We start from the raw sequence: 67,150 nt of genomic DNA on the forward strand, positions 1-67,150 counted from the left end.
ATGTGAGCCTTTCCTTGAGCATCTCTTTGAAACAACAAGGTGCACCTTCCCCCATGCTGCACTTGTCATTCCCCTCCTGCTTAATTCTTCTCCACAGCCTTACTACCTTCTGACACACCAAACCATTTACTCATTTATTGATTCCCCTGCTAAACATGTAAGCTCCAGTGGGCAACTTTTTTTTTTTTTTTGGTCAGTGTCCCTGGTGCCTAAAACAGTGCCTGGCACATAGACAGGTGCCCAGGGGAATGACTGAATGTCAAGAGTATGCTACCATCTTTTGCTTAAGGTTTGGCTGGCAAGAAGGAAAAAAAAATTCAGAGAAATGCCTCTGAAGACAAAGGAATGTATTCTTCTATTGTATCAGAAATCTCACAGGACCAGGCATCCTCTATATACAAAGCATGGGTTATATTTCAAGACGTCACGAGAAGAGTTGTATTACAGGTATTTCATGATCTAGCTAAAATAAATTAGATTAAATGTGCTAGAAATACAAGTTATACCCCTGTGGGTGCCCAGTCCACTAGGACTGGGAGAACTGGGCTTGATTAGGGCCAAAGAACTATAGGAAGAATCCACACCAGGCTGCTGGGCCTGTGGTCTTGGAAGAAGCAGTGCTCCTGGAAACATTCTATTCCACGCCATCCCTTTCTTGCACATTGGGCCCTATAAAATGCAGCCATCTCTTCCAGAAGCTGCTGGAAACAGCATTGTCGCTTTGGATCCCCTCTCTGTTACAGCCTGGTAAAGGGCTGGCCAGAGTCCCAGCTGGGGCAGTTTGATTTCTGGAGGTGCTGTGCCTTTCCACCAAGACCCCCACCTCCTACCTCCTTATGGGTGCCTTTTAAAGAAGAGACAATGCTTTCCTCTGAATCACACCTGAACTCCTCAGCCCTACAATCAAGCCCTGACCCAAATTTCTAGCTTTTCCTAGTCAGAACCCATGCTCCAAGAAATGGAACTACCTGCTATTCTGTGACTGTGGCCCCTATACCTTCCTGCTCTCATGTATTCATCCCAGCAATGCTTCCTGAGGACTTACTATATGCCAGGCATTGTGCACAGTCCACTGGGCAATAGTGAGACAGCAGAGGTTGCTACCCTCGTGGAGCCTGCATCCCAGCATATGACCCTGACCTCACTTCTGGAATGTCCTGTGCCCCAGGGATGTTTTACACAGCTCTCAAGGGGACCAAGGAGGTCAAGTGAACCTGACCCCAGGGTGGGGTTGGGGGGTTCTTTAGCAAGTCCTCTCACTCTTCTCACTGACCACTCCAGCCCCAGGCGCTCCATTCTGCCTCCATCTCTGCCTCTCTGCCAGCTGCAGGACCCGCTCGCTGCTCTCAGCAAACACAGCTAACTTTTCTGTTGTTGTTTCCAATGGCCTGGACTTATTTTATAATAACAACAATAAATATATATTTTTGAATTGTCAATTATATGTCCTTTATTAGTTATTTCTTAATGAAAACTCATGTTTCTAGATAACCCTAGCTCCTAGTTTCCCTTTTCTTCTTCAAATATGGAAAGACATTTAATTTGGATTATTTAAAGAAAATGTCATTTTTGTGCTCATTGCCAAAGTGTTTCAAAAAGTGTTCTTATAAAAGTGCCTCAAAATAGTTTCTTGAAGGGTGTTAAGATTATATATGTGTGTGTGTGTGTGTCTTATGTGTATGTATCATATATGTATGTGTGCGTATGTCTTAAGATTCTATATATTATATGTACATGTGTGTATATATGTCTATAAATGTATATACATACACTTATATATGTACATGTATATCATAAGATCACTATATATATTTCTGGGAAAGTCAGATACAAGAATGTCATTAAAACGAGATAAATAATGAAAAGCGAGAAAGGTGAGTTAGCTAGACATGTAATAATCATCCTAGAAAAGGAGCGATAAGGTAAATTGAGGTAAAACCCCAGCTCTGGGCTCATGGCTCCACAGGAGAAGGGCAGTGAGTTTTGAGGCTCTCATTCTCGAGTAAATGAATCTGTACTGTTTAGCACTGGCTATAAATTGTCTCCTCTTTCCATTTTGAAAGCACTGAATTAGACAAAGATACTGTTTTTGTCAACAAAGAAGTTCACTGAGCAGAAGAGGACATCTCTTTAAGAAGTACCTTGGAACAACAGCATAGAATTTACCAGATTGCTTTTATCAGTATTATTCTAAGCGCACTATTTACCCAGTTGTTCCTACTTTTATCTACAGACCATAAATATAATGCCAAGCTGTGATTTAGGGCATCTGTTTTCAAGCAATGAGTGCTATAAAAGTAGAAAATACCTGGATTTGAGAGAAAAGGGGTTTCTTTGGAAGTGTATCCAACGATTCCCACAACTTCATCACCAACAGGAAGAACTTTATATGGCAAATAAAGTCCTGATATTTGAGATGCTAGTGGCCCCTTTGCTTTAATGTTTGCACTCAGAATTGGAAATTTGGCCTCTTTGAGGAGTGGCTCAATCAGTCCTTCTACACCATTATCAAATTCATGATTTCCCAGTGCCTAGGTAAAACAGAAAAGAGAAAAAGAGTTAGGTACTTTGGAATTTTCAATGAGAGAATACTTTAAAAACATTACATTAGCCCAGTATCTCCCAAAACTGACTAAGCTCTACGAGACATATTCCATGATTTTGTGTCCTCCTCACTTGGGTCAGGCCCAGGGACATTCAGATCATCATATTGGTTGAGAACTGCTACCCAGGTGTCACACCACCTAGGAAAGGTGGTTTGCCAATGTGCATACACAACACCTGGAGAGCTGGCCAGGGGTCCACTGTCCCACCATCTCAGATCGGGGGCAGGTTCCAATGTTCACATTTACTAGCCTCGGCCCAATTTTTCCATGTCGTTTTTCTTTTATAAACCCACATTTCAGACCCCATCATTTAAGCTGCTATCTGCTGGAGAGAATGATTAACATCAGCAGGACGTTAGCAAAAGGCAACCTGAAAGGTACGCTTGGCAGAGACCAAAGGCCTCCTTCCTCATTTCATCTCCTTGGTCATCATTCACCTAGGTTCCCACAATTGGTTCTTCCCAAGCACTCTTGTGGGAAGATGAAGATCCTCAATAGCTGGCAGGAGCTAGCGTCTCCATATATTCCAGTGTGGCTCTGGCTTCCTCCTCCAGTCAGCTCTGGGCACCATTTGCTCCAGTCCTAGCAGTTTCATATTTGGGGAAGAACTCCAAGGTGAAATGATTATGCAACCTTCAGCGGGTTCTGAACCTGTTTCCAGCGGAGGACTTCAGGAGGAGCAGGGATGATGACAAGCAATCCTTCTTAGCTCTCTCCCATTCCTCACTGGTTGAAGAGTGGCTGCTGGGTGCAAAACCATCCATTGTCTGTCACTGTGAAGCTCCCCATGGTGAGTCGGGGGCTGGGGTGGGGGGACTGGGGGGAATCCATGCAGTGGCCCCAATGACAAAGCATGACATGTCAGCTGGCTTCCCAGAAAACCTTCCTGTCCTTCCTCCATTGGCCTCCTGGATACACCCATCTCCTCTGGCCCCCTACCTACCTGCTTGGGCTGCCAAGGCTGGTTTGCTGACTTAGTACTTAAACCAGCAGATCTCAAACTTTCTAAATACCACATCCAGTTTCATTTCACTTTGTGGGTCGTCTAGGAACAGGCATGAAGTGCTGGCTGGTGACCCATCCATTTAAATGAGGGCCCCGTGTGCTCTCTTACAGCCTTACCCTCTACCCTCTTCCTTCCTTGCTCATTCTACACTCTGTAATGGCATATTAGCAGGGTCTTTCTTTTGTATCAGTCTCCTGACTATATGAGTGCTCCTGGGCCACTGGGCCCTGCCACCTCTCCTGCTCAGTGCTGTCCCCCTCTTTGGCACACAGGCATTCACTGAGTACCTGGGCCTCCAAGGGTTATGTATATATCCTCACGTGAATGTGCTTATGCAGAGAAAGCAGCACAATGTCTTTACATTCCTACATTCTTCTCTCCCCTATTAAATTCAGAAGTTTGAAATTTGCCTTTTCCCCCATCTCTGATGATCTACCCATTTTTACCTCCTCCTGTTATGTAATTAATTTTCCTCTTAAAAGCTGATCTGGTCTTACACCTTCTTGCAGGCTTGGGTAATTGTTATTTTTTCCTTCTATTCTCAGAATGTTATGATTTTTTCCTATGGTGAAATAAATCTCCCTTGTTACAGTACAATAACTCTCTGGCTTAACTATAAAATTATTTTGTTTTTAATGAATGTTTCCACAGTTCTTCAAGAAAGACTATCCAACTTGTTAGCCACCTTGCAGTTTAACTGCAACATTATATTCCCAGCACTCGGCAATAGCTGAAGTTATAGTTTTCCTTTATTTGTTTGATGCCTTCTCCACCTCTCCATCCTAACTTGAGCCTAATCCCCCTGAAAGTAGTGACTTTGACTGTCTTTTCATCTCTCTTGCCCCATGGGGAGAGGAGTTCCTGATTCATGATGCTCAATGTGGTGGGATGGACTGAGTAAATGATCTCATTCCTACTCATACCTTCAACTGTAAACTGAAAATCTCCAGCCCTGACTTTTCTCCTGATGTCTAGATCTGTATGTCAACTGCCATGTGTCATTTCCTCCCAATGTCTCAAATGTGCCCCAAGCTTACCAGGCTCAAAGCCCCTTCCCTGTGACTCACTGTCTTGGCCCAAGATGCTACCATATACCCAGTCAATAAAGCCAGAAACCCTGGGGCGGTGGAGTCCTGCCCTCTCCCCTCTCCTTCACCGTCACTTCCTCTGGCATCCCTCTCCCTTACCTAAATGCTCCAGTTTCCATTCACCTATTGTTGCTGCCTTAGTGTGCTTGTGGACTACCACAGCCTCCTAGTTGGGTTTCCAGCTATTCTTGTTTCTTTCGCTAAACTGTTCTTTATATTGCTGCCAGAAAAATCTTTCTCAAGCGCAAACCTGACCTTGGCAATCTCCACCTTAGGTCTCCACAGAGGCACAGCCTTTATGATAGAAGTAAACACCCTAAGCAGGGCCCATGGGGCTCTTAGGGATCTGGTTTTGCCTTCCCCTTCAGCCTCATTCCTGATACCTACCCCATAAAGTATGAGGAAACAAGGCAGGGGTAGCTCCCTCCCAGGCTCCTCCCGCTCCTCAGCAGTGACCCAGGGCACATCTCAGAACCACAGTTTCCTCTGGAAGGGCAGTGAATGAATAAAATAAAAGCAGTTAAGGAAATGAGCCAGCATTGAGTCAGCACTTGCCACATGCCAGCGTCATGGAAAGTGAATATGTACAGAGTACAGAAAATCTGATTTCATGCTGTGAGGGTGGTACTCTTATTGCACTCATTTTACTGATGAGAAAATCTGAGATCTAGAGAAGTTAAATGAATTGTTGCAGATCACACAATTTGTAAGAGGGAGCTGGGACTAGAACCACTTCTGTTTGATTCCAAAGTTCTTAACCTCTGTGCTTGGTTGTACATTTGCATAAAGCTTAGCACATACAAAACACTAAAAAAAAAAAAAAAAAAAAAAAAAAATTTCCCAACTACTGGCACAGCGAATGTATCCCTCGCACTACCACAGTGCAAGTAGTTAGTACCACCACGGCAGGGATTCACTGTTGAATGAATAAACGAATGAACGAAAGAATCACTAACAAGTTTCTTTCTTCTATACATAGCTAACTTTTCCACAGAAATTAATGCAGACAAATTCCTTTGTAAATACTTATTTTCTTTAGAAACTCGTATTTTCATTTCCCACCTTGACTTCCTTCTACCAGTTTTTCTTCTATTGCACTTATGAGAACTCAGTGATTCCTAAGCTCTTCAGGATCATACTACTCACCTCAGTACACCAAGTTCTCACCACACCGAGGTATACTGCAGGCACTCAAAAAATCTTGTAAATACATTGATCTAGTTAATTCATTTCTGTTATTTTTGATTAATAACATGAAAACATCTCAGGAAAAGACTGCCTAAGAGAAGAACGTAGAGCAGTGAAATATAGGGGATCATAACCGAGCAGATAATCTTACGCCGCTTTCTTTGGTCCTCTTGAACATTCCCATGTAACTTTCCATATTTCCATTTTTTGTAGCTAAACTGTTACTTGCCACTTATTGTTTAACCATCAGTTTAGGCATTTGATTTCCATGACCCTAAATCATATCTTTTTTTTATTTGTATAAATGTATTTGTATAAATCATATCTTTTTTTTATTTGTCTAAATCATGTTCTGATGCTCTTTCTGTCTTGTTCTGTTGCCTTCCAAACATTTCATTACTAAAATTGAGCTCATTCATTCATGAACCCTAGTCCTTCCTTAATTCTAGCCCTATGACATCTTGTACGTGTTTACTAAAAACATTAAACTTCACCAAATGTACTTTTCTGTAATTTAAGAGAGCAAAGCCCAGCGAAGTGATCTTTAGTATCTCCAACAGCAAAATTATAGAAACATAATGTGAGCATCTGGCCCACCCCCAGCTTCTCACCCCCACCACTTCCTTTATGTAGAAGAAAGCCTAAAACACTATTTTTAAAAAAAGAATTGATGGTTTTACATCAAAGAAACTTTCCACACTCACACAGAACAATTAACAAACCCTCAAAAAAATTGTTTCATTCACAAACAAGTGTCAGTAAGATATTAGTAGAAATATAAAGGTAACTTATAAATTAAAACACAGAAATGAAAACAAGAAAACCTGGGCAATTGTCCAGAGAGGGCTACTGGAGTGCCAGGCTGCGAATTGTGAAGCCGTTTGGCTAAGCTTTTCACCTGTTTCCAAGCAATTTGGTTTCGCTCACTTTACAACGAAGACATTGCTTAACTACTTTTTACCAAGTTTGTTTCAAATCCTGACTTCCAAAAAGTTTTAATGGTTCACACACCAAATCATACCAAAATGGAGCCCATTTAAAAGAAGCAGGTAGAGTGAGTAGTTTTATTAATCATTCAGTAAACATCTGTTGGGTACTGGTGCCAGAGCTCACCTGGTGTCACAGAGAACATAGAGTCAATCTGATGTGTGAACAGACAGCCACAGTGGACGGATGGTTAGAGATGTGTGTGCAAGGTACAGGTGATACACCAGAGACAGACGTCTGCAGTAGAAGTGTCATGGAGAGACCTCAAAGATGTCACACCTTGAACTGTGTCATAAGCAGCTCATGGCATCTGGCTGATTTGGTGCTCCTGGAACTGAGGGCACCTGAAAATCCGGCAGAAAAAAAAAAAATGATGCAGCTAAGAGCATCTCTGGGAGATCAGGGAGGGTCTGTATGGTGTCCAAGGAGTCAGGGCTCTCATTCTGAGGGAAGTGGGAAGCCTTGAAGAGAAAGTAGGGCTGGAGGCAGTCCGGGGTGCTTGGAAAGCTCAGTCTGGCGGCCTGCAGTGAATGGACGGGAGCTGTGTGAGCCTGGTGGTCAAGAGACTGGCAGGAAGACACCTCTCCCGCAGGGGTGAGGTGACACAGCAAGTGGGACAGTGGGAATGTGGTGGGGAGGTGACACTGAGGGGACAGTGCAGGAGTGGAAGCCACAGGAATTTTCAGCTGACTAGGCATGAGGGCATGGGCAGGAGAGAGGATGGGGCTTCTGGTGTTTCACTGTTCCTCCATGCATTTCCAACAGGAACCATATGCATCCTCCCAAGCGTCTCACTCACAATGTCACTGGAGCTAAGCGCCCTTCTCTGCTGGTGGTTGGCCTGGCAGGATAGGGAGGAGTGGGGAACTAAGGGGAGATTGGGGGCAGAAGAAGCAGTTACCCCCAAATCTGTCTAGACAACTCCACAAAGCGTCTCTTGAAACAAGAGAAGAGAGAGGGGTGCCAGGCCTCTACCCAACCTGTCCCCTCCCATCTCCCAGTGTCTTAACCCACTTTGCCTGGGTTCAAGCTGGGTGGGACCGAAATGGGGGTAGGCTTTGGAAAAAGTCTAACTAACTGTTACTCTTGGAATAAAAATTCTGCTGCAGGTTGAGGCAAACTAACCAACAATGCTGTACCAGGGGCTCGTCAGAGCTGGGTCATGGTGATCTCCTCACAGCTTTATATCATTTCCCAGTTAAGAAAGCAGCCTCTGTCTCAGGTGCAACCTAACTGCCTCTTGGCCTGTCAGGTTTTTTCAGCCTTCAGGGCTTTGTGGCTTGCTTGCTTTTTGTGGCTCAATTTCCTGCTAAAGTTTTCACTGTGGCTGTTGTGTTCATTTGTCTGAGGCTTTCAAAACAGAGGTCTTTACTATTTTGGTACCCCAGGACAGAAAGACTGTGTTTTGAAACCTTTTTTTTCCATTACAACACACATAGAAAATGATGAGACTTGTACAGAATTCAAGGTCACATGGATGGGGCTACCAGGGACAACTGGACAAGGGGCTGAAGGACCAAAAACTCCAGCCTCAGGATTTAACTCTGTCTCTTTCCCCCTTCCCCCAATTATTTATTTGTTCATTCATTCAGTAAATATTTACCAAAGATTTCTCCTGTGTTAGACACATTTTAAATGGTTATAGGGATCAATTAACGCATATTATTTAATTATTTAATAACAGGGAGAGGGACTGCTTTGATCAATCAATTCTAACTGGGGAGATCAGGAAGTGGGAGATTTCTCTATAAAAATAAACTGTTCCAGAATAATAAGAGGCCTTCATGGAAGACTGCTGGATGTCCACTGACCTCTGTGTTTCCTCCTGCAGACAATGAAGACCAAGGTCCTGCAGGCCAGGATCAAGTCTGAGGCCTCCATCCTGGTTCCTGTGTTAGCCAACATCTCTGACCTGCTCTCACACTGTGTGTTTTCATTCCTCTTGCTCTCACCCCAGGAGTGTTCTCATTATTTCTTTCATTCACCTATTTACTCAATACCAACGGGAGCATTCATTTACGGGTGAAAAGAGTAAACGGAGAAGTGGCAGCTCTTCCTTGGAAGAGCTTTGGGAAAAAAACATAGAAGTTGGCACATGGCCTCAGGACAGTGTGGTCAGGCAGCGGAGTTTCAGTGTGGCTGCTAAATTCCGTTGCAGATTCCATCCACATTGTGTGTGGGTGAAATGTGATAAAGAGAAAAGTCAGAAGGATTCTTCCCTCTTTATTTAAAAGTATTACCTGTACCATTTGTTATTTGTTAAAGATATATTTTACTGTTGTGAAAAAACCAATAAACAAATTCCATGCTTATTATTAGTACAAGGATGGAAAATAATTTTTTTTTTTTTTTTTGAGACGAAGTCTTGCTCTGTCGCCCAGACTGGAGTGCAGTGGCGTAATCTCGGCTCACTGCAAGCTCTGCCTCCTGGGTTCATGCCATTCTCCTGCCTCAGCCTCCCAAGCAGCTGGGACTACAGGGGCCCGCCACCACGCCTGGCTAATTTTTTGTATTTTTAGTAGAGATGGAGTTTCACCGTGTTAGCCAGGATGGTCTCAATCTCCTGACCTCGTGATCCACTTGCCTCAGCCTGGAAAATAATTTTATCTTGAGTGCCATCTCTAGTTGATTGACAGTAAGTCCTTGCAGTATGGGGATAAGGAGGACTCTGAGGCTCAGTCCAAACACAGTGGGAAAGGCTGACTAAATCAATTGTCTTCTCTCTTCTTAGGGACAAGTTTTTCTTAGCATCTGCCATGGACAGGGTAAGGGGTAGGGGAGGGTCACATAATGATATCATGCATTTGTTTGCATTTCAACTTGGGTGAGTACCCATTTAATTTAGTTTCCAAGAGATGATAATTGAATGTTATTTTGAATTCTTTTTAGCATATGAATAGAGATATTATTACTTCATAATTACCTGAAGTAGTTTCCAAATAAGGTCATCATATATCCCCAAAGGGAAGGTAGTTTTTGGCTTATATAGAGAATTCATGTGAATTACAAGCCAGACTTTATACACAAACTTTCTCTCATGCCTAACTAATTGCAAGGTATTTTTAATAATCAAAACAAGAAACTTGGATTCAGAATATCTTCATTCTTCGATCTTTGATTCATATGACCTTCTGGGTCTTATTCTTAGTGAACATGGTTTACCCAAAGCCACTAGACTTTTATAAGCTATCCACATCAAATGTAAATATTGACAAATACCCCCAGAAGGTGTTAAAAATACCAGACTGTATCTCCCAGGGTTCATTTAACAATAACAACAGGATTTTGAGTCACAGAAGAATAAAATCTCCTTTGGTTTGTCACATTTTCATTTGGTTTTGGCTTTAAACATCAGGCAAAATTCCAGGTATTTGGGAGTCAAAAATACTGGGCTGGGCTAGGCTAGGGAATGGAAACCAGAGGGATGAGGCAGCAAAAATGTTCCGAGTGATGACAAGAGGCTGAAACATGTCAGAAGGGAAACAAAGAAATGTTAGACGGTAAAAACAAAGGATAGGGGAGTTTCTGTAAAAGAGGTGCAGGATGCATGATGCAGAAGAAAAGAATGTTTTTTAATCCACATAAATACATTTTAATAATGTCAAAAAGCCATTTGTCAGAGGTGTGCAGCACATTTATTTAGCTAGTCACTTACACACTGGCTCATTTGTTAAGGGCTGAAGTTGCAGGAAGCCCTATAATTGAAGAGCTAAAGAGACAGCCTGAGCTAGGCATGGTGGTTCACGCCTGTAATCCCAGCGTTTTGGGAGACTGAGAAGGGATGATCACTTGAGCCCAGGAGTTTGAGACCAGCCTAGGCAACATTGGGAGACTCTCACTCTCTCTCTCTCTTATTTTTTTTTTAATGAGACACACCTGATTTATTATACGATGGGGCTCAGTTGCCAATCACCAGCATCATCCAGGGAGGATTACAAATTACATTTGGTTTGGTTGATAGGTTTCTGGCATTGTTGCTCACTTCTGCTGTTGGATTGGCTTCCATCCCTGCAGTCCTGGGCCAGGGAATGTTGGCCACAGCAGGTGAATGCGGCATCCCACTGAATGGCAGGAAACACCTTGGGGCTCAACCCAGCTGCACCTAGCTTTGGTTGTTGAAAGAATGTATGAATAAGCAAGTACCGAATAGACAGCACTCTACTTGTATGGGGAGGGGGGATGTATAAACTCTCCATACATGCAAAATAGGCACATCAACATTCAGAATTAACTGCCCGACTAATTGAGGTTCAGGAAGGTTCAACTATATCTCTGAGGGGCTAGAGGGCTCCAGCTAATACTTGGATTATATATAGGACTAATTATTCAAGTGAGGGAAAAGAAGTGTCAAAAGAATATTCAAATTCTGGTTATGTGACTGAGGAAAATAAACACTGGAGAGTACAGAGCATTCAGATGTATTTGTGAGTGATGTACAGAAAGCTGCCAATATGATGTTGATTCATTTGGTTCTCTCCAATTTTCAGTTAAGAAAACAACAAATGCTATTAATAGTACAAGCAAGATGAGCTGAGAAACTACCTTTGCTTCCTCCCTCCCGTGCCTGAGGCTGGTCATCCAGCCCCTCTCTGCTCTGGAGTTTAGGCTGGAAAAGAGGAAGCAGAGGCCTGAGGCCACATCCCCAGGATGGGAGTGGGGCTGTTCCTGTCTCTGAGGCTTGGGGATCCACAACCCCCTAGACATTCACAATTTCTGACACTTGAGCTTTAGGAATAATTACTTTTGTTGTTGTTGTTGCCTTTTTAAAAGTGTCATTGCAAACAGGATCTCTTTTTCAAGCTTCCCAAACTAGTATTGCTAATTTGTCTTTCCCAAGAAAGGCTTCCTGATCGAAGATAAAGTAATTCTGACAGTTTCCTTTAACATGAGAGTCCTTGTAAGCACTTGCCTTTCTCCTTAGAGACAAGTTTTTAGGGGAGGAGAAGAAACATGCTCACTGCTGATTTAGGCATAGATGCTAAATATGAGGGTCTGATGTGTCTTCTTCTATAGACCAGATCTTTAGCTCAAGAATTCCCATGCATGGGTGTTAGAATTTCAGTCATTTTTGCTTTTCTCTGTTTAACCTCTCTCCTTTATAGATCTTACCCAGCCCCTCTATGTGGTTAAGAGGAACTTGAATGGCCATTACCCACTCTGCTATCTTCTGAACAGTAATTTTCACCCTAGCAGGTCCTGACTGCTATCCTCAGCACTTAGCAGAGATCCTGGCATGTGGTAATGCTGAATGAAGATTTGCGGATTGAATGAATAAATGAGCCCCGAAGACTCAGGCTCAAAACTGGGCTCATGCTCCTCCCATTCCCCAGGCCATCATTTCTGTTACTACCAGAGTAACATCCCGCGAGCATCCTGGAAACCTCTTCACCTGTAAAACGGTGGCCAACTGGAAGCACCTGAAAGACCTATGCTATCTCTCCACAAGGAAATAGCTGCCAATAAATAAATAAATAACTGTGAAGGAGAAATTAGAGAGTTGTCATGCAAACTTAGACTTGTCCAGAGACAACCAAGTAATGTGGGCAGATTAGAAGCAAGAGAGAGGAGTGGGGAGGAGCTGAGATGCTGAGAAGTAACATATGATAGACCACCCTCTCCAATTCCCCCACTTTATAGATAAGGAAACCACTGCCAAACTCACACAGCTAATAAGTGGAAGAGCCAAGAAGTAAAACCTGGGTGTTCTGACGTCCCATACAAATCTCTTTCCACTGCTCCTGTCTGCTGCAGCCTTATACAGTCCAATGGTGCCCAGTAAGTCCAGGAAAAGTCTTCAGATTGCATTTCAGGGCTTGCGATAGCAAGCCTTAGCTGTCAGTGGCAAGCCGAAGTAGAAGAATCCAACCCCTGTGTAGGAGCATTAAAACCTGCTGACTGTCCCATTGCCTGGTGCTTGAACCCTCATAATCATCTTTTGATTACACCCTCTCTTGAGCCACCCCTGCCAAGAGAAGGTGAGTACAGCCAGCGCTTACTGTGGACTGGCCCTGTGCTAAGCACATTATATGCACTACTATCTCTTCTAAACCCCACAGCACCCTAGGTGTGGAGACATCAATCACATACCTCACACATGTGGAAATGGAGGCTTCATGAGATTAAATAACCTGCTCCCAGTCCATAGATTCTAAGTGGTAGGAAGGGGACTTGATCCCAGTCTCACCCCCACGTTTACTCCTTAGCCCTATACCTACCAGACAGCCTGCCTTTTGCAACTGGTTCCTGTGGATTTGGCCTCCCCAATTACCAGAGTTCAGGCGTTATCATCTCACACTTGGACTGCTGCCTGGCCTCTTTCCTCACCCTCTTCTCTCCTGTCTTCTCCCTCCCATTCATTTCTACTCATCTTCCAAAACTGTGATTTGCCTGCATAGCTGGGAGGGTTTTTCCTCACATCAACCAATTCCCTAGTTCTGTGTGGACACCAGCTTGGTGTCCAACAATTCAAATGGATTCTGACACTCTCTACCTGGACTTAGCATCAGATCCCACAAGTGAGAAGGCTCAAATGCACAAGACTGCCCCCACTTCAGACGCCAGTCGAGAGTCCTGGGCCACCTGTATTCCCAACCGACTAGTTATAAATTGGAGGTTGCCATGACCCTATCCTTAGGATTGATAATTGGCTAGAACAATTCACAGAACTTGGAAAGCACTTTACTCACCATTACTGGCTTATTACAAAGCATACGACTAGGGAACAAGCAAGTGAAGAGATGCACAGGGCAAGACATGGGAGTGGATGGGTGGAGCTTCCATGCCCACTCGTGCGCATCACCTTCCCAGCACCTCAATATGTTCACCAACTTGGAAGCTCTCTGAATCTGGTTGTTTAGGGGTCTTCATGAAAGTTTATCATGAAGGCATGATTGATTAATTCATTGACCATTGGAGACTGAACTCAATCTCTAGCCCGTCTCCTCCCTCTAGAGGTCAGGGAGGCCGGGCTGAAAGTTCTAACCCTCTAGTCATAAATTAGTCTTTCTGGTGACCAGCTCCCTTCCTGAAGCTATCTAGGGGTCCCCAGTCATCGATCATCTCATTAGCATACAAAAGCACACACACACACACACACACACACAAACTGCTTTTTCTACTGTCACACTTAACACAGAACACTTCTGTGACCAGATGTGTGTGGGATTTCCCCCATACACCAAGCAATTCTCCAGAAAACACAAACTGAGAGTCCTATAATTGAATTCAATTCTGATACTGTCTCAAGACACTGTCGGATCCCATAGGTTAAGGGCTCAGTTCTACAAGACTGTCCTGACTTCAGGCTGATCACATCCTGAGGTTGTGCTTCTGGCTGAATGGCTATAAATTGGGGATTTCCATTACTCCCTCCGTGGCTTCAATTAACTTGCTAGGACAGCTCACAGAACTCATTCATTAGTTTATTATAAAGGCTACTACAAAGGATATAGATGAACAGCCAAGTGAAGAATGGATAGACCAAAGTATGGGGGCAACGTGGAGCTTTCATGCCCTCCCTGGGTGTGCACCCTCCAGGAACCTCCACATGCTCAGCAACCAAAAAGCTCCTCACATCTTGTTCAAGAGTCTTTGTAGAGCTGAATCTCCTGTCCCACCCTCCTTTCCTGGACTTTGGTGGGTGGGACTGAAAGTTCCAACTATTTGATCCCCTAATCCCTTGAACTTGCTGGTGAGTGGCTCCATCTTGAAGCTATCTAGGGACCTCACCCTAAGTCTGCGGGAGTATAAAGCCAAATATTACCATGGGGTTATTATGAATCACAAAGGACATTTCTATTACTTAGGAAATTTCTAGGGTTTTAGGAGCTCTGCGACAGGTACTGGGGACAAGGACCAAATATTTATTTTTTATTATACCACAGTTGTCTTCTACTCAGAAACCACATGGTTGCCCTTGGCAACATAGCTCAAACTTCTCAGGTGGTCGTTAGAGTTTACACGACCTCTTCTGCCATGATTCCTGCTACCTTACTTTGGTATGACCTGGTCCATTGTGTAGATTCCTGCCTCTACACCTTTGCCCCATCCTCCTGTCCCTTCACTGAATCAAAACATTTCACTGTAGGGCTCTAGTTGTTCAGATATGTATGGGACCTCAGAGGTAAGCTGGTTCAAACTTCTATTTTATAGATGAGGAACTGGTGATGCTGAGAAGTGAATTGCATAGCCACAGATTGTAGATTTATCTCTTAAAATGCAGAAAGAACCGTAGTGATCTCTGAATTTCCAGTGAGGAGGGTTAAAGGTGATAAGCTTTAAATTAGCAAACTATTAAGTGAACTTTCAAAACACAAATCACAAGGAAAAAAAGATTAATTCAATTACAACAAAAGAAGAATTTCTATTCAATGAAAGATACCATGGACAAAATTAATAGACCTAACATCATCATAATATGTTTGCAATCTTGAAAATTGATCACAGATCAAAACCTATAACTTCTGAAAGTCAAAAAATATAAAACTAACCCAATTTTAAAAATACCAAAGAAAATGAATAAGCAATTAGGGAAGAAGAAACTTAAAAAGTTAACAAACATGTAAAAAAATGTCCAAACTCACTAGTTATTAGAAAAGTACATAATAAAGCAGCAATGTGTATTTTACACCTACAATAAAGCTGGATACTGCCATGACATATAGGAAAAATACGGAAATTTACATGTCCTGTTTGGGAATGGGAGCAGGTGGAAGAGAATGGAGGGTGCCAGTCATTGAGGAAAGCAGTCTGGTAGTACTCAAAGTATGCCCTGTGGCCAGCAATTCTGCTCCTGGGTAGAAATCCTCTGGTGAGACCACCCAGGAAGATATTTGGAGCAGCATTATTTGTAGAGGCAGGGTGTTAGGTGCCATCTCCAAACCCATCGGCCAGGGAGCACATGTGTAAAATACGTGGAGATGAGTAAAATACACAGAGCACAATTCACAGTGGTGTGTAGGTACAAGTGCATCTAGGGCAACATGGACAAATCATAAAAACAACAAGTTCAGGACAAAAGTAAGAAATAGAAAGGGTTAAATAACAGGACTAGGTATGCAATTATAAAATATAAGCACATAAAGGTTTTGCAAGTGCATGTAGAAACAAAACTATATGCAGTCATCAAACACATTAGAATGTTGTCTATGTGGGAGGTGGAGGGTAGCGAACAAAGGGCCATTCTATCTGACTAACCTGTCCCCTGGGTGAGTTAAAGGCAGGGGCCATGGTTCCCACCCTGGCTGTTGCTTCCCCCATTTAGGAGCAATTGGCTAGGGTTAAGGCTGCAGTCTTATGGGCAGGAAGCGGGTTCAGCAGCCAGGGCCTCAGAAGCAGGAGCCAAGTGGAGAAAAGGCACACTTCTAGGGGACCCTAGAGACCTGCTCAAAGCTACCTTCCCCACAGCCTGTCTTGATGGTGAGAATCTCACCTCTGCAGGTTGGTACCTTCAGTTTTGTGCTGTGGGGAGATTTCATAAGTCTGCTCAATGAGTAAATATAACAAAAATAGTTTAGGCAATGATACTTAGGTAAGATGGTAGAGGGGAGGCAGGCGGTAGACTGTGCCAGGCTGTGAGAACCAGATAAGCTGATGCACAACCCAAACCTTCCCTTCCTCACAATTCCCCTCCTCCCCATCCAGGGCACATGAAACTAACTTTCAGTGAGCACTTACTATTAATATAAATCAGCAGGGGTTATCTCATGCATTCCTCACAAACCTCTGCAAGTTGGGGGTTATCACTGCTGTTTTACAGCTAAGGAACATGAAGTTCAGAGAAAGTAACCAGGCCAAGCACATACTGTCAGTGCTTCCACGCTGTCTTCCTCGTGCCTCAGGGGGCAACCGTCCTTCCACTGAGACAGCTACACTAACTGGCGAGTTTTGCTATCCTCTTCCCAGTTTTCTGCCTAGTAGTGGGTCCAGGGGGTCTTCAGGATTGCCCTGGGGCCTCTACAGCAATCAGGATTACTCCAGTAGTTCTAGAAAGTGTACACCTCCTTGGAAGTTCCTGCTCGAGGGGACTCCTGTGTTTTAGCTGGATTCTAGGAAATTCCTCTTTGTCCTCCATATGCTTCAGTCCTTTTATGTGGCTCCTTTGAACTAGGTCCAGTCTCCAGGAAACTGGAGATGCACCTCCACAACTGTTTTCCACCCTGATTTGAATCCCCAGTGTCCTAGGAATCAATATGCGGTGAGTGGTTATGGTGGAGGAACGTTTATACCACAATAGCAATAAATTCTCTGAGGGTTAGTATAATATAAACAATGGACAGTGAAATGTCTGTGCAATACAGGAGGACAGCAGAGCTTTAGCACATGCTTCAGCACTACAGAACTAGGATTTTATGCCGGTCAAATCATGTCTGACAAACCCCCAAACTGCACAGAGTAAGTCCTGAGGACACAGCCTTCTAACCTTGCCATTTGATCTGCTCCCAATCTTTACCCCCTGCCAACATTATGTAAGTAGCCTATTTTTCCTCAGAACCCAATTCAATTATCTTGAGCAAAATTTGAAAGAAAGTAATTTCATGCAACAAAAAGGATTTTGAACATCCACAGAAGAGATAGGCTGTAACTTACAGCAGTTTATTCAGGCCTCACGTAGATGTCCTGTCATAAACATTTGATACCATGATTAATTTTGGGAGCTCAACTGGACTTACAAGAGGGAAATATTATTAGGGAAAACTAGAAATTCTTCATTCTTTTTTTTCCACTGAAAAGGGTTCACACAATTGTGGAGAAAAGAGTGTCACAAAAAGTAAAATCTACAAAGTCGTGCTTTATGTGCAAAATAAAACAAACACATGTAAGTTTATTCTACCCTTCTGGGAGGAAGTGGAGACACAGGGTAGCAAAAATTCAATTCTATAAATATTTATTTTGTCATTACTGAGTGCAAAGTATCAGGGAAGCGTAGCTGTGGAATACCAATGCTTAAGAGACCACAGAGTTCTTGAAACCCACAATTCTTGTTCAAATCCAGATGCGGGTAAGCCCCACCTCATGAACTCTGAAGGCTGAAGGATCAGAGGGAATTTCTGCTGCTGAATGTCCCTGATAAGCTCAGAAGCATCAGAATGGAGGGAGCTTCCTCCCCTTCTCTCATCTCATGAAAATGAGCTTTCTGGTTGTGGCAGGTGGGGGAGGGACCTTTAAAACCATACAGTGGTGCCCTCTTATCATCTTTTCCTGTCCTCGTTTCTCCAAGCTTCTAGAGGGGAAAATAAAACCAAACAAACCCCTCAGCATTGTGCTCTCCTGACCCCTAAGCTCTTCTCATATGAAGTGTGCTGTTAGCTTTCTGTATCCCAGCCTGATCACACTTCCCTTTCCCTTCCACACTTGTGGACTTCACAGATTTCTCTGGACCTTTCTCTGGAGATTTCTCTGTTCTTCCTCTTCCAAAGCTCTTAAGTTTTCTTCTCCCAAGTTTCTCCACAGTCTTGCTGAATCCCTTTACTCAAGGCTTTTACACAGGGTTAAATTTGGGTGGTGGTTTGATTTTTTTTTTTTTTAACCACCATATATACATCTTGGTTGTACTTATTTATTACTATGCAATCCCCTCTGCTCCTTTTCTAGAATTTAGTGCAAAAAAAGGCATTACCTTTAGCAGAACATTGGGGACTTTGAACTAAACTTTCACACATGTTTTAAGAGCCCATTATCTCTTAAGCTAGACTCTTCCTAAATCTCTGCTGTCAAACCTACTTTATTGAAATCCTTTGAAACCCAAGTGTTTCCACATTTTGGCTCTCTCTGAAGTTTCTTTCTTTTCTTTCTTTTTTCTTTCTTTCTTTCCTTTTCTTAACCCTGTATTATCATGTCTGGTAATAATAACATTTATAGACACCACACTATGTGTCTGGTAATAATATAGAGACCACACTATATGCACTATGCACAATTATGATCCTTATTTTTATACAGGATAGAACTGAGGCAAGAAAGAGTAAATAACTTGCTCAAGGTCACATAGAAGGTAGTCAAACAGAGAATCTACCCCAAAGCTGTGAGCTTAATTATACTCAAGCTCCAGGGTCAAAGGGATCTGGTGTCCATTCTTATCACGTCTCCCTTTTTGGGGGATGGTGCCTGATAATTTATTCAGCTTCTTTGATGCTGTTTCCTTTTCAATAAGATTGAGATAAAGCATTTTTTGAAAGATCTAGATTGAGATAAAGCATTCTTATAAAGACCTAGCAGTAAATGAGAACTGCGTGAGGGACCTGATTCGGTCCCTAGCACTGGATAACTGTCAGTGCTTCTATGCACCCCACCTGAAGACCCTCGCAGGCAGGAGAGGGTCCTGCTCCTCTAAATATTCCCATCTCATAGTGGTGGCGCAATAACATCCGTTTAAGAAGAATCGTCCAAGGGACTTCTATGCATCCAGCTGGCACACTGGCCGGAGTCTCACTTTATCCCCACATCTCTCCGCGCCCTGGTCCTAGGCTTGCCACACTCTGCCATCCGCTGCTTCTCCAGCCCGGCTCCTCTCTCAGTCCGGGACTCTTACCCCGGGCGCGGGCTCGGGTCTTACCATGGCATCGTAGCGCAGGGCGTTCATGAAGTGCGCCACCTCGGCACCCTTGTACACGGTGAACCAGATGGTGCCCTGGTACTGGTCGCCGGCGTCCAGCAGCAGCACGTTGGGTTCGGCGCGTCGGATCTGCTGCACCTTCGTGAAGAGCCGAGCCACACCACCCATGCAGCGGCTGGCGTTGACGCACTTGCTGGAGTCCTCGCTGGTCTGCTCCAGCCGGCTGTGCACGTCGTTGGTGTGCAGAATCGTGAGCTCCCAGGCGCCGGCCGCAGACCACAGCAGCGAGCCGACGGCGAGGAGTAGCGTCGCGGGCGCCCGCGCGGCTCGGGGACACATAGCTGTGGCGCGTGAACTGGGTGCGAAAGCGGGCGAGCGGGGCGAGTGCAGGCGAGTAGGGGCGAGCAGCTAGGTCCGGGGTTCTGCGCCCTGGCCGGAGGGGCGGGGCGCGGGTCAGGGCCGGGGCGTGTCCTTCTTCAGCCTGGAGGCCGGCTTGGCTGCCAGGCGCAAACTCGCGACGTCACCCGATCCGACCCTGGCACCCGGAGAGGCCCTGGCGCGGCTGTCGGCTGGCACCCGCTCCCAGCAGGAAGAGTGGGGAGGTTGTTCCCGGCGGCAAGCGGGCACCGGCCGCATCCTGGCCGAACCAGGGAGCCTGGGCGCGGGCAGTTCGGCCTGGTGCGCTGCTCGTTCGGAGGCGAGAGGAAGGAATTGGAGGGTTCCACCCCGCGCGTGGGTCCTCGCTGAGTCTGGCCTCATTCGAGGCACGGGTTTTTCTACAAGAGAAATGTTATGGATTGTGTTGGGTTTGTGGTTGAGCGAGCTCATCACTTCAAAGAACCAAAGAGGGAAGAGAGAGGGGACGCGAAGAAAGATGAGCGAGCTGAGGGGCAGACAGGAGGAGTAAAGAAAGGCCGGGCAGAGGAGCTTCTTGCAGTTTTGGGCTGTGAGAGTTTCGGGCTCACTGAGATGTGACGCTTCCTATTGGGTTGAGAACTCACGAGGTCTACGATGCTTAGACAAAAAATCTCAGAAACTAAGAAATCATTCGAATCCAGTTCCTCGTTTATTCACTACTAAAACCTTGGTGATAAAACAGTGGCGACGCGTGGACAGCTCCTGGAAGCAAAAACACCATTGGGGTAAAATCCGACAGCTATCGGGACGGGAAGGGATGCTGCCCTTCGTTGCTTTTCTGGTCTTTTTTTTCTTTCTTTCTTTCGTCGCGTGTGCTTTCGGTGTCCTAGTGAAGTCATAGCCAAATACAATGTTAGGAAGATTTCCCTCTATGTTTTCTCGTAAGAGTTTTATAATTTAAACTCTTAGACCTTTAATCCATTTTGTGTTAATTTTCATATATGGTATAAGAGTCCAAATTTATTCTTTTGTATGTGGATATCCCGTTTTTTTAGTACCATTTGTTGAAAAGACATTCTGTGCCCGTTTTTAAGACACTGGCCTGAGGCTCGGAGATTGTAAATCATTTGCCAAGAAAGGCCATGCAGTTTGGGAGCAGCAGAGCCTGGGGCTACACAAGACCCTTGCTTCTGGGACACCCTCTAATGTCATGCTTTGCAAGGTTTTGCTCTGTCCCTCTTTGAGCACCTGCTAGAATCAGGTAAAAGAACTGGTAGTTTTACTGTTTTAACTTAAAAAAAATGATTTTAGATTTACAGAAAAGTTGCAGATGTAATAAAGAGAGTTCCCATATACCCATCATCCATATTGCCCTATATTAACAGCTTATATAACCAATGAAACTAAAAAGTTAACAGCGATACAAAACTATTAACTGTATTACTGATTTTATTTTAATTTCACCAACTGTTCCACTAATGTCATTTTTCTGTGCCAGGATCCAATCCAGCATACCATATTGCAGTTAGTTTTCATGTGTTCATAGCCTCCTCTAATCTGTGACAGTTTCTCAGTCAGTTGTCTTCAAAAACCTTGACACTTTTGAACAGTACTGGTTTCTCTATACTGTCCCTCAGTTTGGGTTTGTCTCATGTTTTCTCATGATTGGACTGAATCTGTGCATGTTTAGGAAGAATGCTACAGAGATTATGTGCCTTTCTCATTGCCTGGTATCTGTGGGTACATGATATCAACATGACCTATCACTGATCACTGGGGAACTGATCATTTGTTGTTTCTTGTCTTTTAAACCTAAGCCACTGCAATAGGTTCTGAAATTCCTGTCCTGGGGATGCTACCAGATTTCTGCTTCAATATCATTTCCATGCCATTTGTTTTCATATAGGTCTAAAATGGCCTTTGATTGTTTATTATACCAAGTTCAAGCTTCACAAACTGGCCTTTTGAAGTCTCATTTTATCCAGCCAACTTTACCTTCCACTGTTCCTCATACATTCCCTCTGTCCTCATTTTTTTCTCTCCAAACCACCATTCCCAGTCTGTCCTCAGGCCAAGGTCCAGGGTTCCTTCAATTTCTTGTTCAAGTCAACTTGAAATTACTTTGACTCCTTCACACGGCAGTCAGTTTTTCTCTTTTCTAAATTGCTGGTCAGTTCCTTACAATCTCACTTTAATGTGGTTTTGCTTTTTTTTTCTCCAGGTGTTTAATGTGTGTTTTTGGTCTTCTCTCCAAGTGATGGAAACAGAGTTGCTGCTTCAGTGGTAGTAGTACTTGGAATTCAAGTAACACTAACCTAAAATCTCCTGTAGACCCAGTGGGCGATAGTATGAAAGAACCAAGAAGGATTTCGGCTGTCCTGGAGCTGATAATGCTGCAAACAAGGTGAGGGTGCATACACTAAGTAGCAGCAAAGCCATGAGGATCATAGAAAATTTCCCAAGTCCATGAGGAAAAAAAAATATGCAGGCAAAAATCTACATACAAATCAGGGCTTTATCTATTGTTTCATCAGTTGATTAGACTTAAGCAAGTAATGAAGAAAATGTCAAAATAATGCAGAATAAACTTAAAAGTGTGTGGTACTAATATCCATTTCATTGGGAATAGCTCCTTAAATTGAGGAAATATGACTTCAGTACATATTAGAAAACTATTATCTGATTCAGGAAAAATCTCACTCACATCATTGATGAACAACATATCTAGTGCTAAAACTAGGTTCTAATTTAATGAGTATAGCCTGTACTACACTCATTATATAATATACACTCATTATATAATAGGGTAACAAATACTTTAATAATAGATTACATATTAGATCCAATGACAATATGTTATTGATTTATTAGAAAATAAATGGGTATATAACTCCATTTGTCAAATCACAGTTCAATCGGAACCATAGGTTGGCTATAGATTACAAAAGTTCTGCAAAAACCAATGAAAGCAGTCTGTAGGAACCAATAGTAAAATTTACAAATAGTAAATTGTGTGTAACAATCTTTTATATCAGAAAAATTTATAATAAATAATAAATATGTGTGTATATAAATGCATGCATTTTTCTTTAAGAGTCAGTTGTTGAACATTTACCAGCACACCGCTAGAGCTATCTAATGGATAATATATGTTTAAGTTTCTTTTGTAATGAGAACCTATTTTATGTCTTATCACAAAGTCTTTAATAAAATATCAATTTTTCTTTAAATTTGCTGAGATAGATTTATTTAGGTGGGCTGAATTAAAACTCCGAGACCTGCTTTGAGATGAATGCAGGGTGAAAACAGGGACTGGCCAGGCGCAGTGGCTCACGCCTGTAATCCCAGCACTTTGGGAGGCTGAGGCAGGTGGATCACCTGAGGTCAGGAGTTTGAAACCAGCCTGGCCAGTATGGTGAAACTCCGTCTCTACTAAAAATATACAAAATTAGCCAGGTGTGGTGGCAGAGTCCTAGTTACTCGGGAGGCTGAGGCAGGAGAATCTCTTGAACCCTTGGAGGCGGAGGTTGCAGTAAGCCGAGATCGTGCCATTGCACTCCAGCCTGGGCAACAAGAGTGAAACTCCGTCTCAAAAAAAAAAAAGAAAAGAAAAGAAAACAGAGGGACCTTGTCATAGGCATCCTGGCACATTTGTATTATACTGTTAATGGGCTATTAATATTTCATCTTATTGGTAAGAAAACTTAATGTGACGTTTAACCTGGTTGAATAATTTGCTTAAGATCATTCACGTCCAAGTAAGTGGCAGGCAGGTTTTGAGCACAATTGAATTCCAATACTCAGGTTACATTGTTAAGTCTTCACAAAAGCATGAAGGGTAGCTATTATTATCTGCTCCCCACCCCCACTTTTTCTGTGGTGAGAACGCTTAAAAATCTACTCACATAGTGATTTTCAAGTATACAATACATTGTTATTAACTATAGTCACCACATTATACAGTAGATCTCTTGAACTTTTTCTTCCTATCTAGCTGAAATTTTATATTCTTTGACCAGCCTCTCCAGTAACCCTTCAGGCAGCCCCTGGTAACCATCATTCTGCTCTCCACATTTTTTCTTTATCCATTCATTCATTGATGGACAGTTAGGTGGATTCCAAAGCTTGACCATTGTGATAATGTTGCGATATCATTCTCCTTTTATGGTTAATAAAATGGAACTTCAACATGTTAAATTTATTGCTCAAAGTTCCACAAGTGGACAGGGTTTTTTTTCTTTTTATATTTGTAACTCTATTTCACATAAAGGCCCTCTGTCCACTCAAAAGGTTTACTTACTGCTGTCTGCCACCTGTTATGCCCAAGGAGTAGTTCTTGGTCTGGGGACTTCTGAGAAGGCTACAAAAGCTCAGAATCCCTTCTTGCAACTTTGCTGTGGTCTCTTTGTGGCCATAGGAGGACCATCAATGTATATTGGCCTCTTTCATAAGCCACAAATAATAGAGTGGTTTAGATTCGAGTCAATCCAGGGCACAGAATGTATGTTTTCAGAGGCTGTACACAGGATGCACAGGGGATGAGGAAACTGGCCTCTTGCACAGTCACTGACTCTGACATCCAAGCTCAGACATGCCTCTTTCTCTAGCACTCGGACGACAGAGGTTCAGTGTGCTTCTTCTCAGTCACAATCTACTACTCAGCTGCTCACAGCTGAAGTAGAAGCAGAATTTTTCTCCCCTTCCCCATTAGACCTTGGTCCCTTCACGCAGTGGACTTCCTCCCTCCCACCAGCTTCCCAGAAGCAACATGGAGTCTGAGTCTCTCTCCTCAGTGTGGGGTGCTTCTTTGCCATAGGCAGCAGGACCTGTGAGTTTCCTGGGGCAGACGCTGTCTGTCCCTGGGTAGATGACTTTTTAAAGTATCATTATTGCTTTCCAATCCGCTTCTGCCACTCTGTTGTGTAGTTCCATATTGCTGGATCCTGAGGCCAAAGGATTAAATTACATCACTCTGTTAGATGCCACCAAATCACCATTTTACACCAGAGGATCAATTCAAGAACTACTGTAATTCTTAAATGAAAAACTCTGGAAGCCTTGTCTTCTGATTATCAGAAAACAACTTAAGAACTGCTTTTGCCCAGGAGTTTGTATTGACCATGAATCCTAGATATTTATTTACTAGCTCGTCAGAGAAACTTTTATGATGTTTACTCTACTTTTTAATGAAATCCTCAGTGTGCTGAAGTGAAAATTAACTTTTGTTCCAAACTCTTGTGACATATGTTAGTGTCTGTTATCCAAGTATGCAGGCTGTCATGCTCTAGACTTAGGGCAGAATGGAAACAGAATGGTTAATATGCTTGAGTCACAAATTGTTGTATTCAGTGCTTTGCCTACAGATGTACACAGTTCATATATTATTTGATTTGAGGAAAGAGAATTAGGAGGGTCACCTATTTGTGACCTTTGTTCATTTATTCAGCAAGTATTTATTGAGCATTTGTATGTGCCAGGCATTCTGTAAAGCTCTGGAGCTTAGATGGACAACATGACAGACTTACTGTTCAGAGGAGGACAAAGTATTATGGGTTCTGCTGTGTCTCACCAACAAGCACATTGAAGCCATAACCCCAGAATGAGACCTTACTTGCAAATAGTTCTATACAGAGGAAATCAAGTTAAAATGAGGTCCTTAGGCTATGCTCTAATCAAATGCGACTGGTGTCTTAAAAAAGGGGGAAATTTGGACACAGGGACAAACACATATAGAAGGAAGAAAATGTGAAAACACACACAGGAAAAATGCCATGTGAACATGAAGGCAGATATCAAGGCAATGTATCCACAGGCAAAGCAAGGCCAAGGGTTTCCAGCAGACCACTAGAAACTAGGGGAGATGCATGAAAGATTCTCCTTCACAATTCTCAGAAGGAGATAACATCTTGGTCTTCTAGCCTCCAGAACTATTAAGACAGTACATTTCTGTCATTTAAATGGTCTTTGGTATTTTGTTATGAGCCCTAATAAACTAATTCATGAAGGCAAACAAAACAATTACAAAACAGTGTGATCTAAATGGGCCATGTGTGTGAGGCTGCAGGGGTGAGCAGAAGCCGAACCATACAGGGACATGTGGACCAACATAGGGAGCTTAGATTTGCTGCTGGGCCAAAGGAGTGAAGATATTGAAAAGGCAAGACAGAAGGGCCATGCCAGCTGGCAGAAGGCACAAAGGACTTTTTATTTTTATATTTTTAATCTAAAGAAGAGGACACACTTCTCTTCTCCCCAACAGCTCAGAATTGGAGCAAAGCTCCAGGATCACTGGCAGCAGAGGGAAGATAAGGAGGAGGATATGAAAGTGACCCCCTATGGGGGTCTTACACTGAGGTCCTTGTGCAACCTGCCTCCAATCTGCATTGCTCCAGATGCTCCCCAGGCCACACCAAACTGCCGCGGAGAGAAGAACACAGACAGGGATGTATCGATTTCATGTTATGGCTGAGTTTTAGCCAGAATGTCTGAGAAAAAGTTACAGAAATTAAACTGTTTTTATACCAGTAATTTCTTTCTTTTCTTTTTTTTTCCCCTAGTGGTGTTTTAAGGCCAAGAAGAAAAATTTATGTTTGGGTTGATATAAAGAAGCTAGCCAAGCCAAGGAATTGATACAAAAACTGGGCCGGAGACTAGGGTCTTAAAAATCTCTCAAAGGCAAAAACCTAGATTCTGAAAAGGAGCAGAGAATATGAGTCAATGCTTTTCTTAGTAATATGTTCTTTTCTGAATGATGTATATATTTTTTTTTTTGCCAAAAATATTTTTTTCTAGACTTGGGGATTTTGTATTAAATTCCATTTAAATTTCAAAAGATGATTTTTTATTTTTATTTTTTGAGACAAAATCTTGCTCTGTAGCCCAGGCTGGAGTGCAGTGGTACAATCTCAGCTCACTGAAACCTCTGCCTCCCGGGTTCAAGTGATTCTCCTGCCTCAGCCTCCTTAGTAGCTGTGATTACAGGTGCTCACTACCACGCCTGGCTAATTTTTTTGTATTTTTAGTAGAGAGGGAGTTTCACCTTGTTGCCCAGACTAGTCTCAAACTCCTGACCTCAGCTGATCTGCCCACCTTGGCCTCCCAAAGTGCTGGGATTATAGGTGTGAGTCACTGCACCTGGCTGAAAAGATGATTTTTAAAACTATTTATTAAGTCATTATAGATAGGCCAGAAGTTGATGACAAATAAACTATATTGTGAAAACAGATCTGCTAGGATTTTTAAAATTATCTCAAAATAGAAGAGATTCTTTTATCAGTAGCTAAAATCAGCTACCTTCTAAAACCAAGAGGAATTAAAGTTTTTCAACTATATTAAGAATTGATATTTCCATTGATACTGTATTTTTTAACTTAAAACACAGGAAAAGGGTAAACAACTATATTATTTTCTTCAGGAAGAGGATTAGTAAAATATACTCAGTTCAAAGGAAGTTAAGAATTTTTGTAGGAGCATGGATCTGTTCCAACTAGATTGTAAATATCAATATAAACTACTTCCTTTATAAGAAAAATGGTTTAGCTCTTCCACTGAAATAGCTCAAGAGCGGCTGGGCACAGTCGCTTATGCTTGTAACCCTAGCACTTTGAGAGGCTGAGGCAGGTGGATCACGTGAGGTCAGGAGTTTGAGACCAGCCTGACCAATATGGTGAAACCCCATCTCTAGTAAAAATACAAAAACTAGCTGGGCATGGTGGTGGGCACCTGTAATCCCAGCTATTTGGAGGCTGAGGTAGGGGGATTGGTTGAACCCAGGAGGCAGAGGTTGCAGTAAGCTGAGATCGCGCCACTGCGCTCCAGCCTGGGCAACAGAGTGAGACTCCATCCCAAAAAGAAAAAAAAAAAAAGAAACAGCTCAAGAGCAATGTGACCCCATGACACATGTTAATGCTCACTACTATGGTAATATTATTTTCCACTAACGGGAACCAGGATGCTTAGAGAAATGGCTAATTTGATATTTGAGGTTACCTCCCATCAGGGTCACAAAAAAGAATGTAGGCAGCTTCCTGATTTAAATCACTGCTAATGAGATGAAGTCATCTGTTAAAAAACAAGCAGCAAGTGGTTTTCCAGTTGCTATGATGAGAAACTCAGATTGTAAGCAATCTCATGAGATTGCCCATGATAATTCCAACACTTGAAGGGCACATTGCTGTCACTTTCAAATAATCACTCTATTCCAACTTCCTTTTCAGAAAAACTGTGAGTGGCCAGGCCATACTGTTTTCTACAATAACACATCCTTTTGAGCTCAGAGGTTCTTAGGTTTTCTGTGCAATGGCTCTTTTTACAATCCAGTGAAGCCTATGGGCCCTTTTTAGAATAATAGTCTTAAATGCATAAAATAAAATAAGTTGAATTACAAAGAAAGCTAAGTATAGTGAAATAAAGTTACCAAAATATTTTAAAAATTTGTGATATAGTAATATATGCATTCTTTATTAGTAAATTAAAAAACAAAAACTTTTAAAATTTTCCCTAAGTAAGCTAAATTTTATTTTTGAAAGACATTATTATGAAAGCAGTAGTTGCTTAGCTTGAATAAGAGGATTAAACTATGAGGTGGTCTTTGACAAAGCAGTATGTGTCATGTTGGCTATCTGATGAATTTTGATTTTTTTTTTGGATGGCCACAAATGCTGATAATCCCAGGTCACAAACTATATTGTTGTGAATGGAATTAAAGTTTCAACAGCTCACTTTACAAGGCCAAGACAGGCATATTTCTTTCCAAGAATATCACAATTTTTTAGTTAAATTTCAGTTGTAGTGAAATTTTTATCCAAATATCAATGACTTCATCTTTGGCTAGGTCAGTATTTTCAACATAGGTAAAACCAATATTTTATTTCAATGTTTAGTGCTTTTTAGTTTAGTGTCTTGGTGACCTGGGATTTGCAAATATTTCATCAACAGAAGATCTCCAATATAGTGTTGGCTAGAAATTATAATAGGGCTGGGCGCAGTGGCTAACGCCTGTAATCCCAGCACTTTGGGAGGCTGAGGTAAGCAGATCATCTGAGGTCAGGAGTTCTAGACCAGTCTGGTCAACATGGTGAAACCCTGTCTGTACTAAAAATACAAAAATATTAGCCCGGCCTGGTGGCAGGTGCCTGTAATCCCAGCTACTTGGGAGGCTGATGCAGGAGAATCGCTTCAACTTGGGAGGCAGAGGTTGCAGTGAGCCGAGACTGCACTATTGCACTCCAGCCTGGGCAACAAGAATGAAACTCCATCTCAAAAAAAAAAAAAAAAAAAAAAAGATAGGGCTGGGTGCAGTGGCTCACGCCTGTAGTCCCAGCACTTTCGGAGGCTGAGGCGGATGAATCACAAGGTCAGGAGTTCGAGACCAGCCTGACCAACATAGTGAAACCCCATCTCTACTAACAATACAAAAATTAGCCTGGTGTGGTGGTGTGCCCCTGTATTCCCAGCTACTCAGGAGGCTGAGGCAGGATAATCACTTGAACCTGGGAGGTGGAGGTTGCAGTGAGCTGAGATTGCGCCATTGCACTACAGCCTGGGTGACAGTGAGACACTTTCTCAAAAAAAAGATAAAAAAGAAATTATATATTTATGTTATTCTCAAACTTACGTGAAAACCATTCACTATTTTCACCATTAATATGGTTTGGATATTTGTTCCCTACAAGTCTCATGTTGAGATGTAATCCCCAATGTTGTTGGAGGTGAGGCCTGGTGGGAGGTGATTGGCTTATGGGGGCAGATCCCTCATAAATGGGTTGGTGCTGTCCTCGCAATAATGAGTGTGTTTTCACTCTATGAGTTCACATAGATTTGGTTGTTTAAAAGTGTATGGTACCCTAACCTGCTGCTGCTCTCACCATGTGATGTGTCAGTTCCCACTTTGCCTTCCGCCGTGAGTAAAAACTCCTTGAGGCCTCACCAGAAGCTAAGCAGATGCTGATGTCATGCTTCCTATATAGCCTGCAGGACCATGAGCCAATGAAGCCAGGTTTTAGGCAGAATTATAGTTAGGTATTGACCATGGTGCACTGGCACAATTTGATCCACTTCCCTGCAGCTGCTAACTAACTTGAGAGTCATGTAGCAAACTGACCACCTGCTCCCCCATTGTTCCTATAGATAGAATCTCCCACACTGGACTTGTTGGTTTTTTGAGACGGAGTCTCACTCTGTCACCCAGGCTAGAGTGCAGTGGCACAATCTCCACTCACTGCAATCTCTGCCTCCCGGGTTCAAGCAATTCTCCTGCCTCAGCCTCCCAAGTAGCTGGGATTACAGGTGCATGCCACCACGCCCGGCTCCTTTTTTGTATTTTTAACAGCGACAGGGTTTCACCATGTCAGCCAGGCTGGTCTCGAACTCCTGACCTCAGGTGATCTGCCTACCTTGGCCTCCCAAAGTGTTGAGTTTACAGGCCTGAGCCACCACGCCTGGCCGATACTGGACCTTTTAACCCAATAATTGCTTAAGGTGTTTTTTGAGATCCTGAATTCCAGCAGAATGGCTGATGCCAGCTGGTCTGAAGACCCCCAGAGCAGAACTGACTCAGGACAGGAATGTAGTCTCTTAATCTACCTACACCATGACTTCACCTCTCACTTCTTGACCAATTAGCAATCACTACATTTTAGCCTGTCACCTGTTCAGGTCCTTTAAAAGTCCCATCTCCCAATCTTTTGGAGATGTGGATTTGATGTTCCCTCCTGTCTCCTTATTTGGCTGTTTTATGATGAGTAAACTCTTTGCTGCAACTCCTGCTGTTTTGATATATTGTTCTGTCACTGCGCAATAAGCAGTTGAATGTAGTGGTCCTATAACATCTTTGCCAAATTAAGGAAGTTCTCTTCTATTTCCAGCTTGCTAAGAGGTTTTGATAATGTTTATTTTCTAGAAAAGAAAAATCTGAAAATACCCAGAAAACTTCAGAAGTCTATCAAAAGTTCTATCTGTCTAGATGACATTAAAATTGAACCATGGATTTACAATCATTTCCTTTCTGATATAAACTGTATTCTCTGGCATTGATTAGATAAAAGGATCAATAAAATATTAGCAAATTAAACAAATGTATGAAAAGAGTCATACTCTATGACTAAGTGAGATTTAGCACAGGTATTCAAGGCTGGTTCAACATTTATTCAAAAATCAATTAATGTACTCCATCATATCAACAAGCTAAAGAATACAAATTTTAATTTCATTTATATTAACTTTTCCTTTATCCTTATTTTCAGAGACTGTGTGCACAAAGAATAAAAATTCATAACAATAGATACAGAAAAAGCATTTGCCAAAACTGAATACCCACTCATAATAAATAATCTCAGTCTATTAGGAACAGAGAACTTCCCCAACTTGTTAAAACTATCTATATATAATTCCAGCACTTTGGGGGACAGAGACGGGTGGATCACTTGAGGTCAGCATTTTGAGACCAGCCTGACCAACATGGTGAAACCCCATCTCTACTAAAAAATACAAAAATTAGCTGGGCATGGTGGCGCATGCCTGTAATCCCAGATACTCGGGAGGCTGAGGCAGGAGAATTGCTTGAACCTGGGAGACGGAGGTTGCAGTGAGTTGAGATCGTGCCATTGCACTCCAGCCTGGGCAACAAGAGCGAAACTCTTGTCTCCAGTAAAAAAAAAAAAAAAAAAAAAAAAAAAAAAAAAATAACCTACAGCTAACATCATACTTACTTGTGAGAAACTTGAAGCTTTCCCACTAAGATCAGAAACAAGGCAAAGATATTTCCTTTCACCATTGCTTTTCAACATTGTCACAAACAAGAATGTAGGTACTGTAAGTCCTAGCTCATTCAGTAAGACAAGAACAGGAAATAAAATGTATAATGATTGTGAAGGGAGAAATAAAACTGTCTTTATTCACAGATGACGTGATTGTCTATGTATAACATCCGAAAGAATTGACGCAAACACTCCTGGAATTAGCAAGCAATTATAGCAGGGTTGTAGGATGGGATATAAAATTCATACACAAAATATCAATTACTTTTTTATATACCAGCAATGAACAAGTGGAATTTGAAATGAAAAACAGTGCCATTTACATTGGCCCACCCAAAAAATAAAATACTTAGGTATAAATCTGAAAAAATGTGTACCAGATCTATATGAGAAAGCTAGAAAACCCTGATAAAAGAAATCAAAAAAATTAACTAAATAGATACGTCATATTCATGGATATGAAGACAATATTTTGAGGATGTCCGTTCTTCTCCACTCTTCCCCAAATTCAACACAATCCCCTAAAATTCTCAGCAAGTTATTTTGTGGAGGTTGACAAACTGATTCTAAAGGTTATATGGAGAGGCAAGAAGATCCAGAGTAGCCAATGCAATATTGAATGAGAACAAAGTTAGAGAACTGATACTACCTGACTTCAAGACTTACTATGAACTGTAGTAGTCAAGACAATGTGATACTGAAAAAAGAAAAGACAAATAGGTCAATACAATTAAATAGGGAGTCCAGAAATAAACCAAGATAAATATAGCCAACTGATTCTTGACAAATGAGCAAAGGCAGTACAATGGAGAAAAGGTAGTTTTTTCAGCAAATGGTGCTTGAACATCCACATGCAAAATAAAAAATAAAAAAATAAAAAGAATCTAGACACAGATCTTACAGATTTTATACCTTTCCCAACGATTAACTCAAAATTGATCATAGACCTAACTGTAAAAATAATACTATACAGCTCCTAGAAAATAATATAGGAGAATATGATCTTGAGTATAATGATGACATTTTAGATACAATGCCAAAGTATGAACCATTAAATAAAGGATTGGAAAACTGGACTTCATTAAGGTTAAAACTACTGCTCTTCCAAGTACATTGTCAAGACAGTGAGTAGACAAGAAACAGACTAGGAGAAGATATTTCTGAATGACATATCTGATAAAGGACTATTACCCCAAATATACAAAGAACTCTTGAAACTCAACAGTAAGAAAACAAACAACCTGATTAAAAAAAGGGCTAAAGATCTAACAGATACCTTACTAAAGAAGACATTCACATTGCAAATAAGCATATGAAAAGACACCCCACATCACATCATATGTCATCAGGGAAATGCAAATTAAAACAATGAGATACTGTTAATGGAAAGGGGTCCTGATCCAGACCCCAAGAGAGGGTTCTTGGATCCCACACAAGAAAGAATTCAGGGCGAGTCCATAGAGTAAAGTGAAAGCAAGTTTATTAAGAAAGTAAAAGAAGGCCCGGCGTGGTGGCTCAAGCCTGTAATCCCAGCACTTTGGGAGGACGAGAGGGGCGGATCACTAGGTTGAGGAGATGGAGACCATCCTGGCTAACGCGGTGAAACCCCATCTCTACTAAAAAAATACAAAAAAAAAAAAAAAAAAGCTAGCCGGGCGAGGTGGCGGGCGCCTGTAGTCCCAGCTACTCGGGAGGTTGAGGCGGGAGAATGGCATAAACCCGGGAGGCGGAGCTTGCAGTGAGCTGAGATCCGGCCACTGTACTCCAGCCTGGGCGACAGAGCGAGACTCTGTCTCAAAAAAAAAAAAAAAAAAAGTAAAAGAATAAAGAATGGCTACTCCATAGGCAGGGCAGCCGGGAGGGCTGCTGGTTGCCCATTTTTATGGTTATTTCTTGATTATATGCTAAACAAGGGGTGGATTATTCATGCCTCCCCTTTTTAGACCATATAGAGTAACTTCCTGACATTGCCATGGCATTTGTAAACTGTCACGGTGCTGGTGGGAGTGTAGTAGTGAGGATGGCCAGAAGTCACTGTCATTGCCATCTTAGTTTTGGTGGGATTTGCCGGCTTCTTTACTGCACCTGTTTTATCAGAAAGGTTTTTATGACCTGTATCTCGTGCCTACCTCCTATCTCAAACTGTTACTTACAATGCCTAACTATTTGGCAATGCAGCCCCGCGGGTCTTAGCCTTATTTTACCCAGCCTCTATTCACGATGGAGTTGCTCTGGTTCAAACGCCTCAGACAATACCACTACATACCTTTTAGAATGGTCGAAATCCAGAACACTGACAACACCAAATGCTGGTGAGGATGTAGAGCAACAGGTACTCTCATTCATTACTGGTGGGAATAAAAAATGATATAGCCATTCTGGAAGACAGTTTGGCATTTCTTAGAAAAATAAACATATCCTTACCATACAATCCAGCAACTGATCACCCTGGTATTTGCTCAAATATGTTAAAAACCTATGTCCACACAAAAACCTGTGGATGAACTGTTTAGAGCAGTTTTATTCATAATTGCCAAAACTTGGAAGCAAACAAGATGTCCTTTATTAGGTAAATGAATAAACTGTGGTCCATCTAGACAATGGTATATTGAAATATTATTTAGTGCTAAAAAGAAATGAGCTATCAAAAAATGAAAAGACATGGAAGAAACTTAAATGCATATTACTAGTGAAAGAAGCTAATCTGAAAAGGCTACCTACTGTATGATAGATATGACATTCTGAAAAAGGCAAACTTGGAGACAGTAAAAGGATAAGTGTTTGCCAGGGGTTTGGAGCAAAGAAGGAACATGTGGAGCACAGATGATTTTTAGGGCTGTGAAACTACTTGTATGATACTGTTAGAGGAAAGGAGCCCTGATCCAGACCCCAAAAGAGGGTTCTTGGATTTCACACAAGAAAGAATCCAGGGAGAGTCTGTAAAGTGAAAGCAAGTTTATTAGGAAAGTAAAGGAATAAAAGAATGACTATTCCACAGACAGAGCAGTCCTGAGGGCTGCTATTTGCCTTTTTTATGGTTATTTCTTGATGATATGCTAAACAAGGGGTGGATTATTCCCCTTGCTTAAAAAATATAAAAGATTAATTTTTTTCATGTAACTATAAAAAGCTGACAGGAAATTTTTTTTCATGGTGAAACAAGAATGTTTTCTTTTTCTCTTAGAAAAAGTATAACTTCTACTTATAGTTTTTCTCTCTTTTAAGGTTTTCTCTCTTGTAAGTGGTAGAGAAGCACTCTCCAAGATGTTCTCATTTTCTGACAAAATTTTTTCAAAATGCAGTAATTCAGAGATCTGCTTCTGATAAGGGTATTGACTCTATGGCTATGGAAAAAGTTCAGGATACCAGGAGTCTTCCTTATCAGGGCTTGTCTGTGTAGGGAGCAATGAATGATAACGACCTGAGGAGGTTTTATTTTTTTTATGAAAGTAACAAAACAGGATATGTGACAAACCTCACAAGTGCTCCATTTGCACAAAGTATTTCTTTCCAGGCAAAATTGCGTTTGGCATTTTTTTCTTCTTTGTTTCTTAAAAACCATTTTCAACTTAATTAAGTGGCACAAACATACAGTCAGATAGAAGTGGTACAGGACAGTGTTCCCAATCCATACCCCAAGAGAGGGTCCTTGGATCTTGTGCAAGAAAGAATTCCGGGTGAGTCCACAGTGCAAAGTGAAAGCAAGTTTATTAAAAAAGTAAAGGAATAAATGAATGGCTACTCCATAGACAGAGCAGCCCCGAGGGCTGCTGGTTACCCATTTTTATGGTTATTTTTCATGATGTGCTAATAAACAGGGGTGGATTATTCATGCCTCCCCTTTTGAGTCCATATAGGATAACTTCCTGATGTTGCCACAGCATTTGTGAACTGTCATGGCGCTGGTGGGAGTGTAGCAGTGAGGGCCATCAGAGGTCACTCTTGTTGCCATTTTGATTTTGGTGGGTTTTGGCTCACTCCTTTACTGTAACCTGTTTTATCAGCAAGGTCTTTATGACTTGTATTTTGTGCTGACCTCCTACCTCATCCTGTGACTTAGAATGCCTTAACCATCTGGGAATGCATCCCAGTAGTTTCAGCCTCATTTTACCCAGTTCCTATTAAAATGGAGTTGCTTTGGTTCAAATGCCTTAACAGAAGCTGTAAGTTATAGTATTCCATAGTACAGTAGGGAAATTATAGTTAATACTTTATTGTATATTTCAAAAAAACAAGAGGAGAAGACTTAAGTGTTCTCAACACAAGCACAATGTTTGAGGCGATGGCTGTTCCAATTACCCTCATTTGATCATTACAAACTGTACACAAGTAGCATAATATGACATGTACCCTCAAAATATGTATATATCAATAAAAAAGGAAATAAAATTTCAAAATACTGACAGCATTTGTAATTTCCAAGAAGGACTAAAAAATATAAGAATTATTTTTTTATGTCAACAGCAAGAACATAGTGAAAAAAAACAAGGAGTTGGCTATTTAAGGAGATGGCCTGCAATTTCAATCAGTTGTGTAGTAAAGGGGAACCTCTACGTTGCCAATTTTTCAATGATATGCTTCAAAATGTTAAAAAGAAATATCATTTCTTCAGAGAAGACACACACAAGTGGAAAAATATCCCATGCTCATGGATAGGAAGAATCAATATCATTAAAATGGCCATACTGCCCAAAGCAATTTACAGATTCAATGCTATTCTTATTATTGAACTACATTCTTCACAGAACTAGAAAAAACTATTTTAAAATTCATATGGAACCAAAAAAAGAGCCCAAATAGACAAAGCAACCATAAGCAAAAATAACAAAGCAGGAGTCATCATGTTACTCAACTTCAAACTATATTACAAGGTTACAGTAACCAAAACAGGAAGGTACTAGTACAAAAACAGGCATATAGATCAATGGAACAGAATAGAGAGCCCAAAAATAAGGCCACACATCTGATATTCAACAAAGCTGACGAAAACAAGCAATGGGGAAAAGACTCCCTTTTCAATAAATGATGTTGGGATTACTGGCTACCCATATGCAGAAGATTGAAGTGGGACCCATTCCTTACACCATATATAAAAATCAACTCAAGATGGATTAAAGACTCAAATGTAAAACCTAAAACCATAAAAACCCCAGAAGACAACCTAGGCAATACCACCCTGAGCATAGGAACAAAGATTTCATGGCAAAGACACCAAAAGCAATGAAAACAAAAGTAAAAATTGACAAATGAGGTCTAATTAAACTTAAGAGCATCTGCACAGAAAAATAAAATATCAACAGAGTAAACAGAAACCTACAGAATGAGAGAAATTATTTGCAAACTATGCATCTGACAAAGATCTAATATCCAGCATTTATAAGGAACTTAAACAAATTTACAAGATAAAGACAAACAACCCTATTAAAAAGTGGGCAAGGGACATGAACAGACACTTTTCAAAAGAAGCCAACAAATACATGAATGCAAGCTCAATATCACTGTTCATTAGAGAAATGAAAATCAAAACCACAATGAGATACCCTCTCACACCAGTCAGAATGGCCATTATTAAAAACTCAAAAACTAACAGATGCTGGCTAGGTTGTGGAGAAAATGGAACACTTATACGCTGTTGGTGGGAGTGTAAATTAGTTCTAACATTGTGGAAAACAGTATGGTGATTCCTCAAAGAGCTAAAAGCAGAACTATCATTCTACCCACCAGTTCCATTACTGAGTATATACCCAGAGGAATATAAATCATTCTATCATAAAGATCCATGTAGGCAAATGTTCATTGCAGCACCATTCCCAATAGCAAAGACATGGAATCAAACTAAATGTCCATCAGTGACAGATTGGATGAAGAAAATGTGGTATATATACATCATGGAATACTATGCAGCCATAAAAATGAATGCAATAATGTCTTTTGTGGGAACATGGATGGAGCTTGAGACCATATCCTTAGCAAACTAACGCAGGAACAGAAAACCAAATACCACATGTCCTCACTTATAAGTGGGAGATAAATGATGAACCCATGAACACAAAGAAGGGAACAACATACACTAGGGTCTACTTCAGGGTGGAAGGTGGGAGGAGGGAGATGATCAGGAAAAATAACTAACAGGTGCTAGGCTTAATACCTTGGTGATGAAATAACAAGTATAATACACCCCCATGACATGAGTTTACCTATATAGCAAACCTTCACCTGTATCCCTGAACCTAAAAGTTAAAAAAATATTATTTCTTAAACTTATCACACAATTGGCAAAGAGTCATTTCTAGCCTTTTCCCCAATAGAAATAGGGGGATTTCAGAAACCTTACATCATTTTTCTGGTACGTTGTATGAGAGGTTAGAGGCCAAAGAATCACAGTGTGCTTTGTTATCCCAAGGATATATGTGGGCCGCACTGCCTAGCAAATTTAGAACTCTTTGTAATAGACTCAACAGTTATTTAAAAAGAAATTTACAGGTTAGCCTGCCCTAAAGCTGTTGCAGAAAAATGAGGATTTCACTTGTTCCGGAAACAATTATCAGAAGTATAGTGCTCCAAAGATGAAGCTTTTTTCTCACATTTGTATATTAATAATCATTAACAGTCCAATTCCCATTTGAAGCAAGCTACCTTTTATTCTGTAATGCCCCCCTTTTTCCCATCAGAAAATTAGAAATTTGAAAGAATGTAACCACTTGTGGAAAAAACATAGTTATATATTTTTATCTACTACATTTTGAAGAAAATGTAACTGCCCTGTGAGTTCTTCCTGCTCACTGCAAAAACAAAACAAATTCACTGAGACCATGGCATTGCAAGAGTTTAATTGACATGAGGCCGGCCATGCCACATGGGAGACAGGGTTGTTACCCAAATCAATCTCCCGGAAAATTTGAAGGCTATGGTTTTTCAAGGATAGTTTAGTGGGCCAGGGAGTCGGCTTCTGGGTGAGGCCACAGGACCAGCTGGCAGTAGTTGGTGGGTCCGAGTGGACACACAGGTCATCAGAAATACAAACACCTGAAAAGACATCTCAAAAGGCCAATCCTAGGGTCTACAATAGTGATGTTATCTGCAAGAGTAATGGGGGAAGTTACAAGTCTTGTGACCTCTCGGATAATGGCTGGTAATTGTTTATATCTACTCCTTAGCAGAATTTAGACCCCTCACACTCTAACCTGGTGGCCTTTCGTTAGCTTTACAAAGGCAGTTTAGTTTTGGGGAAGGGCTATTATCATCTAAACTATAAAGGTCTCCCAAAATTAGCTTGGTTGGTCTAAGCCCAAGAATGACCAAAAGCAGTTTGGAGGTTAAAGGCAAGATGGGGGTTGGTTAGATCGGATCTCTTTCACTGTCATAATTTTCTCACTGTTATAATGTTTGCAAAGGCAATTTCAAAAAGTATACATGTAACACATACTTTTTTAAGCTATAGGAAATATGAGGAGAGGTAAGCTCTATGGTCAACACTTTACTTTCATTGTTTTATTTAATTCTCACAGCAACCTTTTCAAAGTTGAGGACGCACAGAGAGAGAAAATCCTTTGCCTAGTTCAGCATATCCGGATCCATCTGGCTCTCTAATCTCGTTGAGTCAAACTTTAATACATTTTTATCTCTTTTGACTGGGAGGAAGCACGTATTAGAAACAGCACACTATCTGAGACCTTGGGCAAGAGTCTTGGTTCTTCTGTGGCATAATTCCTCATTCTATGTCAAAAGAGACAATATAATAATCTGCTCTCCCAAACTTGCAAAACAGTTTCCAAAGAGCTTGCTCTCTGGTGATACAGGAATGGATTGGGCAGGCCTGGAAAAGATGCTTCGTCAGGCTGATGCACCTGTCCGTAGAATGATGGACCGGGAAGTACTGGAAGTAGTGGTAGGTACTAATTGCACTCAAGGAACATTTTTGTGGGGAGTTGAGCAACCTGTTCTCTCCCATTAAAGGGAACCCAGCTGATATGTAAGGAAGACTGACATTACCATGCCTGAGTTTCCCCCTTCCCTCTGCAGAATAATTCACATGTATCTTTTTTTTTTTTTAAATACCTTAAGTTCTAGGTTACATGTGCAGAACGTACAGTTTTGTTACATAGGCATTCACGTGCCCTGGTGGTTTGCTGTACCCATCAACCCATCACCTACATTAGGTATTTCTCCTAATGTAATCCCTCCCCTAGCCCCCAATCCATGGACCGGCCCTGGTGTGTGATGTTCCCCTCCCTGTATCCATGTGTTCTCATTGTTCAACTCCTACTTGTGAGTGAGAACATATGGTGTTTGGTTGTCTGATCTCGTGATAGTTTGCTGAGAATGATAGTTTCCAGCTTCATCCATGTCCCTGCAAAGGACGTGAACTCATCCTTTTTTATGGCTGCATAGTATTCCATGGTGTATATGTGCCACATTTTCTTAATCCAGTCTACCACTGATGGACATTTGGGTTGGTTCCAAGCCTTTACTATTGTGAATAGTGCTGCAATAAACATAGGTGTGCATGAATTAACATATATCTTTAAGGGCAGCTAGCATCCATCATATCTTTTCCATGTGCCTGGCATTGTTTATCTATTAAATCTCATTTAATTATCTCAACAATACTATGAAGTACAGTAAGTACTTTTTAAATCTCTATTTTACAGAAGGTACAGTCAAAGATTTGAGTGTATGTCTTGCTAAAGTTCACAGAACTGGTAGATGAATAAATCACCTTGCTTTAATTATGAACCCATCTGTAGCACTTCCATAGGCTTCTATGTATTTTTACAAAATTGTAGAGCCTTTGATTTCCTTTAGCTGAGAGAAGCTAAAGGACAAGCTTTAAAATAGACCAGCAACATAATCTCATTTTCGTAAGAATTACTAATATAAGATTAACCTGATTTTATTGTCTCAGCCCTATAACCTTCAACCTGTCCCAGACCATTGTGCCTGAGAACCTGGGTCTTCAAAAGAGATAGAAAGGTTACTTAGCACTCAATGGTAACTCTATTTTTAAATAATAGTTTTATTGAAATGTAATTCAAATGCTATAAAATTACCTTTTTTTAAGTGTACAATTCAGTTGTTTTTACTATATCCACAAAGATGTACAACTATCACCAAGTCAATTTTATAACATTTTTGTCACCACCTAAAGAAACCCCCATTAGCAGCCACTCTACATTTCTCCCCATCTTCTCCAGACCTAGGAAATTAGCAATCTATTTTCTGTCTTTATGAATTTCCCTATTCCAGAAATTGAATATAAGTAGATTCATACTATATGCAGTTCTTTGTGACTAACTCCTTTCACTTAGCATAATATTTTCATGGTTCATCCAGGTTATAGTGTGTATCAGTACTGCATTCCTTCTTATGGGTGCATAATATTCCATTGTATGAATATGAAACATTGTATTTATTCATCCATCAATTGATTGACATTTGGATTCTTTTCACTTCTTGCCTGTTATGAATAATGCTATTATGAAATTCTAGGAAAGGTTTCTGTGTGAACATATGTTTTCAATTCTCTCTAGGAGCGGAATGACTGATTTATGTAGAAACTCAATGTTTCTACATCTTAAGGAAAGGGTATTGCCAAATTGTTTTGCAAAGTATTAGTGGTTATGAAGTTATATCTCATTGGTTATAATTTGCGTTTCTCTAACAGCTAATTATTTTGAGCATCTTTTTATGTACTTATTAGCCATTTGTATATCTTAGTTGGAGAAATGGCTACTAAATCCTTTTTGTATTTCTAAAACTGAGTTATTTATGTTTTTGTTGTTGAGTTGTAAGAGTTGTTTATGTATTCTGGATACAAACTCCTTATAAGATACATGATTTGCGAATATTTTCTCTCATTATGTGGATTGTCTTTTCACTTTCTTGATAGTGTCCCTTAAGCACAAAAGCTTTTAATATTATAAAAAGTGGTTTCATATCCAGGAAACCATTGCTTGGTCCTAAGACTTAAATATTTACTCCTATATTTTCTCCTGAGAATTTCATCAATACTTGTTATTTTTCGTGTGTTTGATAATAGCCATTCTAATAGGTATGAGATGATGTATCATTGTGGTTTTAATTTGTATTTCTCTGATATTGAACATTTTTTCATATTCCTGTTGGCTGTTTGTATATCTTCTTTTGAAAAATGTCTATTTAAATTCTTTGCCCATTTTTAATAGGGTTATTTCTATTTTTTTGTTATTGAGTTTGCTATTTTTTAAAATATGGGCATTTTGAGTAATAAATTTCCCTCTAAACACTGCCTTCAATGTATCCCACGAGTCACGTTTTTTTTTTTTGTTTTGTTTTTTTCATTTTCATTCATCTCAAAGTACTTTCTAATTTCCTTTGTGATTTCTTCTTTAATCCATTGGTTTTTGTTTGTTTGTTTGTTTGTTTTAGCAGTGTGTTGCTTAATTTCTACATATTTGTGAATTTCCTAAATTTTGTTCATTGGTTAATTTCTAATTTTATTCCATTGTAGTCGGAGGACATTCTTTACATGATGTAAATCCTTTTTAATTTATGGAGGCTGGTTTTGTGGTCCGACATGTCGTCTATCCTGAAGAATGTACCATGTGCACTTGGAAAGACTGTATATTCTGCTGTTGAGTGTAGTGTTATTTAGATGTCTGCTGGGTTTACTTCAAGTGTTGTTTCAGCCTTTTATTTTCTTTTTGATCTTCTGTCTCCTTGTTATATCCATTATTAAAAGTGAGGTATTGAAGTTTCCGATTGTTGTTATTGAATTGAGTATTTTCTTTACAGTTCTGTCAGTTTTTACTTCGTGTATTTTTAGATTTTGTTGTCACATGTACACACATTTATAATTGTTTTTCTTATTTCTGATGAATTTATTCTTTTATCATTACAAAATGTTCTTCTTCTTAAAGTCTACTTTGTTCAATATTAATATAGAAACTCCAGCTCTCTTTTGGTTACCTTATGCATTATATCCCCTTTACCATCCTTTTATTTTCTTGCTTTGGTTTTTGAAATTGGTTTTTCTTTTCTGCCGCTCCCCGCTCCCTTGGAGCGCTGCTCAAGCTGCACCCCACTCACTCCTAGCTGTGGGCTCCTGCTAAGCTAGAGATGCCATCGTCTCCCTTCAGCCGCCATCATGATTTATCTACTGGGACTTCATCAGCCATGATGAGATGTTCTCCCACATTTACAAGATCTGGGAGACTGTGGATGGGCTGTGCCTGGAGGTGGAGGGGAAGATGGTAAGTAGGACAGAAGGTAACATTGATGACTCGCTCATTGGTGGAAATGCCTCCGCCGAAGGCACTGAAAGCAAAGGTACCGAAAGCACAGTAATCACTGGTATGCATACTGTCATGAACCATCATCTGCAGGAAACAAGCTTCACAAAAGCAAGTCTACAAGAAGTATAATACACCAAAGATTATATGAAATCAACCAATGGCAAACTTGAAGAACAGAGACCAGAAAGGGTAAAACCTTTTATGACAGGGGCTGCAGAACAAACAAAGCACATCCTTGCTAATTTCAAAAGCTGCTGGTTCTTTATGGGTGAAAACATGAATCCAGATGGCATGGTTGCTCCACAGGACTACCGTGAGGTTGGCGTAACCCATATGTGATTTCCTTTAAGGATGGCTTAGAGATGGAAAAAATATTAACAAATTTGGCAATTACTTTGGATCTATTACCTGTCATCATAACAGGCTTCTGCTTGTCAGCCACACAACACCAGGACTTAAGACAAATGGGACTGATGTCATCTTGAGCTCTTCATTTATTTTGACCGTGATTTGGAGTGGAGGCATTGTTTTTAAGAAAAACATGTCATGTAGGTGGTCTACAAAAAAAGCATTTATACTGAAAAAAAAAAAAAAAGAAAGAAACGTTTTTGAATCAAAAGTATATGTTGACATTTTTGGCCAGTTCACTGCCATGGTGTCAGTCCTGTGCTCTCTAGTTCTCTGGGCTTTCTCCTTGCTTGCCTTCTTGCTCTGTCATAACCTGCTCTGAAGAAACACTCAACGCTTCCCCCAGCAAATTGACTGACCTGTGGAGGAGAGGGGCATGCAGCTGTGCCTTGCCCAGCTCTCTGAGCATGCCATGGCTCCAACCTGAGGGTCTGTGAGAAGTGCAGGCTACAACCTGTACAATGCCCATGATTAGACAATACCGCCTATGGAGAAAGCACTCATGAAAACAGACATTCAGATAGCTCTTCCTTCTCTGGGTGTTATGGAAGGGTAGTTCCATGGTCTGGCTTGGCTGCAAAACACTTTATTGATGTAGGAGCTGGTGTCATAGACGAAAATTATAGAGGAAATATTGGTGTTGTACTGTTTAATTTTGGCAAAGTTTGAAGTCAAAAACAGTGATCAAATTGCACAGTTCAGTTCTGAATGGATTTTTTTTTTTTTTTTTTTTTAAATCTAGAAACAGAAGAAGTTCAAGCTTTGGATGACACTGAAAGGGGTTTAGGAGGTTTTGGTTCCACTGGAAATAATTAAAATTTATGCCAAGAGTAGAAAATGAGAAATTATACATTTTTCTTAAAAATAGGCCGGGCTTGGTGGCTCATGCCTGTAATCCCAGCACTTTGGGAGGTCGAGGCGGGTGGATCACGAGGTCAGGAGTTCAAGACCAGCCTGACCAACATGCTGAAACCCCCGCGTCTACTAAAAACAAAAAAAAATTACAGGCGTGGTGGCACGTGCCTGTAATCCCAGCTACTCAGAAGGCTTAGGCAGGAGAATTGCTTGAACCCAGGATGTGGGGGGTGCGGTGAGCAGAGATTGAGACACTGCACTGCAGCTTGGGTGACAGAGCAAAACCTCGTCTCAAAAAAATAATAGTAATAAAATAAAATAAATAATTTTTGCTTAAAATAATTATATATTTTGTAGACAGCATATGGCTAGATCATGTTTTTAAATCTATTTTCCAATCTCTGCCTTTTGATTGGAATTTTAATCCATTTACATTTAATGTCATAACTGATATGAAAATATTTATATCTGCCACTTTACGATTTGTGTTATATATTTCTCTTATGCCCTTTTTTGCTCCTCTAGCCCTTCATTATTGTCTTCTTTTTTGTTACATATATATTTTTTATTGTAACATTTTAGTTCCCCTTCTTTTTTTATTTTACTATATTTTTGACTTATTTTCTTAGTGGGTGCCCTGGAGATTATAATTAGCAATTATAACAAGCACTTTGGATTAATACCAATTTAATGTCAATAATATACAAAAAACTCTGCCACTATATGTTTGTTCTATGGCCCCATTTTTGTGTTACCATTGTTATATAAACTACATCTTTAAACATTATAGGCTTATCTAATTATTACTTTATGCAGTCATATTTTATTTTTATTTTATTTCTTTATTTATTTTTATTTCCATTTTATTTTAGATTCAAGAGGTACATGTGTGGGTTTGTTACAAGGGTATATTGTATGATGCTGAGGCTTGCACTTCCACTGATCCCAACGCTCAGATAGTGATCCCAACTTCCAATAGGAAGATTTTCACCAGTCTACCTCTCTCTCCCTTATAGTAGTCCCTGGTGTTTATTGTTCCAAACTCTATGTCAAGATTTAGCTCCCACTAATGAGTGAGAACATGTGATACTTGCTTTTCTGTTCCTACATTAATTTGCTTAGGACAATGGCCTCCAGCTGCATTCATGTTGCTGCAAAGAACATGATTTCATTCTTTTTTATGGCTACATGGTATTCCGTAGTGTATATGCACTATACTTTCTTTGTCTAACCCACAGTTGGTGGGCACCTAGGTTGTTTTCATGTCCTTGCTATTTTGAATAGTGCTGTAAGGAACATAGAAGTATATGTTACTTTTTTGTAGAACAATTTGGTTATATACACAGGAATGGGATTTCTAGGTCAAACGGTCACTGTTTTAGCTCTTGAGAAATTCCCAGGGTCCTTTCTATAGTGGCTGAACTAATTTACATTTTCACTAACAGTGTATAAATGTTCTCTTTTCTTCACAGCCTCACCAATGTCTGTTATTTTTTGAATTTTTAATAATAGCCATTCTGACTAGTGTGAGATGGTATCTTATTGTGGTTTTGATTTGCATTTCTCTGATGATTAGTAATGTAAGCATTTTTTCATATGTTTGTTGGTCACTTTTACGTCTTTTTTGAGAAGTGTCTGTCCTTTGCTCACTTTTTAATGGGGTTATTTTGTTTTTTTCTTGTTGATTTATTTTAGTTTCTTATAGATTCTGGATATTAGACCTTTGCTGGATACATAGTTGACAAATGTTTTCTCCCATTCTGTAGGTTGTCTATTTACTCTGTTGAGAGTTCCATTTGCTGTGCAGAAGCTCTTTGGTTTAATTTGTTCCCATTCATCAGTTTTTGTTTTTCTTGCAATTGCTTTTGAGGATTTGGTCATAAATTATTTGCCATGGCTGATGTTGAGAAGGACATTTCCTAGGTTTTCTTCTAGGAATTTTATAATTTGAGATTTAACATTTAATTATTTCATTCATCTTGAGTTAATTTTTGTGTATGGTGATAGGTATGGGCCTAGTTTTTTTCTGCATATGGTTAGCCAGTTTTCCCAGCACCATTGATAATAGAAGTCCTTTCCCCATTGCCTATTTTTGTTAACTTTGATGAATATCAGTTGGTTATAGGTTGATTATGATAAGCGAGTACCTTTTGATTCCTGTTTTGTTTTTTTTTTTTTTAATTAAAAAAGAATTGGCTGGACACTGTGGCTCAGGTGTGTAATCTTAGTGCTTTGGGAGGCCGAGGTAGGAGGATTACTTGAAACCAGGAGTTTGAGACCAGCCTGGGTAACATAGTAACACTCTGTGTCTAAAAATAAATAAATAAATAAACAAATAAATCTGCTGTCTGTTGTGGTGCCTGCTTATAGTCTCAGCTACTCAGCTTCTCTTGAGTACTTCTCCTGAGCAGCTGGGACTACAAGGTCCCAGCTGAGATGGGAGGCTGCAGTGAGCTTTGATCCTGCCACTGCGTTCCAGTGTGGACAACAGAGTGAGATGCTGTCCCTGCCCCTCACCCCCAAAATAATTGATATTTGATTTTTTAAGAAAATCATTTATTGAGTTGATTAACTTTTTTCCTTTTTGACATTTCAACTTGATGTTTTGCTAATATTGAACAAACTTTACATTCCCAGACTAAACTGTCTTTAATCATGGGATTGTGGTCTTTTAAAATATTGTTTGACTTTATTTTCCAATGTTTTATTTAGGATTTTTATATCAATAATTATGAGTGAAATTGGGATATAGTTTTCTGTTAAGTTTTAGAATCAGTGTTATATGGTTTTGTACAAATAATTGGAAATCTTTCCACCTTTTTCCTCTGGAAAATTTAACAAACATTTAAATATTTATTCCTTGAAGATTTGAAAGACTTCATCTGGAAAGCGCTCTAATCCTTGTACTTTGGAGGATATTTAGTCTTAGGTAACTTGAAAAATATTTTCCAGGGTTACACATTTCTGTAGATTGTCTGCCTACTCAAGTTTTCTTTTCTTTTTCTTTTTTTCCTTTTTTTTTTTTTTTTTTAAATTTGTATCCTTCTCAAAAGCTATATATATATATTTTTTCCCGGATTTTCAAACTTACTAATAAGGAGTTTAAATTACCTCACTATTGGTAGTCATTTTCATTTTCTCATTCTTAATTGTTCTTTTATTTTAGAGTTTTATCACAGTGATATCAAAGAGTGTGATTTAAACTATTTGCTGTAGGATGTTCCTTTCTTTTTCTTTTCTTCTTCTTTTCTTCTCTTTCTTTTCTGAGACAGAGTCTCTCTCTGTTTCTCAGGCTGGAGTGCAGTGGGGCAATTTCGGGTCACTGCCACCTCTGCCTCCCGGGCTCAAGGGATCCTGCTACCTCAGCCTCCCAGGTAGCTGGGACTACAGGCTTACACCACAACACTCAGCTAATTTTTTACATTTTTGGTAGAGCTGGGGTTTCGTCATGTTGCCCACACGGGTTTTGAATTCCTGAGCTCAAGAGATCCACCCTCCTCGACCTCCCAAAGTGTTGGGATTACAGGCATGAGCCACCACACCTGGCCCAGGATGTTCCTTTTTGACATTAAGTCAGCTGAATGGCTTGGGAAGCAGGCCATGTTCTTTCAAGTATGTACCCTTTCTTAACCAATGCAGTCTAGAGGCTTGCTTGAAAATGTGATCCCAAGACCACCAGCACTGACCTGGCCAGGGAGCTTGTTGGAGATACAGAATCTCAGGTCCCACCCCAGACTTACAGAGTCACAACCTACATATTTAGCAAGATCTAATAGTGAGCCATGTGTACATTAAAATTCTGGAGAATTTCATAGTTTAAATCGTAACATTTAATTCGATTGTGAATGTCTTCCACATCACATGTTATTTCCTAATGTTGCACTTTTAAAATGAAATCCGTCTTTCATTATAATCTAGCAAAAAGCAAGTTTTTAAAGTTAAGACACTGAATACAGTGTAAAATTGCCACCACTTTTCTGAGGACCTAATTACAGCTGGAACTGGCTCCTGGTTACAGGGAGAATGTAACTGTGGTTACATTCTGATGTCATCCTTTCTTCCATATACCCTCCCTTCTACTGCTTGGGAACTTTTAGAAGTAGGACCCAAGGACTTTGGCTCTGCAGACTAGGCAGACGTGGTCACACTTGATTTTGAACTGCAAAATCAAGGTTATAACAATGTTTTTGTCTGTATGTTTTTCTGTGATGCTCTGGCTTGAGCTCAAGGCACCAGGCAGTGATGCCAGCCCTTGTGCTGAACATCAACGGCAAGAAACAAGCAGTGCATTCTTTCTTCCTTGCAGCACCGCAACTCCAGGAAACCAGAGGAAAGGAGAGCAAGGAAAGACCAGCAGGCTGGTAGCCACAGAGAAGCTTGAGAGGATAGGATTGGGCACAAGTAAAGCTACTGTATGCATCTCAGGAATTAGGGCTTTGCAGAAGTAATTCATCAAAATATATTACGTTCTCATCATGCCAGACCAATGACCTTTCTCAAGGAAATTGTCTTACATCTAAAAACATGGCAAGTGTTCTGAAATTCCTGGCTGTTGCATTTCATTTTTGTGCATAATAACTCTGGAAATATCTCTGGCAGAGGAGAATATACAAACAAACAAGAAGTGGATAAACTCTTGTGGAGCCTATCAAGTTCCCCAAGCAGGCAACTTCATCATGTCCAGGATCTGGAATACCTTCAGCAAACGTGTAGTTCACTTAGCTCAGAAAAAATGCTAATCCTTTGTCCAGCCGATACCCTGGATGAGACTGAATCCTCATATTGATGAAGCTTGACATAAACAATCTACTCAATTGGCATGTGTGTGAGAAATTGGCAATGCCTGTTCCACAAACATCTGAAACATTTTGAGAGCAGGTTTTGACTAACTTACCTCCTTTAAATTCTTATCAACTAGGTGTTTTTTAGGTTGCTTTATAATCAGACCTTTCTGGAATCAGGGGATTGCTTTGGTCTGGATTGTATCTCCTGTATCACAGATGCCACTAAGTGGACTCCCTGAGACGACCTTTCAGATCCTGCATCAGGCCCCATTGTATATAGCTCTCCTCTTCCTCTCTCCCCTTCTTCTGTTCCTTTCTTCTTTTGTCTTCCACCTCTCTCTCCATTTCATTACCCGCTGCCAGGCTTATGTTTGGGATCCCCAGAGCATTGCATCAATCAATTATCCAGTAGACATCTATTACGTATCAGACATAATGCTGGATCACCCTTATCTTGGATGGTCAGAGGAAAAAACTTTCCAAGGCAGACAAAGAACAGATTTTGATTATATTTAGAATTTTTTCACAATATAATATATATAGAATAAATAGTCATGAAAATTCTTTTAAGTATTAGTAATTTTCACTGCAAATTGAAGAGTTAAACTTAAATTTCCAAGCACATATTAATTCATTTGAACTTTCCGTATTGGCTCACAAAGAAAGCATCCTCTCTAAAATTCCAGATGTGTAATTGACCCTACTGTTTCCTCTTATCTAAATAAAGTATACTGAAGTTGCGAGCTGTTTGCTACATTAAAATATGGAGGCAAATGGCTATGTTTTAGTTGAATATCTTCTTATTAGAACCTAGAACTAGTGTCAAATTAGAGCCATTATGTTCTTCCATAAGGACCCTCCAAAAACGAGTGAATATTGTAGGGGAACCAGTGCAACATTGGCCAACGATTTCATTATCAGTAGGAGCTGGGAAGAGTTTTCCCAAAAGTCAGTGATCAGTTTAGGCCTTTCTACATTAAGTCTTGACACAGCCTCTGTATCCTAGAACTCGGAGTCAGGTTGGAAAGCCTTCCTTCTCCTTGTCCTTGCTTCTTTTGACTCTTGCTTTTATGGCTTCTTCTTTGTCAATTGATTTACTTCTGCATTTACAGCCCTCACTTCACTTTCCCAAGAGAAGGCCAGAAGTTCCAACCCTCTGGCTTTTGTCTTAGGTTCACAGCTGTTTTTCCTGTTCTTGTCCTCTGCCCAGGTTGTCTCACTACTGACACAGTTAGATGTGGTTGTTTAGGTTAATGTCTACTAATACCATCACTCTAACATTTTGATTGCATTTAGTATTCTTTCTGTCTCTGAGATCATCAAGAGAATGAATAATCTTTTATAAGTCACTTCATTTTTCTTATTTTACTGGCATCATACTAAAATCAGGAAAATCCTTTCTGATGACAAGTTCAGTTGGAGATAAATCTTAGATCCATGGAACAGATGGTGTGATGAAGCATCACTGCTATCATCTGAATGCTTGTGTCCTTCCCCACCTCCAAAGTCATATGTTAAAATCTAATCTCCAATGCAATAGCATCAGGAAGTAGGTCCTTCAGGAGGTGGTTTGGTCAGGAGGGCTCCATAAGGGATTAGTGCTCATATGAAAGAGGTTTGAGGGAGTTTATTTGCCTCTTTCTCTGTGTGAGGATGCATAGAGAAGGTGCCATCTGTGAAGTAAAGGGTGAGTCCTCACCACACACCAGATCTTCTGGTGCCTTGATCTTGGGTAGACATCCTAGCCTCTAGAACCATGAGAAATAAATTTCTATTATTTATAACTTACCCAGTCTGTGGTATTTGGTAATGGTAGCAGGAATGGACTAAGACAGTCACAAAAGTTAACTTTTTCACTTGTGCAGTTTTGGAGGTCTCTGCTTATGTAGGTTTGCCTTCTGTGTGGTGACCCTGTGGTTGGTTGTCCCCACCTAGAATTTGTAGCAATATTTTCAACTCCTGGCCAGATACATCATTCTCTGTCTAGTTAACCTATTCTCTCACTGGTCTGGATTTTAATTTACTCATTAGTGAGTAACAAAGGAAAAATCCTTGTTAATTCTAATTGGAAAACATGATTAAACATGTCTCTCAAAATCAAGCCTGTTTTTCCTTTAGGGCCCACAGTGCTGCTGTGCTCATGGCACTTGCTGACCAAGGGCCGAGGTGACAGGGTTGGTCAGTGTATCCTCTGCTGACCCAGGACAATTTTAGGGCCCAAGAACTTGGAAAATTTTTTTAGATAGCTCAGAAGCGAATGTTCTGCTCTCCCGGGCCTCTTTGTTCCTCCATGTTTATTGTGCCTAGTGTTGCTTTTTCCCCTTTTGAGTTTTCCTGAAAAATATTATTGCTTTTCATTAGTGCACTCCTCCCTACTTTGACCAGCTCCTCCCTACTGGCTGAAAAATGTTTCACATTTTCCTGAGGTCAGCTCCTGGCTGACTGGCCAGGAACCTCAACAGCAGAAAACAGCACCAAAACAGCCCTTTCACTAAAAGGGAAACTTTTAGTGAAAAAGGAACTGAAGTTTCAAAGCTGAGCGCAAATAGAGATTGATAACAAAATTCTTGTTGCTGAAGGTGTGGCACTTCACTTGTTTTCCTGAGTGTGTGTGAGTGTGTGTGAGAGAGAGTCTAATGTATCTGTGTTTAATATCTTTTATCCTCTATTTGTATTCATTTAGTCATTCATTCTCATCCTCTCTCTTTTCAAAGTATTTTTCTCCTGTTATTTTCATCATCAAAACACAATCAGAACTGATGGTCAGGTGGTCTCAGTGGCACAGCTATCATGACTGTCAAATATAGAGGTATTTCTGTACCTGATGGCAAGTAACTGTTGCCACAAGAACCACGAGTGCTCCTCTGATGCCAAGGGATCACCTAGCCTTCCTCGCAGTCCAGCTTCTGAAGGGCTCACATGCGGTATAGTGAGAGGGGTGTCCTCCACGATCCTGCTTTGACGCACCATCTGCCTGCACCCACCCACTCTAGGTGGTGCCCTCTGTGCTGTAGTAGTTATCACATATTTCGATCTTCACCTCCTGCAAATAACAATATTAACCCAGACTGTATGGCTATTTAGCCAATCTTAGTTCTGGAATTCAGCCAAGATTCAGGAAGAAAACAGAAGAAATCCCAGAACCATACGAATAGATTTCACAAAGTCCAGGCATTGTGCTCATACATGCTCCTCATAAGGAAGGACACTGGGACAACTTAGAGACAAAATTATTTTCTCTGAAGGAGACCGAATACAACATAAACCTGTAATTATGAAACTTTATCTTGAAGCACTGCTCATCCATGGCAATGGAAGATGGCGTGGGAGGCGATGACAAGCATGTATGTGGGATATTAGGATGTTTGGGAGGGTAGTGGTTTGATTTGGGAAATGAGCAGTTGGTCTTTGAAAGTATGACAACAGTGAAGGGAGGATTTATTTTCTGGGACTGCATTGAAATGGAAGGAATTCCTGAGACTGATGAGGCAGTCATTACTATGGGTCCCTCTGGAAGGAGCTAAGTCCTTAGCACTTTTGGTTCTCCTGAATTTGGAGTCTGAGTGAAATGGCTCCAGCAGCCCAGGGGTTAGTCCTCTGCCCGTGAGGCCTGTTGGAAATGAAGATACAGTAGCTACAAGATTACAGAGAACTGGTCAAAGGGACTCAGGGGAATCTGGGTTGAACATCAGTGTGGCTCCTTCAGGGGCCTCTGACAAGTAAGCTAACTTAAGTGTGCTTTGGTTTTCTCCTCTGTAAATGGGGAATAAAATATGTCCCTACTGCAGTACCTGCACCCACCCCCAACCCCCTCCTTTTTTTTTTTTTTTTGCAATTTAAGTCTTTGTGGTTGGCCCTAACAAATGCAGTAATGATTTTTGCTCAGAGAACTAGAAATAAAGTGGCACCTGGGAAACAGAAACATCCTAAGGGTGTATAGCCATGAGGTACCCTGGGACCCCACATGCTCTCTGACCAAGCCTGGCTGAACTGCATATCTTTCTTAAGTTTTTTTAAATTAAAAAAAGTTTTTAAATGCTTGAAAAATAATTGAAAAAAAAAAAAAAAAACACCCAGAAAAATTAACACCCATATACTGCTCTCCTAGATTTAAAGCTATCAGCATCTTCACACAAACACACACACACACACACATACACAACTTCCTTTCGTAAGCCATCTGAAAGTAGTATGCAGGCATCATGACATATCACTCCCATATAATTTTCCTATGCAATAATCACAATTGAATAGGAACATTTCACATCTAAGGAACATTAATTTGATAATACCAACACGTAGTCAATAACTAAATTTCCTAAATTGTTTTCAGAACATCATTAGAGTCAAGGTTAATGCGTTACATTTGCCTGCTATGTTTCTTTCATAACCTTTAGTCTGGAACAACTTTCCCTTCTCCCTCTGTTCTTTCTCATGGAGCCTTTGAAGTGTCCATGCCAGGTATCTTGCAAAGCACTCCATGGATTCTAGTCACTGTTTCCTTGTTAGACTGCATTTCTGAGCCAGCTTTTCTATCCATGGTCCTGTGGGTCATGGGGTTGGCTTTGATGCTGTGGCCTGAGGACCTTGCTAGGTATTTCATGTTAGACTTAGAGAACAAAGAGCAAATTTTGTATAGATTTGAAGACTCAAACTTATTAATATGCCTCTGAAGGACTCTAGGTTTATTCAGTCCCTACTCACCACCACCTTAACTTACATAAAATCAGTCAGACTCACTACAGAATGACCTCTGAGATAATTTCTAAAATTCACAGCAGAAAAGGAACAGAAGTGTTTGATTCATTTTTCTTCTGCACTGATGATGTGGGCTAACTCTCAAGGCACCAAAAGTAAAATAGAGGTTGATTGTAGATTTGGAAGAAGAGGATCCATTGTTTCTGTCTTGAGTATTTGTGAAGAAATCTTCTCAGCCTCCAGCTTCCCCATAACAGACTGACCAGGCTATAAATTGGGCTAAGATTTTGAATTGTGAAATGTTGGGGGGTCGGTAGACAGAAAAATGGGCTATCATTGCCACAAGCCACCCAGCACTCAGACAGCTCCTCTCATTTCTCAAGAAATCTATAATCATGGAGCCAGAAGAGATCATTTTGGAGATGATGAAATGGAGGCTTAGAGAGAGAGAGAGATTTGTCCAATGCCACCCAGCTTGTTGGTGGGCAGGACATTAAAGCCCACGTCCTAAATCCAGCCCAGTGATTTGTCTATGATCCACAATGATGGAATCTTTAGATTTTGTATTTAAATGCCTAAAGAAAGAGTTTTGAAATGACTAGTGCTGAGGAAGAAAAGAACGCAATCAATCCAGCAGATACAAGAGATTCTTAAAACAGTTAAAATCAGAACAAAGAGTGCTCCATTGTCATATTCTTGAATCTGGAGGAATGGCAATGTGCTGTCCTCTGTGAAAGGGCAGAACACTTTGCTTCTTGAAAACTCTTTCCTTTCTGGCCTGACAAAAATCAGTTTATTCCGACCTTCAGAGTTTGAGTCAAGTGTGGGGATGAGTAACGTTTTCTTGGTTTTGCATAATGGATTGTTTATCTTTTAAGTTGCAAACAGTTCATTTTTTGAACTATATATGTTTTACTGGCATTTTCCTTCTTGAGTAAAAATCTCTTCCTTCCTCCTCCACAGGCATATAAATACCCTCTGCAATTACCAGGTGTCTGACTTTACCTGTTTATTACAGAGGGAGCTTTCAGAAATTCCAATTATATATCAAATTTATGGCCTAGATTGTACTTTGATTCTAAAAGTAGAATTTAAGATAATTTTTGTCAAACAGTTACACAAATCATTGTGGTCTTATTATTTTTTGTACATAAAATATATTTGTTTAGCTAGGTCCCCTTTTTAAGAAAATGTATTATTGGTGCCCCATAGAAGAAAGAAAGGGAAGAAAGGAAGAAGAAAGGAAAAGGAAACTTACCATCAGCCACCTGCTCTTAGTTACAGTTCAGTATTTTTGTCTGGGTTGTGAATTTCTCAATATTTTTTGAATGTTTATAAAAATCTCCAGAAGCAGTATAGGAAGGGTCAGTGAGATGCACACATGTATCAGTCAGATGTTTTGGCTGTAAGTAGCAGAAACAGACAAAAAAGAGATCCCTAGGTTGCTTCAAATAATAAAGAAATTTATTGACTTACATAATGAGAAGTCTAAAAATGGGGTGGCCTTCAGGGTGTGTTGATCTTGCAACACAGCATCATTAAGAACTCAGGTTTTTTCCATCTCTCCATTCTGCTAATCACAGTATAATCTTTGTTTTAAGACTGGTTGTTTTGGGGGTCCAAATATGTTTGTCAGCAGCAATGTAAGTTGCAGGAGTTCTTGTTCAGATTTAACTTCAAAGACAGATAATCTTTTCCTATGGTTTTCTCTATTGTCAGGGAAATTTCCCAGAAGATCCCAGAACAAACCTCCTCATACTGTATTTACCTAAATCAAGTTATTTGTCCATTACTGAACCCATTCCTGTCATAAATACCATGCTTAGACCTAGTATATAAGGTTGTCCCCAGCAAGCAAACTCTGGGACAATTTGTGTGCGGGAGGTTAATTGGCCAGTACCCTCCTATCAACACTTGTGCAGGAATAAAGGAAGTGGGACTAGACAAAGGAAGGAGTTAAACAAAAGACTCAGCCAGCTCCACAGGGAATCCTGGCCTTTCAGAGTTGTCCTTCCTTGCATTAATGCTGCCCCAGCTTTATTCTCCACTTTGAACAGTCACTGAATTTGAGCTGACTCCAAGGATATGGTGTGGTCTTGGGTAAGGTGGCCTTTGGTTTGCCTCTTCAGGGTAATGCCTAGAGAGGGGCTCAGCTGAGATCCATTAGTTACCAACACTTTTAGCATGGAGGCATTGTTGGGGAATGAGTATTTCAGACCTAAGGTGAAGGCATCTGAGAAGTACACCACAGCATACATTATATTTCACCTCTTGAGTCATTTGGATCTGGGGTCTTTGTATGTATTCTGGCAATAGCTCCTCTAGAATTCTTAGTGATCTGTGTTCCTGGAGCTTACAAAAGTAAGGTTAATAGTCAGGATGAATGACTGCCCCTATGAGGGTTGAAGGATGAAATAAAGTCAACCTGCTACGAAGTGGCTGGTTCGTTTCTTCATAGGAGGATGGTGCTACTGCCCCTCCACCTGCAGTCATAGGCAGATTGGGGAAGAATAGAAAAATTTCAAGTAACACCAAATTAGCAGTTAGTTTACAATATTTTTCCTCTAGGATGTCCAGCTGGCTCTCAACATAGTCAAAATCTAGAAGTACCACTGTAGAACAGAAAGCAAGCCAAGGAAATCCATTTAGTCCTGGCTTGAAGAACTCTTAAAGAAAAGAGAACTCTTGGCTGGGCACAGTGGTTCATGCCTATCCTCTCAGCATTTTGGGAAGTCAAGGTGGGTGGATCACTTGAGGCCAGGAGTTGAAGATGAGACTGGGCAATATGGTGAAACCTGTCTATACTAAAAATACAAAAACTTACCTGGGCGTGGTGGTGGCACATGCCTATAATCCAAGCTAGTTGGGAGGCTGAGGCAAGAGAATCGCTTGAACTCAGGATGTGGCAGTTGCAGTGAGCCAAGACTGTGCCACTGCACTCCAGCTTGGGCAACAGAACAAGACTCTGTCTCCAAAAAAAAAAAAAAAAAAAAAAGAACTTCTAAAGATCGGAAAGAGTAGAGAGGGATTTTCTTGAGTTTTCTTTCCCCCCTCTCCTTTTTCTCCATTCTCTTTTATCCCAGCCCTACACAACCTTATGGGGATGGCAGTGTTCATCATGGAAAACTACATGAATTAAAACTCTAAGGGAGGGGAGCCTTCATTTTTCATTTGATGGAGCTGCAGTTCCAACCCCAACCCCCTTTATAATGCCCCCTCTCTCCCTTGTCATTTGGGCCCCAAATGTAGCTCAACCACAGAAATGAGTGGATTTTGGCTGACGGACTGAACACAAGAAGACCCAGGGAACTAGAAACTACTAGGAAGATAGCAGAGAGGGAAATACACAGGAAATGGATCACATAAAACTGTTTATTAACATCTGCACTGATCTCCAACCTGCCTGGAGGTGGATCTGCTCCTAATTAGCATTCCAAAAATGATGAGAACTGAGCCACCAGATAGACTTCTTCCTAGGGCCCAGACAGACCCCTGGGTAACATACTCCACAAAATTGATCTTAATAGCACTTAAAGCCTGTGAAACCTGAACTGACATTGTAACCACAGCACCCAGAAAGTGGGCTGGGACCTAGCCAGGGAAGTGCCTGCTAAAACCCAAATATCAACATTCTCTTCTGGGATTTAAACATGATTCACAGTCTTATAAAGTAATATTCAAAATATCCAGGATATATACTCTTGTTTCTCTTCCAATTGTATAAATCTTTTGCTTTTTACAAAAGATCCAGGATACAATCCAAAATTACTTGGCATACAAAGAACATTCTCAACTTGCGCAAGAAAGGACAATCAACAGATGCTAATGATGAGACAATACAAATGTTGGACTTATTTGACAAAGAGTTTAAAATGACTATCATACAAATGGTCAAAGAAGCAATTGTGAACACTTTGGGAATGAAGTTACAATAGAAACGAAGATATAAAAATAATCAAATGGAAAGTTTAGAACTGAAAAACACAGTACCTAAAATTAAAAATTCACTGGAAAGACTCAATAGCGAGATGAAGATAACATAGGAAAGAAATAGTGAACTTGATAGATCAATGAAAGGTTATCCAATCTCAACAACAGAGAGAAAAAAATATTTTAAAAAGGAACAGAATCTCATGGTCCTGTGGAATAACAACAAAAGGTCTAATATTTGTGTCATGAGTTTTCTATAAGGAAAGAAGAAAGAATGTGGAACTGAAAAAAAGATTTGAAGAAATAGTGGGTGAGAACTTCATTCATTTTGAGGAAGACATATATGTACATATTCAAGAAGTGGAGCAAACTCCAAACAGGATAAAATCAAGGAAATGCATGCCCAACACACCATGCTCAAGTTTCTGAAACACTAAAGACAAGGAAAAATTCTTGACACATCCAGAGAGAAACAATACAAAATCTACAGGAGAACAATGATTTGATGACAAGTAACACAACATTTTCAAGTGCTGAAAAAAGGAATTGTCACCTCAGAATTTCATATAAAGGAAAATAGCTTTCAGAAATGAAAGTTAAAGAAAACATGGATGAAGAAACATGAAGAGAATTTTAACTCAGCAGTCCTGCTCTAAAAGAATTGCTAAAGTTGGTACCAATATTATTAAAAGAAAAAAAAGAATAGCTAAAGCGAGATCTTTAGACAGAAGGGAAATAATTCTAGAAAGAAATGGGAACTTCAAGAATGAAGAGAGTGACAGAACGAGGAATGTTCAACTAAATATAACAGACTATTATTTTCCTCTCTAGTGCTTTAAAATGTTTTATGGTTGAAAGCAAAAATATAACACTGATGAATTTTTCAGTATATGTGGATGTGATAGTTAAGACAACTCTAACATAAAGAGTGGAAAGTGAGACTTTATGGTGTTACGGTTTCTGTTTCTAGATAGATGTGAAAAATTAAGTATATATTTTGTAATCCCTAGAGCAACTACTAAAAAAAAATTATGTAAACATATACTGTTAAAATCCCAATAGATATATTAGAATAGGATGGGCATGGTGGTTCGAGCCTGTAATCTTAGCATTTTGGGAAGCCAAGGTGGGAGGATCACTAAAGTCCAGGAGTTTGAGACCAGCCTGGGCAACATAGTGAAACTCCATCTCTACAAAAAATAAATAAAATAAAATAAAATAAAATAAAATAGCTAGATGTTGGCATGCACCTGTAGTCCCAGCTATTCAGGAGGCTGAGGTGGGAGGATCACTTGAGCCCAGCAGGTCAACGCTGCAGTGATCTATGATCACACCACCACACTCCAGCATGGGTTACAGAGCAAGACCCTGTTTCCAACCCCCACCCTCCAACCCAAAAAAGTTAAAACAACACAAGCATGCAAAAAGAATAGGATGACAAGAGATAGCCAATAATCCCTTCAAAAAGGCAGGAAAGGGTGAAGAGAATGAGAGAAATGAAAAACAGAAGAAACAAACAGAAAACAATAATAAAATGGTAAACATAAATCCAAACATATAAAAATTTTACTAAATGTAAGTCATTTTAATACTCTAATTAATAAACAGAGATTGTTAGAAGGAATAAAAAAATGTCTTAACCGTATGCTGTTTGCAAGAAACTTACTTCAAATGTCATTAAATAGTTAAAAATTAAAGAATGAGAAAAGATATGCCATGCAAAAACTAATAAAAAGGAAGCTGGAGTGATTTTATTATTGTCAAAGTATACTTCAGAGGAAAGAGATGAAAAGGGGCATTACATATTGATTACAAAAAGATAAAAAGGTCAATTCACCCCAGACAGGTGGGGGTGTCTCATGCCACTGAAATTGTTCCTACCCTCAGGGATGTGGCATCAGGGGGTCCATCTCCTGTGGAGTCCATCAGTTGCCCCTGTCCTTCCCATGTGCTTGTAGAGCACATCATTTGCCCCATCCACACAGCATGTATCATGGGCTGACACATTCTCTAACTTGTTTTTCCAGGACTCAAAGGACTGGAAAAAAGCAAAATGGTCTGTGAAACCTGGGGCTTGCCCTGCTTGTAGGTGTATCACACAGTCCTGCTATAATTAAAGGGACATTTGCATTTGCACATTTCTGCTGGGTCAGTCAGGGCCTCTGACAGAAACAGAATAGGATAACTTAAGAAGGGTTTAATCACTCCTTGCCTTTTCCTACAATGGCTAAAACCCCAAATCACAGGCAATAATGGGTAATGCATAAATGAACATATCACAGTCAGGGTCAGGGGGACTCTTAAGGTATTTGTATGCAAGGGAATATTATACTGTCATTATAATGTTTCAGAAAAGTTTTTAATGTCATGGGAAAATAAGTGTGACGTATTACACAGAAAAAGCCCAAAGCTTCTATTTAATTTTGATCCCAAATTAAAAAATAAAAAAGAGGTAGGCTAGGCTTTGCCCAATAAACAGGCATTGTTTTAGAATTATAAAGGAACAACATAGAAAAACAGGTCTGAGCAAGAAGGGCCGGGGCTTTTGGTTTTCCCCTTAGCACATTTTTATCAGCATTCTAGCCAGGATGAGATTAGGAAATTGTCACCGGGGCTCTTTGGAAGTGATGAAGCTCCAGATGACATGGGACATGCTGAAGGTGGTTCCTAGGCTGGGTTTCGATCTAGAGTAGGGGGAGAATGAGGATGGGGCATGGGACATGTGTGTGTAGCCTGTAACCCTCTGAGGGGAGAGGAGCCCTACCTGGCTCATTACAGGGTGCTCCCTGCCTCTCAGGGGCACCCTGGGTCAGTGGTGCTATGAGGTGCATTTTCATATTTCCCACAAAGCGGTTGAACGGACTGGTGGTTTCTCTGTGAAGGAGCTTCTTGTTGAAGAGAACAAGTGGATAAGGTTTTGTTGGAGTGGGCAGTTCAGGTAGAGAAAGGCCAGAAAGCAGGAGGGATTTACGAGGTTGTCTGCACAGGGCAGGGCTTCCCAAGCCTCCAGATTTCCCCATGTCAGAATCAACGTTGGGCCACAGAGCAAACGTTGTCTGGTTAGACTTGGGGCAGCTATCCATCCTGGACTTTGCACAGGCATATCAAGCATTAACTTATTAAGACAAATCCGCCCTTAGAAAAAGGAAGTTTTCAAATATTAAACCACTTGGCTTTTAGCCTCACCTTTCCTCTGATTTGAGGCAAAGATGCATGTGGTTTTTCCCTTAAAAATAACAACTGATGTTTGTTTTTCTCTACAAAGCTTTGTGACTCCCCAGATCAACTCTGTTTATTTTGAATTCATAGCCACAAGCTTGAATGGGACTGAAAAAAAACATTGAGTAAAACGACATTTTATAAATTAGGGTCTGGAGGGATGTATTGTTTTCTCTTAGAGAAACAAATGAAACTTCCTCTTGTAACTTGGTGTGAGTTTTCTCTGTGCCCAATCTGGACTGACACCTGTGATTCCCTTACATCAACTTGGAAGCACAAATGAACTCTTGTGTTCTGGTTTCTGAGAGCCCTTCAGCTAGGTTTGCAGTGAGATCTCTTTGGGCTGATACGAACAAAAGACAGGGTGAAGTAACTGAGTTTACAGGATTCACTCCGATTATACTATGACTCAGCATCATTGCTCATCATTTTTAGGTCTAAGATTCACACAAATTCCAGAAAATTAAATAAAAATCCTGCCTTCATCTGGGAGTATTATTTATTTGCATAGTATAGACAGGCCTCACACCTGATTTCCTGAAGCATTGCCAGCCAGCTTGACTCACCTCCCCCAGAGTGATGCCCGATTCTTCCATCAAGGCTGGAACACAGGAGCAAATAGCTTGAACATACAAGGATTATACTATTCCTTCTCTTAAAGTTACCTCTGTTACGCAAGTCTGTGTGAAGAGACCACCAAACAAGCTTTCTGCGAGCAACAAGGCTGTTTATTTCACCTGGGTGCAGGCGGGCTGAGTCTGAAAAGAGAGTCAGCCAAGGGTGCTGGGATTATCATTAGTTCTTATAGGTTTGGGGATAGGAGGTGGAGTTAGGAGCAATGTTTTGCGGGCAGGGGGTGGATCTCACAAATTACATTCTCAAGGGTGTGGAGAATTACAAAAAACCTTCTTAAGGGTGGGGGAGATTACAAAGTATATTGATCAGTTAGGGTGGGGCAGAAACAAATCACAATGACAATGGTGGAATGTCATCAGTTAAGGCTATTTTCACTTCTTTTGTGGATCTTCAGTTGCTTCAGGCCATCTGGATGCATTCCCTTCATCAACTTGGAAGCACATATGATGGCTTAGCTTGAGCTCAGAGGCCTGACAACCTCCAGATTCAGAGTTCTTAATCTCTTTTTCCTGGTACATTGATAAAAGTTGCCCTAAGGACACACAGCCTCTCTTTGTTAGTTCCCTATTATCTTTCTTTTAAAACAAAAGTGGTTTAAGGGTAACATAAGCCACGCTATTTCACCTGCTTTGACTTCACTCACCAGCCTTAGAAGTGGTCCCCAGATTCATTTATTTAGGCAACAGCAAGTGTGTCAAAACCGCAGAGTAAGGGCTTTATATTAAGCTGATTTGCCTTTTACCAGGACAAACACCTGAGCACCAACATTACCCACCTTGAATTAGTAACAGGACATACCTGTTTAAAGGCTTTAAATGTTCATTTCAGAGCCACATCCAACCAGGTAGTCAGCTGAACTAACTTCATGTCTTAAGACATTCCAGAGTGCTAATTTACATAGCCAGTTGTATTTCCTGAGGACGTGATTCACTCATACCCAGCAGAGAGGGAAAGAGTAACATTTGAAAACATACTTAATGAGGGGTGGGTAAAACGCTATTCTTTCTGGCAAACAGTCTTATGGTGTGAAGTGGATATTTTTACCATTTGTCTCTGGGCCAAGAATTAGAGATGATGTTTTAGAGGCTGCAATTGGAGGTGTGAGAATAGCTTGTTCCTGCCCCGCCTGAGACTTGGAGGAAAGCGGAGACTTGCTGTTCAGTGATGTCAGGGAAGCAGGCCCTTTTTGGAGTTGGAGATGTACATTCCTTGAACGTGATGCTTCATAGCTAAAGCCACGTCTCTGTGCCTTGTTACAAGGCTGGCCGTGGGGATCTAGCGAAGCAGGAAAGGGGCTTGCTTCAGTGACAGGCATCTGGTCTGCAGGCCATCTCTTTCCTTGCCAAAGGCATGAAGCTCTAGTCTTCTTTACCAAGAACCCTTCCCTGGCTCCTGGCTCTAGCTTTGCTTTTCCTTCACAGGCATGGTGTCTTATTCTTTTGTTTAGAAAACATTCCAGCCTGTAGGTAACCTCTGTGCCATAACCTTTTATTTCCTATGATTAGGAAGTTTGCTGAGAAGCCAGATGCTTTGTGCTGACTTGCCCATTTTGATACATGCTGCAGAAGCACTCGATTCCATCTCAACTCAGAATTCAGCTTTCTTAGGTAATACACATGATGAGGCTTCAATTGTTTATGTATTCATTCCCTCCCTTGCATATTCCACCAATATTTGGTAAGTGTCAGCTACGTGCCAGGTGCTTACTGAATTATTCATTTGTGGGGAGACATCTTATTCACTAGAATTCTGGAAAGGACTGGAAAGGACAAGGGCTGGCCCACAGGGGAGAAGCAGGCTGAGGAGGACAGTGCTGGACAGGCCTTCCCAAAGTTGCTGTGTGTAGTGGACAGGGTGATGACTGGGCTGGGGCTTTTGGAGACCAGGGCCCAGGTATGGGGCTGGCTGTGCAAGAAAAACAGGACAGCTGGGCCCTGGGTTGTCCTGTGGGAAGTACCCTCACCCCCAAGGTCACTCATCTTCAACCCAACAACCATGATCATGATGTGCTCATGAGACTGGCTTTCTTCTTGTGGAAAATAAGAGGGGTAGATCTTGCTTCTGGGTTGGCCTAGAGTGGTACCCCTGTATAGAAGCTAGAGCAAATGAAGGTATCTTGAGGATGTTACATCTTTCACAGGGAGGATACAAGGCTCATTCAAGATGGTGCAATTGGGAGGTTTGAGCCAGGTTCACCGAATTCTCTGTGCCTTCTCAGTACAGAGGAACTAGAGAAAGTTTCCTCCTGTAAGCAGCACAGCCCCATGGATCATGGCCTTGGCCCCTAGAGGCTTTTTCATGTAAAGAAAACTAAGGCTGTGGTTGTAGTCACAGAAGCAGGGTTTTGTCCTGGGGCAGGGTGGGGCCTAGGTTTCAGCCTCTGTGTTGTTCCCTCCTCTGGGTGACTTTGAGCACATGTTGCCTATTTCACCAATCTGGTTCCTATTAACCATTGGTAGACACTAGTAATCAAGGATGTGGCTCCAGATGTTTCCTGTTTGTCTGCCAACCAGCTGTAAAGTCGACCTTGTCGGGAATTCTGGTTTCAGTGTCTCCAAGAATGTTATCTGTGATAGTTGTAGTCTGATGGCAAATAATAACATTTAATTAGTATTCAGCATCCCCTAAGTTCTATTTACAATAGTAGGAAAGTAGATTTAAGTTCCAGGTGGAAGTCACAGGGCATTTTCCTACCATCCAGGAAGTTCTTCCTCTAGGAAGATACTGCTAATGAAGGAAGCAAATACAAATAGTAATAACAATGAATAAAAGCAGTTGTTTATTTAGCACTTACACTGCACTGTCAAAAGAAAACTCTCATGACATACACACTAGGGTCCTCATTGGTAGGAACATGGTTCTCAGTTAACTGGCAATTAAGGCGAGCCAGGCTCCCCCGGAAACTGGAAAGTGGGTGAGCAACTGACTCGACCCCTCCCCTCTAGGTGTGTCTAGTCTGGAAGTCCTCCAGGCTGGGATTGCTTGGAGGGGTTCACTTTCTTTTCCTGTATGTTTCAGTTCAGTCCCCAGCTAGGCTGTAACCTTGAGAGCAAGGACAGAAATGACTTCCTGTTTGCCCCCCAGGAAATGGAAAAGGACCCACAGGGTGAAAGTCTGCTGTGTGCAAGGGTCTGAGTCTATTCAGCGCAATATATGCTATTTTCTTCCTGAAGCAGCTGTGAACACATAGTAGCCACAATTTATATTTTTAAACCTTCCAAAGGTCCTCACAGTTGCTGCGGATCACTCAGAACTCCCACTTGGATAGCACTCAGGCCTTCCTGAGTCTGCATCTGGTACTAAACCTTGTTTTTGTTTTTCTCTCTTTGTGCTCTCAGGTCCTCCTCCCTATCTCTTCTGCTTCTTAAAAATGTACACAACAAAAAGGCATAGTCAGTTAGCTCTTTGCCTGAGCTTCCTGGTTTTCATGTGGCTTTGAAAATTCTGTTCTTGGAAGGTAGTTGTAAAACTCGGGTACTGAGAATATTTGGCACTACTCAGGCGGTTTTATATTTGTGAAGAAAATTGGTAGGAGATCACAGTTTACCTAAATAAAGCTTAATGCCCTAATCCAGGTTTTTTTTTTTTTTTTTTGAAAGAAACATTTTAGGCAGGAACAATTAAAAATTTTAATCCCAAGGAAACTTTTCAGACCTTTATTTTGTCCTGCAACAGTTGCTCATGGAGATTGTTATTTTTGGTTTAGATGTCAGTCTTGAGAATACACACAGTCTTCCCAGAGTTGTTCATATTTATTAAGGCCTCTTTCTGAGCAGGGCTCTGCACTAAGCTCTGGCCAAATTTTAACGCTTCATTGAAGACTCTGAGCCTGATCTGGGAAAGTTTGCTCTAATTTAAGGTGTTAAAGACATTGCAAAACAACATGACTGGAATTGACAAGAATTAATAAGCAATTCTGGCTTCTATTTCTGCTCTTACCTTTTTTATTAGTTGATTTTAGGCTAATCTTATCATTATTAATGTGGAAAAATGTAAGATGCAAAGGTTGCCATTCCCTCAAGAAATTCCTGTGTGAATTCTGTAGCCTGATTAAAAATATTACATGTTGGTATTAAAATTATGGGCCTTTACTTTTACCACCCACGGTGTTTGGGAAAAGTAGTGAGGGACAAAGAGAAGTTATTTAGAATCACAGCGTTGTTTGTACTACCCGTGGTTCTTCTGGAATAACAGCTCTGTGGAAACATAAAGTCATGGTATTTGTAGGAGAAAAGAAAACACGATGGAAGCACGGATGGAATGATTAGTTAGGCGGAGGGTCCTGGATGTGGGCTGTGTGAGTGGTTAATTACCTGTCTTTCTTGAATGTACTTTTGGAAAACTTAAAAAATTGCAAGTTGTTTTTCCAGCCTGAGGGCTGACTTACTCTTTAAACCTGGACAAGTCACTGTATGTTTTGTAAAGAATATTTGAGAAATGTTTGATAAAGCTTCTTGATAGCCATTTGCTACATTGCCTTTTGTCTTTTACAGCAATACCCAGGGACTTCCACAGTCTCCCAGACAGAACCAGGGAGCAAAATAGCCATGATCTGTATTCTAGAACATTCCAGAATTGGTCCTTAAACACTATGTAGTAAATGGGTTAAATAGAATAGTGGTATAAAAAGAAATAGGTGTAACTCTTCCAGATATGTGACTTTGTGTTGAGAAATAAGCAGTGTTTCTGAAATATTTATTTTTTCCAATCACTCAATATTAACTAGATTTTTATTGAACTCTACAGTAGATGGCATGGATAACCAATGCTGAGTTCACCTGCAGCTATAGCAGAGAGCTCTAGGGTGCACTGGTAGATGCCCATCTTACCTGTCCACCGCTCTCTGTTTCTCTCCCTGCAACAAAAAAAGCTCCCTCAGCCATGTGCAGGGCTGCTGGCAATGCTGGAAATGGATGCTCCAGGGGCTACACTTAATCAATGAGGTATGAGAGTTTGTGAATAAATATTGCAGCTTCTGTATCCCTTGGTGGAACAGTTCTGAAGGATGATTCCCATAGGGTCCTCATCTGCCCACAGTGGCCATCAACTCACTGATGCACATACTATTGGCATTCTTCCCTTCTTTGCCTTGATCTACCTACTTGAATTTCCTGGGATCATCTTCCCAAGAAACTACCCAACCCAGGGTTGCCTTAGGGTTCGCTTTCAGAGGAACTCAGAGGCAGACAAACTGTGACTACGGCACCATGATAGACCAATGAAACTCTCAAAGATCTAGTAATAGAGACAGAAGTGACTAAGCAAAAATGGACCACTAGCAGAAGGTGGTCTGCACTATGAATGGTACAAAAATGACAGCTATAGAGGGATTCAAAGAAAGGGGAGATGGGTTCAGTTTGGAAAAAAACAGGACAATGGAATAAGATAATTTTTATCTGAGAAATGTGAGTCCATTGAAACTATCAGGCCCAGAGAGGCATTAAAATGAAACAACAATCACATCCTACTCTCCTCTATTTTGAGCTATGTTTTCAGCTTTTGAAACTGTTTATTATTGCCACAAGTAACTACAAATTAACCTAATAATGCCACCCAGGACACTATAACTGACATTCTACAGCTTAACAATGCACAGCCAATCAATAATGTTATTATAACGTGAATTCTTGGTAAACAACTCTGGAACTGCCCCTTCTTTCCCTTTAAAAACCCACTTGTTGGGGGGGTGCCCAAGATGGCCGAATAGGAACAGCTCTAGCCTCCAGCTCCCAGTGTGAGCAACACAGAAGACGGGTGATTTCTGCATTTTCAACTGAGGTACCGGGTTCATCTCACTGGGCATGTC

General features: G+C 40.7%; 1 protein-coding gene and 2 pseudogenes across 2 annotated transcripts in view; 2 read left to right on the plus strand and 1 right to left on the minus strand.

The window, feature by feature from the left end:
- NT5E (5'-nucleotidase, ecto (CD73)) overlaps positions 1 to 20,398 on the minus strand; it is a 45,355-nt gene extending 24,957 nt beyond the window's left edge. For both annotated transcript variants that reach the window (XM_011967617.1, XM_011967616.1), the window contains exons 1-2: positions 19,429 to 20,398; positions 2,309 to 2,531 (exon numbers count right to left, since the gene is read on the minus strand). In XM_011967617.1, the coding sequence (XP_011823007.1) occupies positions 2,309 to 2,531; positions 19,429 to 19,767 (562 nt within the window). In that variant the 5' untranslated portion in view covers positions 19,768 to 20,398. The remainder of the gene's footprint in view (positions 1 to 2,308; positions 2,532 to 19,428) is intronic.
- Positions 20,399 to 42,679: 22,281 nt separating this feature from the next.
- On the plus strand, positions 42,680 to 43,299 carry LOC105530219 (annotated as a pseudogene).
- A 243-nt stretch (positions 43,300 to 43,542) lies between these two features.
- On the plus strand, positions 43,543 to 44,038 carry LOC105530220 (annotated as a pseudogene).
- The last annotated feature ends 23,112 nt before the right edge of the window (positions 44,039 to 67,150 follow it).

This window comes from Mandrillus leucophaeus, unplaced genomic scaffold, assembly GCF_000951045.1.
Source record: "Mandrillus leucophaeus isolate KB7577 unplaced genomic scaffold, Mleu.le_1.0 Scaffold804, whole genome shotgun sequence".
Lineage (NCBI taxonomy): Eukaryota > Metazoa > Chordata > Mammalia > Primates > Cercopithecidae > Mandrillus > Mandrillus leucophaeus.